At 39.3% G+C, this 56,927-nt stretch overlaps 2 protein-coding genes across 2 annotated transcripts in view; both read right to left on the bottom strand.

Moving 5' to 3' along the window:
- Positions 1–15,257, bottom strand: part of LOC115524748 (UDP-glucuronosyltransferase 3A2-like) — a 45,922-nt gene extending 30,665 nt beyond the window's left edge. Inside the window, exons 1-2 of the mRNA XM_030331362.2 lie at positions 14,989–15,257; positions 5,101–5,202 (exon numbers count right to left, since the gene is read on the bottom strand). Of these exons, the coding sequence (XP_030187222.1) occupies positions 5,101–5,202; positions 14,989–15,082 (196 nt within the window). The 5' untranslated portion in view covers positions 15,083–15,257. The remainder of the gene's footprint in view (positions 1–5,100; positions 5,203–14,988) is intronic.
- Positions 15,258–26,672: 11,415 nt separating this feature from the next.
- LOC115524752 (UDP-glucuronosyltransferase 3A1-like) lies at positions 26,673–56,152 on the bottom strand. Its single transcript, XM_030331377.1, has 7 exons — positions 53,425–56,152; positions 51,014–51,115; positions 44,068–44,176; positions 41,722–42,253; positions 30,781–31,012; positions 29,111–29,330; positions 26,673–27,132 (listed from the first exon to the last, which is right to left on the bottom strand). The coding sequence occupies exons 1-7, from the start codon at positions 53,516–53,518 to the stop codon at positions 26,856–26,858; spliced, it is 1,566 nt and encodes a 521-aa protein (XP_030187237.1). The 5' UTR covers positions 53,519–56,152; the 3' UTR covers positions 26,673–26,855.
- Between the last annotated feature and the right edge of the window lie 775 nt (positions 56,153–56,927).

Below are 56,927 nucleotides of genomic sequence, written 5' to 3'. Positions count from 1 at the left end.
AAAAAATAAATGAAAGAAGTAACACCACTAATGACCACACAGAAATAAAAAGGACTATAAATGAATTCTATGAACTGCAGATGCTAAAAATTTAGACAACATTATATGGACAACTTCCTGGAAAGATATAAACTACCAAAGTTAACTGAAAGAAGAAAAAGACATTCTAAATAAACCTATAAAGAAGAACGGTTGTTTTATTTGGGTTAAGTACTCAGAATCTCCTGTGAAATGGATATCCAAAATATAAAAGAAGATCGCACATGTGTCTCTACACACTAAAGACACAATACACAGCCTTAAAGAAGACTGTCCTTATCCTCTAGATTTTCAGACATTACTGATCATGACCAAAGCACTAATTCACTTTTCTAAATGCACAAAGCTGGTCTTTTTTTTTTTTTAAGTTTATTTATTTTGAGAGAGAGAGAAAAAAAAAAAAACAAGTGGAGAAGGGGCAGAGAGAGAGAGAGTGACAGAGGATACTTACCTACAGGAAATATCCCAATGAGGGGCTCAAACTCACAAACCATGAGATCATGACCTGAGCCGAAGTCAGATGCTTAACCAACTGAACCATATAGTTAGTCTTTTAAACAAGACATTCAGTGATATTTTCAACTCTCTCATCAGTCTTAGGCAGCAAGGCTCATAAAATACCATAATGACTTACTTAAACATGTTCAAATTGAAATACATGAGACATGGCATGTTCTGGCCATCAGTCAAGCAAGAAGGGAAATGCCCATTCCAGTCCCACTGCTGACCGCCATAAAAGCCCAAAGCCACCCTCTTTTTCCTGTTCTCTCAATGTACTTTTGGACCACCTTGGGAGTTGCTTTACTCTCCCCTGAAAGTGTCATCATACTAATAATAAACCATTTTATAGCCTCTTGGTATATATGTAAGGCCATATGTCTTAACACCCAAACCTAACTTTGGGGTGGGGAGAGACATACTGACTCTCAGATTGGCTGAAACAATTAAGGAAGAAACAATACTAATTTTACCCAAACTCTTCCAGAAAACTGAAAAAGGAACACAACCCAATTCATTCTGAGATAAGAATTTCACCGATAGCAATTAAAGAAAGAAAAAAAAAACTCAAGAAAATCACAGAACGATGATCCTCATGGACAGAGATATAAAATATTAAACCAAAATTCAAACAAACAAAATATAAAATATATAAAAGAAAAATACAGGGGTGCCTGGGTGGCTCATTCAGTTATGTGTCTGACTTCGGCTCAGGTCATGATCTCACAGCTTGTGAGTTCCAGCTGTGCGTCAGGCTCTCAGCTGTCAGCACTGGAGCCTGCTTCAGATTCTGTGTCTCCCTCTCTCTGTGTCCCTCCCCTGCTTGCCTCTCTCTCTCTCTCTCTCTCTCTCTCTCTCTCTCTCTGTGTGTGTGTGTGTGTGTATTTATATATAAAATATATTTTGACCAAATGGAATTCGATCCCAGACTACAAGCTTAACTTAACATTTGAAAATCTATTACTGACATTCATCATTTTAACAGAATAAATAAAAAAATCATATTCATACTAATACATGTAGCAAAAGTATAAAATTACACTTCATCAAAGTAAAAATTGTGCTCTACAAAAAGCACTCCTGAGACAATGAAAAGATAAGTCACGAACTGGGAAAGAATATTTGCAGGGCTTATATCTGGTATTTTACCAGATATATATATATATATATATATATATATATATATATATATATATCTCCAAAATATATATCCAAAGATATATATATATATACAAAATATATATCAAGAGCACTGAAGACTCAATAATAACAAAACAAATGAACCAATGTAAAAATGGGCGAAATTTGACAAACACTTCACCAGTGAAGATATATAGTTGACAAATAAACACATGAAGAAAGGCTTAGCATCATTACTAACAAAGGAAATGCATGTAAACACCGCAATGAAATACAACTAAATACCTACACAAGGAAGGATAAAAGTAAAAAGGCTAACCAAGTACTGACAAGGGTGTGGTGTACATGAAACTTGCAGTCACTTCTGGTGAGGTGCAGAATGTTACAGCAATTTTGGAAACCAGTTTGGCCATTTCTTAAAAACTTAAACAGCACTAACCTATGGTTCAGTCACTGCTCTCCTACCAGTTAATTCAGAGAAAAGACACTACCTGTTCATACATAGGCATGCACACAAATCTACACAGCAGGTGTATTAACAATAGCTCAAAACTGGAGACAACACTAATGCCCAGCAACAGCAACTAAATAAATGCATTGTGTTAGTACACACATAGAACATTATTCAGCAAGAAAATGGAATGAACTACTCATACACACACTACGAATGCATCCAAAAATATTTATGCTGAGTACAATAAACTAAAATATAACACTAGATAATTATGATTCCCCTGATATAAAATCTACATGATGTAATCTAACACATAGGGACATGTTAGGGATTGACTGGCAACGGGAATAGAAAGGTGGGAGGCCCCAGAGGGGAGATTGCAAAAGGGCATTAGAAATCTTCTGGTGGGGGAACAAATATATTTGTCATCTTGATTATGTTGATGGTTTCATAGGTACATGTACAAATATATCAAATAATATATTTTAAATATATCCAGTTTATTATATGCCAATATTACTTCAATAGAATGGTTTAAATAATGAATATAAGCAACTTCAGTCTGTGGCTACAAGAAAGTGATAGGGCCATATGGAAATTCTTCCTTTAAACAACTAAAGAAAACCAGACCAAATATATGCTAAAATGGTTTTTTAGACGTTAGACACCAGGTGGCACAGGACATTCATGGATGGCTGAAGGAAGCTTCCAAGATACATCTCATGGAGGAGGCACCCACACCTGGCCTGGCCATCTCCCTGAGTGCAGCACAGTAGATTAGGGGAAGGACATGGCAGCTGGTATTCACAGGCCAGAATACCAGAAAACCAAAGGAGAGCTGTAGGGAAAGTTTCGGGTTGGAGTGTTCCTAAGAACAGTTCAGTTCAAACGTGAGGAAACTACCCAAGGCACAATAAAGAATGAAATAGAACAATACTCAGAGGTTTACAGAGCCTATTTTCAAGCCACTACTCAGGGCCTTGAGAGTTAATGAAGACCTAAAGGAAGTTCCCCAATCAACTAGATGAAGGTGCATTTTTACCTAACTCCTATAACTTTCTCTCTGTTGGTTCTGAAATTCAGAGGGAAAGGTGGTTGTGTTTTGTTAAACTCTATAAACCCTTAAAATGAGAAATTGACCCCACCTTGATAACAGCAGACTAAGATCCTGGGTTTTTTAGCTCCCAGGGGTAAGGTGAGCACTACTAGATAGATAAAGGGAGAAGACCTTCAGTCCATTCAAAAGTCTGAATTCCAAGACAGAGCTTCCTTGCATTAGCGATTGACACGTTCTTCTACCTCCTTACCCAAAGAAAGCAGAACCTAACTGGTTGAAAGGGATGGAATTATCTGGTCATGGCAATGTCCCTCCAAGCAGAACTTCTCATGAGTGCAAGCAAGTCCCTCAGAATCAATGATGTAACTGCACAGTCCCCCCAGAAAAAAAGAAGAACCGTCATGTGGAGAATGTCTATGTGGTGGATAGAAAGGTATAGCAAGCTCACTTAGGAAAAGGAAAATCCTGTGTAGGCTGGCATCTTACACTTGTGACTTCAGTTATTGATCAGAACAACCCCCATGTAAGCATTAGAAATGGTTTCTACTTCAGTATTTCTGAAGTCATTTATTTAGTAAAGTTGTAAATAAAAACTCTATAAGGAAGTTATCCAAACAAGTAGTTAATACACGTTCAAAAGTTTCAATACTGAGTATTGAATCAGGTCAACAAAAATAATCCAATCACGTGTTTCCTTATTTGCAGATCTCTGCAAAGGTACTGCTGTAGTGAAAAATAAATAATCCGTTTCAAAACCTCCAGAATTTCCAGTAAATGGCAAATATTGCAAGAAACTCTGGACTCTTAAAACTTGGAACCAAGAATAAAACTAAGGGAACCCATGAGTCCCCTGAATTGTTGGTAGTTCTGAGTGTGGGTCTGTTTGTTAAAGAGGTAGAGGGTCTAAAGCTTTTAGCAGTTCCTCATTCCCAGAAACCACCAAAATGAAATGATCATGTGTTACAACTACCATGGTTGGCAGTCAAGGCAAATACACAGTCAGACTGACAATTAAGGCAGATACAAAGGGACATATATGGAAAAGATATTCAGTGAACAATATAGAACCCAGCCTAAAAGGTGATTACACAATAACAGTCTTAAGTTCATCTTCAGAATTCCATACTTGCTCAGACTTGATTTTCATAAAAAAATGCTTAATTTTGGATTTTTTTAAGCTAAAGCGGTAGCAATTCCAAATGAGAAAATCAGAGCTTTAAGTTCCAGATCCACCCAACTCTATTATTAAATTGCTGTGTGAACTTGAACAAATCTTTGCAGTTCTCTGGGCCTCTGTGTCCTTGTCTGTCAACAGAATCATTGACAAGATTGATGAGCTTCATCTTAGCTAAAATTCTTTGCATTCAGTGACTCATGAACTTGTGACATCACTATGCACAACTCATAGGCAGCCAGTAACTTCTCATGAATACAGGATCATCTCACTGATAGATTTTGATCCTAAGACATGAATAAAAGACATCCTTTTAAAAGCTTTCTTAAATTTTGGGCCTCAGAACAGGGTTAGAAAGTAACCTATGAAACAGAAAAAGCAGCTGTCCTTACATAATAGAAGCTATAAATTTGGCTGAAGACATCTGTTTAAACAAGTTAAAACCATACCACAGAGTAGTAGTTATCAAACTGATCAATAAATAATAATGTACAGAGGCCTGCCTGAGTTGAAGTGACACCTAGCTAAAGGGGTAAAACATGGAGATACAGCATGTGGAGGCCAGACGTACAGAACTTAATATGATAGTCAGCAGGTATCATAAACATACACACACACACACGTTTTTCCCATTCTGTCAATACAACTAGATCCAGAAAGATTATGTGCTTCACAGTACTATACAAAACACATTATCTCCCTGGGATAAAAGAATTCAATGATTACTAAAAAACATACCTGGGGTTAAAAACTCTTCTCCGTAAAAAAGCATAGTGACATTATGACCATGATCTTGAAGAATCTCAGATACACGGTCCAGTAGTAGATAATGGCTTCCACCTAGGAACAACACAAAATTTCATTTTTGTAAAGCTGTGAACAGAGGCTCTGAAATTGATGTGGCAGTTGGGAAATCCATGGTAAGGGGGCAGAAAGTTGATGGTGAGCACAGGAAGATGAGTTTCTTCAGCCCCACTGTCTCACTTAAGGTAAGCCCCAGCTGAGGGCTTCCCAAATTTTGACCTGTGGTAATCCTCCATCAAAAACTTCCTTGTGGCTCATGGCCTCCATGTCAGTGTGATGAACTTCTCTGCTTAGTCCTCAAGTGGTTCCTGATCCTAGCGACATGCTCATTTTAGCCAGGCCTTGTGGAGATACCATGTCCTGAAGAAATAACTGTACTGGTGGAAATTAGGCACACTGCTGTAAATGGAAATAGGAAGGCTTCCTATTGGATAATCAGTCAGCACTCTTTATGGAATCATTCTCCATGTAAATTCATGTTAGAGGGGGAATTAGAAACATGGGATATTGAATATTAGTCCAAGAAATAGTCATTAAAGCAGAAGGAGTTAGATCCACCACTTAGAAACAAAATCCTTAAGGGGCATCTGGGTGGCTCAATAGGTTAAGCGTCTGACTTCAGCTCAGGTCATGATCTCACAGCTTGTGAGTTCGAGCCCTGCGTCGGGCTCTGTGCTGACAGCTCGAAGCCTAGAGCCTGGAGCCTGGAGCCTGCATCTGATTCTCTATCTCCCTATCTCTCTGCTCCTCCCCTGTTCACTCTCTTTCTCTCTCTCTCTCAAAAATAAATGAACATTAAAAACTTTTTAAAAATGAAACAAAATCCTTGAGATTCAAATATATTTAGCAGGATTCCAAGTTTCCAGTTAGGCCTGAACATGAAATTAAGGCATTTAGGATAACTGTGGTCATTGGGGCATAACTGTAAGATCCTGCACATGACAGAGTTAGGCATCACCTATCCTTTTTTTTTTTTTTTTTTTAATTTTTTTTTCAACGTTTATTTATTTTTGGGACAGAGAGAGACAGAGCATGAACAGGGGAGGGGCAGAGAGAGAGGGAGACACAGAATCGGAAACAGGCTCCAGGCTCTGAGCCATCAGCCCAGAGCCTGACGCGGGGCTCGAACTCACAGACCGCGAGATCGTGACCTGGCTGAAGTTGGACGCTTAACCGACTGCGCCACCCAGGCGCCCCAAGGCATCACCTATCCTAAGAAAATCGTGAGATTCTAAGGAAAGAGAAGCTTACTCCTAGGGGAAGTACTGGTTCTATCTTGCAATGATTGTCTAAAACTATGCACCATCAAGGAGCATTTCTCTTGAATCTATGGGTCTCAGAGCAGAGAATGTCCAATCAGGAAGAAAAGAATAGAATTTGCCCACGTTGGAAAGAGGGGTACTTTGGAAGATAACGACTTTGTAGTGATTAGGTCAGCAGAGTGGGATGTATGACTACAGTAATGGTGTGTCTGTGGGAATTACTCTAATTTTTAATTTGTGTTTGTGTTTCCTGAGGTAACACAGATTACATAAAATACAAACCCTTACCCCCTCAGACTGCTTGCTCTAGCTTACCTTTAACCTATGCAAGAAATGGATGCAGGGAGAGGAGAGTTAAGATGGCAGAGAAGTAGGAGGGCCTTGCCACTCAAACACAGCTGTATTGGTGTCAGATCACTTAGAACACCCAGGAAATTGAACTGCAGAGCAGCCAAATGATCTCCACATTTGGAGGGATACAGCTTGGCAGGATTGAGGTGGATATATGTGATTTTAGGGATATACAGTGGCAGAGCATAGAGGAGAGAGAACCCCTTCTGTGGAGAGACAAACGGGAGAGAAAGAGAAAGGGATTATGAAAGTGCAGCATGGAGTTAGGACAAGAGCAAGCTTCTCTGGACTATGGACTTGGGAGCAAGAAGTACTGAGTGTCCCAACTCTTTGTTTGCAACAGCCTTGGAATTGAAACTCAGAGTTTTCAGAAGTGTGCAACTTTACCCAGACTGGAACCCTGGCTCATGCTCCTGGCGAGGAAGCAGCCACCCCAGAGTGCATAGTGTGGTGTAGCAATCTCTGGCGTGTCCGGGGAGAGAATAATTCTCTTCTCAGAGTACTTTGAGATGAAGGGTTTTTGTCTCCCCAAGGACAAAAGACCCTGCAGGTGCCAGCCAAAGGCCTTTCATCAGCAGTGGGGAGAGGCTTTACTCTGGAGCTGGGGAGCATTGCTGTACGGTGCTGAGTCCTTTAAGACTTCAGATTTTGAATCCAGATGAGCGACAAGAAGGTGCAGGAGAACTGTGGAGCAGGGCAAGCTGACTGCATTCTCTATTCTGTGAGGGCTGCCTGATAAGATAGGGTTGAGATCCCTGGTCCAGGGTTGAGAGATTGGAGTGATGTCATTTTCTCCCCAACACCAACACAGTGGGACATTGGAGAGCAACACAGTGGCTCCCAGTGGAAGCAGGACTGATTACACCTAAACCCTCCCCTCCATGCCTGGAAACTGCTTATTTACTGGAGCAAGACTGGCTGACCCATCGCAGCCAGTCTCTCCTCCAGAAAAGCACAGCCACCAGCCCCAGGCGCCAACAGACAACTTTTTTTTCTTTTTTCTCTCTTTCTTTCCTCCTTCTTCTTTTTTCTTTTTTTTCTCTTGGAATCAGGCTCATGGTTTCTGATTTTTTTTTGTCATTTCTTACCATATATATATATATATATATATATATATATATACACACACACACATATATATACACACACATATGTATATGTATATGTATATCAATATATCTATATCTATATATAGATAGATATACATATATAGACATATATTGATGTACATATACATTTGTATATGTATATGTATATCAGACTTCATTTATTCTCTTTTTGTTTCATCTTTTCTCTTTTATTCTACTTTTTTCTTTATTTTTTTCCTACTCTTTCTTTGGAATCAGGCTTATAATTTTCTGTTTTGTTTTTTTTTATTCTTTTTGTTTTTCTGTTCTCCACTTTCCTTTTTCTCTTTTTATGGGATCAGGTTTCCCCCATCCTTTTTTTCCTAGGGTTACCTCAACAAACAAATCAAAGCACACCTAGTTGAAGCAAGGAGGAGCTCTGCAAAGGATTGACCAGTGGGATAGAGCAGCCAAAACGCAACAGCAGAGTGCCTTCAACATACACCAGAAACACTTCCTGGAGTGCCAGGCCCTGGACAGTGTATGACTCATTTTTAATATAGTAGTACTCTCAGATGCAGGACACATGACAGGCTTTTAAAAAATGCAAACGAGAGAAACTTAAGCAAAGTGACAGGCCAGAGGAATTCTCCCCATAAGAAAGGTTGAGAAGAAATCACAGCCAGAGACTTGCTCAAAACAGATATAAAAAATATATCTGAACAAAATTTAGAAAGATAGTCATAAGACTGATAGCTAGGCTTGAAGAAAAGCATAGAAGACACCAGAGAAACACTTGCCACAGAGATCAAAGACCAAAGAACTAGTCAGGATGAATTTTAAAAATGCAATATGGAGATGCAAAATAACTAGATATAGTGACAGTGAGGATTGAAGAAGCAGAGGAGAGAATAGGTGAAATAAAATATAAAACTATGGAAAATAATAAACCTGAAAAAAAGAGGGAGAGGAAAGTACTAAACCACAGGGGAGAATTAGAGATCTAAGTGATTCCATGAAACAAAACAATATCCATATCAGAGGAGTCCCAGAAAAAGAAGAGCAAAAAGGGGCAGAAGGTTTATTTGAACAAATTATAGCTGAGCACTTCCCTAATCTGGGGGAAAAAAACAGGCATCCAAGTCCAAGAGGCACAGAGAACTCCCTTCAAAATCAACAAAAAAAAAGGTCAACCCCACGACATATCATAGTGAAACTTGCAAAATACAAAGATAAAGAGAGAATTCTGAAAGCATCTAGGGACAAAATGTCCTTCACCTACAAAGGTAGACACATAAGGTTCCACTGAAACTTGGCAGGCCAGAAGGGAATGGCAGGAAACATTTAATATGATGAATAAGAAAAATATGTAGCCAAGAATCCTTTATTCGGCAAAGCTGTCATTCAGAAAAGGAGAAATAAAGAGCTTCCAAGCAAACATAAACTAAAGGAGTTTGTGACCACTAAACCAGTCCTGCAAGAAATTCTAAGAGGGACTCTGTGAGTGGAAAGCAGCAAAGACTACAAATGACCAGACAACATCACCACAAACACAAAACCACATTGTGTTATCTACAGATAACACAATGGCACTAAATTCATATCTTTCAATAATCACTCTGAATGTAAATGGACTAAATTCCCCAATCAAATGACATAGGGTATCAGAATAGATTAAAAAAACAAGACCCATCTATATGCTGCCTACAAGAGACCCATTTTAGACCTGAGGACATCTGCAGATTGAAAGTTAGGGGATGGAGAACCATCTATCATGCTACTGGATGTCAAAAGAAAGCTGGAGTAGCCATACTTATATCAGACAAACTAGACTTTAAAACAAAGACTGTAACAAAAGATGAAGGAGGGCATTATATGATAATTAAGGGGTCTGTCCATCAAGAAAAGCTAACAATTGTAAACATTTATGCCCCCAACTTGAAACTCCCAAATATATAAATCAATTAATCACAAACATGAGTAAACTTATTGACAATAATGCCATAATTGTAAGAGACTTTAATACTCCACTTACAACAATGGATAGATTATCTAAGCAGAAAATCTACTCGGGAACAATGGTCTTGAATGACACACTGGATCAGATGGACTTAACAGATATATTCAGAACACTTCATCCTAAAGCAACGGAATACACATTCTTCTTGGGTGCATATGGAACATTCTCCAGAATAGATCACATATTGGGTGACAGATCAGCCCTCAACATGTACAAAAAGATTGAGATCTTACCATGCATATTTTCAGATCATAACACTATGAAACTTGAAATCAAACACAAGAAAAAATTTGGAAAGCTCTCAAATACATTGAGGATAAAGAACATCCTGCTAAAGAATGAGTGGGTCAACCAGGAAGTTAAAGAAGAAATTTAAAAATACGTGGAAACAAATGAAAATGAAAACATGACTGTCCAGACCCTTTGAGATGCATAAAAGGCAGTCCTAAGAGGAAAATACATTGTAATTCAGACCTATCTCAAGCAGCAAGAAAGGTCCCAAATACACAACCAAACCTTACAACTAAAGGAGTTAGAAAAGGAGCAGCAAATTAAGTCGAAATCCAGCAGAACAAGGGAAATAATAAAGACTAGAGCAGAATAAATGACTTAGGATCCAAAAAAGAAAAAAACAAAACAAAACAGTACACCAGATCAATGAAACTAAGAGCTGTTTTTTTTTTAAATAAGCAAAATTGAAAACTACCTAGACAGACTTCTCAAAAATAAAAGAGTAAGGACCCAAACAGATAAAATCACAAATGAAAGTGGAGTGATCACAACCAACACCACAGAAATACAATTATAAGAGAATACTATGGAAAATTATATGCCAACAAAACGGACAATCTGGAAGAAATGGACAAAATTCCAGACACACACTACCAAAACACAAACAGGAAGAAACAGAAAATTTAACAGGCTCATAACCAGCAAAGAAATTGAATAGATTATCAAAAATCTCCCAACAAATAAGAGTCCTAGGCCAGATGACCCCCCAGGGGAATTCTACCAAGTATTTAAAGAAGAATTAATATCTATTCTCCTAAAACTGTTCCAAAAAAATAGAAATGTAAGGAAAACTTCCAAACTCATTCTATGAATATAGCTTCACCTTGATTGCAAACCCAGACAAAGACCCCACTAAAAACAAGAATTACAGGCCAATATCCCTGATGAACATGGATGCAAAAATCTCAACAAGATATTAATTGAATTCAACAGTACATCAAAAGAATTATTCACCATGATCAGTTGTGATTCATTCCTGGGCTGCAGGGCTAGTTAAATATTCACAAATCAATCAACATGATATACCACATTAATAAAAGAAAGGATAAGGGGCTCCTCGGTGGCTCAGTCGGTTGAGCGTCCAACTTCGGCTCAGGTCATGATCTCGCGGTTTGTGGGTTTGAGCCCCACGTTGGGCTCTGTCTTGACAGCTCGGAGCCTGGAGCCTGTTTTGGATTCTGTGTCTCCCTCTCTCTCTGCCCCTCCCCCGCTTGTGCTCTGTCTCTCTCTGTCTCTCAAAAATGAATAAATGTAAAAAAAATTGTTTTAATAAAAGAAAGACTAAGAACCATATGATACTTTCAATAGATGCAGAAAAAAACATTTGACAAAATACATCATCATTTCTTGATAAAACCCTCAAGAAAGAAGGGATAGAAGGAACATACCTTAACATCATAAAAGCCATATATGAAAGACCCACCACTAATATCATCCTCAGTGGGGAAAAACAGAGCTTTCCCTCTAAGATCAGGAACAAGACAGGGATGTCCACTCTCACCACTATTGTTCAACAAAGTACTGGAAGTCCTAGCCTTGGCAATCAGAAAACAAAAAGAAATAAAAGAAATCCAAATCAGTAAGGAAGAAGTCAATCTTTCACTTTTCAAAGATGACATGATACTCTACATGGAAAACCTGAAGACTCCACCAAAAAACTGCTAGAGCTAATACATGAATTCAGGCAAGATGCAGGATATAAAATCAATGTACAGAAATTGGTTGCATTTTTATATACTAATAATGAAGCAGCAGAAAGAGATTTCAAGGAATTGATCCCATTTACAATTGCACGAAAACCCATAAGATACCTAGGAATGAACCTAACCAAAGAGGTGAAATATCTGTATGCTGAAAACTATATAAACCTTATGAAAGACATTGAAGATGACACAAAGAAATGAAAAAAAACATATCATGTTCATGGATTTGAAGAACAAATATTGTTAAAATGTGTATGCTATCTAAATCTACACATTCAATGCAATCCCTATCAAAATAATACTGGCATTCTTCACAGAACTAAAACAAACAATCCTACAATTTGTATGGAACCACTAAAGACCCTGAATAGAGAAAGTAATGTTGAAAAAGAAAACCAAAGCTGGAGGCATCACAATCCTGGACTTTAACCTGTGTTAACAAAGCTGTAAACATCAAGACAGTATGGTATTGACACAAAAACAGACACATAGATCAATGGAGTAGGATAGAGAATCCAGAAATGGATCCTCAAATATATGGCCAACTAATCTTTGACAAAGCAGGAAAGCATATCCAATGGAAGAAAGACAGTCTCTTTAACAAATGGTGCTGGGAAAACTGGCCAGTGACGTGCAGAAGAATGAAACTAGACCACTTTCTTACACCACACACAAAAGTAAATTCAAAATGGATGAATGACCTAAATGTGGGACAGGAAACCATCAAACTCCTAGAGAAGAAAACAGGCAGCAAACTCTTTGACCTAGGGCACAGCAACTTCTTACTTGACATGTCTTCAGAGGCAAAGGAAATAAAAGTAAAAATGAACTTTTGGACCTCATCAAGATAAAAATCTTTTGAACAGCAAAGGAAACAGCCAACAAAACTAAAAGGCAACCAGTGGAATTAGAGAAGATATTTGCAAATGAGATATCAGATAAAGGTTTAGTATCCAGAATCTAGAAGGAACTTAACAGACTTAACACCCCAAAAAACAAATACTCCAGTGAAGAAATGGGAAGAAGACATGAAAAGACACTTTTCCAAAGAAGATATCCAGATGGCTAACAGATACATTAAAAAAATGCTCAACATCATACATCATCAGAAATACAAATCAAACCACAATGAGATACCACTCCACATCTATCAGAATGGCTAAAATTAACAACTTAGAAAACAACAGATGTTGGTGAGGATTTAGAAAAAGGGGAAGCGTTTTGCACTGTTGGTTTGAATGCAAACTGGTGCAGCCACACTGGATAATACTATGGAGTTTCCTCAAAAAATTAAAAATAGAACTACCCTATGATCTCATAGTTTGTGGGTTCAAGCCCTGCATGGGGCTCTGTTCTGACAATGCACAGCCTGGAGCTTGCTTCTGATTCTGTGTCTCCTTCACTCTCTGACCCTCACCTGCTCATGCTCTGTCTCTCTCTCTCTTTCTCAAAAATAAATGAACAAAATACATTTTAAGGATATAGTAAAGCATCATTGTAAATATCCTCTGTTTAAAAGAGAAAAATAAAATACAAATGAATAAAAATAGAACAAACCTATGACCCAGCAATTGCACTACTAGGAATTTATCCAAAGGATACAAAAATTCTGATTCAAAGGGGCACATGCACCCCAATGTTTATAGGAGCACTATAAATAATTTCCATAGCAAAATTATGGATAGAGTGCAAATGTCCATCAACTTATACACACACATACATACATACATACATACATACATACATACATACTGGAATACTACTCAGCAATGAAAAAGAATGAAATCTTGCCATTTGCAACAACGTAGATGGAACTAGAGTGTATTATGCTAAGCAAAATAGGTCAGAAAAAGACAGTTATCATATGATTTCACTCATATGAGGAATTTGAGAAACACAACAGATGAACAAAGAGGAAAGGAAGGACAAATAAGATAAAAACAGAGAGGAAGGCAAAATATGAGTGACCATTAAATACAGAGAACAAACTGAGGGATGTCGGAGGGGAGGTAGGTGGGGAGATGGGTTAGATGGGTGATAGGTATTAAGGAGGGAACTTGTTGGATTGAGCACTGGGTGTCATATGTTACAAATGAATCACTGGGTTCTACTACTGAAGCCAAGACCATACCGTATGTTAACTAACTTGAAAGAAGAAAGAAAGAAAGAAAGAAAGAAAGAAAGAAAGAAAGAAAGAAAGAAAGAAAGAAAGAAGAAACAGAGGAAGGAAGGAAGGAAGGAAGGAAGGAAGGAAGGAAGGAAGGAAGAAGGAAGGAAGGAAGGAAGGAAGGAAGGAAGGAAGGAAGGAAGGAAGGAAAGAATGGATGCATGAGAAAAGGCTTCCTGCAGAGACAGCCATTCCTGAAGGTGTTGGTGAGCCCAGTGCATTCTGGGGCAGAGGCGGGGGCAGGGCAGATCCCCTAGCCTGTCACAATGGATCCAAAAAAGTCTTCAGGAAACTCCATCTTCTGAAACCTTCCTAATAAATGTTCCTGTTCCCCTCTGTTCCCTTTGGGACAAAATAAAGGCATTACAACTGGGTTCACACAAAATTAACTGCTTCACAGTCCGTCAACACCTTCCAGCAGTAAGGGCAAAAGAGAGAGGGGCACCGAGAACTTGATCGTCCAGGGCCCCCTCCACTGCCCAGGCAGTTCTCCAGGTTTCCCATTAATGAAACATGCCCAGTTAGTGCTGCTGCCCCCAGGAGCCCCTGTCCTTAGCCTCCAAGAGCGTGAAACTGATTTCACTTTCCACTTTCTACTGTCCCACACTTTTAGCATGTGCCTCTGAAAGTCCCTGCCATGCCCTGTGGTGGGCAGCTCACGATTTCTAGCTCAGCACTGGCTCTACATTCTGGCCCCAGGAATGCAGAATGTGAAGCAGCTCCAGAGCAAATACAAAGAGAGGAAAGGAAACTGCTGGTAGCCCAAAACTAACTTCCCCATCGCAGCAGTAGGGATCCCATTCTACCGCACAGACCTCTCACGCCTCTCCCTCCTCTGGCCTGGGACCCTAGCCCTCTCTAGAACACCACATGGAATGATCCTCTGACCTAAGGCTGTGACTGAACCCTGGCACAGGGGCCTGGGATGGGCCCCTTTCTGATTCTCCAGCTAAGCACTCACCCAGTGCAAAAGAAGTCAGAATTTTTGCAGCCTCAGAGAGCAGGAACCCAGGCAAAAACAAGCCAGCTAGCAGTAGCGCCTGCTGCCCCACCATGCTTGCTCCTGTCCCAGCTGCAGATTCCAGCCTGGTGCCCAGAGCCCTATGCTCTGTGGCTCTGTGTCCTGCACAGTGACCTGTGTGCGTGCCCTGGGACACACGCTGCCCTGGCTGCCAAGGAAATGCGCTGGCAGGCAGCTTGGGAAGAGGTGAGAGGTGGATCCTGCCTGCCTTCTCTTCTGTTTGTCACTTCTGGCCCCTCTGCTCCGCCTCCTGGGTGCTTGCTCCACAGGCTATTGGGTCCTCACCCTCCCTAAGCTAAGGCAGCAGGAAGGAGGGGTTAGTGAGCTCTCCTTAACCCCTCTCTGTCCCTGTAATCACCACACTCTCCCCAGAGAAGATACTCTGAACCAGGAATGATAGAGACCTTAGGATGTCACTTCCAAGTGAGCTCCACCTCCAGGTGACTCAGACCCTTCTGCATTTTAGTGACTTTTCCCCAAATGTTCCCACCTCCTAACTGCACTATTGACCTCATACTGTCATCCCCGTGCCCCATTTCCCCAGGTACCTGCTTAAAATCTCCGCGAGTCTTCCAATCTCAAGATCCCAGAAGCTGATTCCAAGAAGAAAATGACCTACACTTAGTGCTCAGGGAGTTTCTTTGGAAAGTACCTACTGGTGAAAGTGCTAGGGTCCCCTACGTGTTAAATACCCCTGGAGGGCCAGGTCTTGACCTGAAGGACTGAACCTCTAAGGCTAAGTCTGTAATTCTGAATGCGCATGACAAAATAGGACTCGGTAGCGGGCACCAAGAAGTTCTATTCTTCTAAGTGTTTGAAATTTCTCATTAGAAACGTGTTAAAACTCTCCCAACCTATTACTCCACTTTCCCCTCATACTATATGATTACATGCATGCACATTCACAATTTTCATCTGTTCAGGTAGCATATCTTCCCAGTGACAATATTAATCTGCATTAGGGAGACACCATTTAATATTAATGTAATCACATTACTTTGTCTACAATCCTTATTTCAATCCCTCCAGTTGTGCACACAGTATCCTATGTTGTGACAGGAATTCTCTGGTGCAGGAGCCAATTCAGGATCACACATTGCATTTAGTTATCATGTGTATTTCATCTCCTTTAGTAAGGACTGGTTTCTCAACCCTTCTTTTTCTTTCACGTGATTGATATTTTAAGAGTACAAGCTGTTTATTTTCTATGATGGATCCCCAGTTGGGTTTGTTTGATGTTTTCTCAGAATACTTCAGGTTACTAGGGAGTTTGGTGGGAATACTACAAACGTGGTGTTGATTCCATCTCAGTGAATCTCAATGCGAAGCACATGATATTATTAGATGGTCCTCTATCATTAGAGATGATAACTCTATCCCTTATTTAAGGTGGTGTTCATCAAGATTCTTGACTGTAAAGCTGGTATTTTTTTTACCCTATAATTAGGAAATCAGATTTGGGGAGACATTTTGAAACTGTGTAAATATTCTGTTCCTATCAAATTTCACTCACTCATTTTATCAACTGTTTTGTTTCTTACTTAAAGCAGTTGTAGCTGTCATGGTGGCCAATTAGTGATTTCTAACTGCACTTTTCTTTGTTTTTTGTTTTTTTTTCCATGTGGCATTGTATTGTTACAAAACCTTTTCCTTTGTCCCTATCCACCTATCATCTATCTATTTTCTATCTGTATCAATCTATTATCATTATTTATTCATCTCTCTGTATTTATTCAGTGGGGTATTATCTCTTCCTATTATCATGTATTGGGTTGCTGCTGTTGAAACTCAACCATTTTGGAGCTTTTCCTTTCTTGCTTGCACACAATTTCCAGACTCCACTCGAATTTTTTTTGTTTCTGTCTTCAAATCTTCCATTTCTCAAAGACACCTAATGGTATTTTAAAAAATAGGTGTGGTTTGCAGAAGTGCTCATTGCTAATGAAGCACTGTTGTTCATAAATCCTTTTCAGTGGACAGTTATGAAATATATAGATACAGGATGGATGTAAATATTACATATCTATATCACCATGTTTACATATAATTTGTGGGAAAATGTGAATCCATACTGATAATACCTTCAATTCCAGCACCACCACAGAGGTGATTTTCATCTCCTCCATTTCCACATTAGTAACTCCCCTTCTAAATTTAAGAAATCTACTTTCAAAATCCTTGGTATATTTACACATCTGCTCAATCATACTGAAAAAATGTTACCATGTACTAATCCATGAACTGTGAATATCCGTTCTACCCAATAGACTACTCAAAAAATAGGTTAGCCTAAAAGTAGATTTTTGAAGTTCATTTTTTCTTTAGATTGATGAGACATATATTCAAAGTACTGTGTTCAAAATGTAGTTGTGTTCCCTCATTTTTTTTTTTTTTTGGTACAGTGCAATTATGTTACACGTTTGAAAATATTTTTAATTCATTTATTTCTGTTTGTATTCTATTTCAGAGTTTTCTCCATTTTTTTGTTATAAATAGAATTTTGTTATGAAAAATAATAACATGCCTACAAAGACCAAACTATGTAAACACAGAAATCTACAGACATGCCATTTGTTTCCTTGACCTTCACGCTATTCAAAAACAGCTTTATAGATAATCTATCACATGATTCTGATTTTTCATCCCTCTGCTTCTTTTTGCAACAGTATGCATATATAATTATATTTTTATTCTCTCCCTTTTTCTCTTTACTTAAAAATAAAAGTGAGCTTACTATATTTGTCTTTAGACTATTTTCTTTCTTACTTAACAGATTAGAATTCAGCCAACATTAGTCTAAAATTGTCTTGTTCATTGTAGTTTATAGGTATCTATGATCCCAATGTGTCCATGTACCAAGCTTCCTTCCTCAATTTTGATAGATTTTTTTAAATGTTAGGAATAGGATTCGTCTCTCTGTGATGAAAATTATGAATACATTTTCCACTTTTTCAATGGTATTTTTCTACTTGTGGTAATTTAGCTGTGTAAAAACATTTTACTATTGGCAAATTAGATTAGTTAACTTTTCTTTGTTACTTCAGTATATTTAAGTATATTTAGAAAGTCATTCCAAATACACAGGTCAAGGTCATTCCATAGTAAGTACATATACCTACCTAATTTTTCAACTCAGTATGCTGTCATTTTTTCATATTAAATATCTAATGTATTTAGAGTTTACTTTTAGATATGGTGTGAGATATGGATCAAATATTGTCTCTCTTCTAAAAGATTATCCTGTCACCTCAGCATTATTTGTTTGAACCACCATGCCATGTGCTATAAGCACAAGATAAATGGAACCCAGTCTCTGATCGTTAGGGTCTTATAGTTTCTAAATTGAGAGATATATATGTTAACAAGTAATTTCAACATATTAGGAAAAATGCTTCGAAAGAGAATATACAGTGAGCTCTGTTGTGAGGGTCAAAGTCAAGTACAGCCACACTAATGTGAACACAATAAAGTTTGGTAGGAAGAACATGTAGAAGCTTTTTGTCCCAACAAGAGCAGAATGGCATTTCTGAGACAGGACACAGTGTGGTCACTGATACAGAAGTACAGCACAGCACAATGTGTTGGGGTGGGTGTGACAAAGATTCCCTCCTTCACCAAATTTAGTCAGGATCCTCTGAATCCTCTTCTAGACTAGGGTTGCACCCTGGCCTGCTGCCTTGCCCTTGGTCTGCTGAACCCACTTTCAGCTTAGAATCTGCATCTTCCAAAATGCCCAGCATGATGCATTTTGACAAATATGAAAGCAGTCAGTGTTGGCTGAATCAAATTGTTGAACTGGGTAAAATGCATTCATCTTAAGGACATTCAAAATATGAAATCTGCTTTTCAGAAATAGCTAGTTCTTTGAGCTAAGTAGAAAGAAGTTTGCTTAAGACAACAAGTAATTCCATTTACCTACTTTTGCATAGATAATTGGTTGACACTTAAACAAATAACCATCTCACAGCACCTGCAATTAGGATATGATAAACCAAACAACAGAAGATTGACATAGGGGAAAAATCACATCCATAGAGCATTTAGTGTACCTAGTCACACAAAGAATCAATATGTGATCATGGTTGGTGGTAATGGTAGAAACACATAAATGGAAGAATCACTGCATAATGAAAGGAAACATAAATGACAGATTGAACTTCATTTTGACATTCTAACACATACCTCCAAATATATGCATTTTAGATGTAGATCCTGAATATGTGTCATGTTCCATGCCCATGAAAGACCAACAAATTAAATATTTTGCCCATGTTTATTATTTTTTATGTTTTATATTGTAATTATGTAAAGCCCAGGTCCCACTCACAAAATAAATTGGATTAGGTCTGAATATGTGAAATTGATCCCTTGTCCTCTGATTCTTCAGAAAGTAAACCAAATTCTCATGCATGCATACCTCCTCCTTCATCAAAACTGTACTAGCTCTACTATTTTGGAAATTACCAAAATGTGTTTGCATTTACAATTATATTTAAATGTAATAATACATTTTAAGGTAAACAATACAAAAGCACTTAAAAACATCTCACACGTATAGATTTTCAAATCAATTTTAAAGTATAATTTGTAGAGACCTGGGGAAGATGGTGGCGTAGGAGGATGCTGGGCTGACCGCGCATCATGCTGATCACTTAGATTCCACCTACACCTGCCTAAATAACCCAGAAAATCACCAGAAGACTAGCAGAACAGAGTCTCTGGAGCCAAGCGCAGACGAGAGGCCCACAGAAGAGGGTAGGAAGGGTGAAGAGGCAGTGTGCAATACACTGACTGGCAGGAGGGAGCCAGGGCGGAGGGGCAGCCTGCCAGCAAAGTAGAGCCCCTGAGTCAGGCTGGCAAAGCGGAGGGGCCTGATGGAGTGTGTTCTGACAGCAAGCGGGACTTAACATCTGGAAGGTTATAAGCTAACAGCTCTGCTCAGAGAACAGGAGGGCTGGAAGACAATGGGAGGGAGAGTTGTTGAGCCCCCGATGACAGAGCTCAGCTTGGTGGGGAACAAAGGTGCTCGCCAGCACCATCACCCTCGCCCATCCCTCAGCCACAATCCCAAAAGGAACCAGTTCCTGCCAAAGAACATGCTGGCACCGCGCAAACACCAAACGCTGTGCTTCTGCGGATCCATGCTTCCAGCGGGTCTGACTCCCTCCCGGTGTCCCAGGGCCCCTCCCCAAGCGGATCACGGAAGGATAAGCAAGCTGAGCCTGCCCCTCCCGCCCCTGTGCACCTTGCTGATCCACCCCAGCTAATACGCCAGATCCCATAGAAGCAGCACCACAAGCCTGGCAGTGTGCAAGTAGCCCAGACGGGCCACGCCAACCCACAGTGAATCCCACCCCTAGGAGAGGGGAAGAGAAGGCACACACCAGTCTGACTGTGGCCCCAGCAGTGGGCTGGGGACAGATATCAGGTCTGACTGTGGCTCTGCCCACCAACGCAAGTTATTCAAGACAGCACAGGGGAAGTGCTCTGCAGTTCTGCATCACTCCAGGGACTATCCAAAATGATGAAACGGAAGAATTCCCCTCAAAAAAACGTCCAGGAAATAATGACAGCTAACGAACTGATCAAAAACGAGTTAAACAACATAAAGTGAATTTAGAATAATAGTCATAAAATTAATCGCTGGGCTTGAAAACAGTATAGAGGACAGCAGAGAATCTCTTGCTACAGAGATCAAGGGACTAAGGAACAGCCAGGAGGAGCTAAAAATGCTATTAATGAGCTGCAAAATAAAATGGAGACGACCACGGCTCAGACTGAAGAGGCAGAGGAGAGAATAGGTGAACTAGAAGATAACATTGTGGAAAAAGAAGATGCTGAGAAAAAGAGAGATTAAAAAAATCCAGGAATATGAGGGGAAAATTAGAGAACTAAGTGATGCACTAAAGAGAAATAATCTACGCATAATTGGTATTCCAGAGGAGGAAGAGAGAGGGAGAGGTGCTGAAGGTATACTTGAAGAAATCATAGCTGAGAACTTCCCTGAAATGGGGAAGGAAAAAGGCATTGAAATCCAAGAGGCACAGAGAACTCCCTTCAGACGTGACTTGAATCGATCTTCTGCACGACGTATCATAGTGAAACTGGCAAAATACAAGGATAAAGAGAAAATTCTGAAAGCAGCTAGGGATAAATGTGCTCTAACATATAAAGGGAGACCTATAAGACTCGTGACCGATCTCTCTACTGAAACTTGGCAGGCCAGAAAGGAATGGCAGGAGATCTTCAATGTGATGAACAGAAAAAATATGCAGCCGAGAATCCTTTATCCAGCAAGTCTGTCATTTAGAATAGAAGGAGAGATAAAGGTCTTCCCAAACAAACAAAAACTGAAGGAATTCGTCACCACTAAACCAGCCCTACAAGAGATCCTAAGGGGGATCCTGTGAGACAAAGTACCAGAGACATCGCTACAAGCATGGAACCTACGGACATCACAATGACTCTAAACCCATATCTTCCAATAATAACACTGAATGTAAATGGACTAAATGCACCAAGCAAAAGACATAGGGTATCAGAATGGATACAAAAACAAGACCCATATATTTGCTGTCTACAAGAGACTCATTTTAGCCCTGAGGACACCTTTAGATTGAGAGTGAGGGGATGGAGAACTATGTATCATGCCACTGGAAGTCAAAAGAAAGCTGGAGTAGCCACACTTATATGAGACAAAGTAGACTTTAAATTAAAGGCTGTAACAAGAGATGAAGAAGGGCATTATATAATAATCACAGGGTCTATCCATCAGGAAGAGCTAACAATTATAAATATCTATGCGCCAAATACGGGTGCCCCCAAATATATAAAACAATTACTCACAAACATAAGCAACCTTATTGATAGGAATTGCAGGGGACTTTAACACTCCACTTACAGAAATGGATAGATCATCTAGACACACGGTCAATAAAGAAACAAGGACCCTGAATGATGCATTGGATCAGATGGACTTGACAGATATATTTAGAACTCTGCATCCCAAAGCAACAGAATATACTTTCTTCTCGAGTGCACATGGAACATTCTCCAAGATAGATCACATACTGGGTCACAAAACAGCCCTTCATAAGTATACAAGAATTGAAATTATACCATGCATACTTTCAGACCACAATGCTATGAAGCTTGAAATCAACCACAGGAAAAAGTCTGGAAAACCTCCAAAAGCATGGAGGTTAAAGAACACCCTACTAAAGAATGAGTGGGTCAACCGGGCAATTAGAGAAGAGATTAAAAAATATATGGAAACAAACGAAAATGAAAATACAACAATCCAAACGCTTTGGGATGCAGCAAAGGCAGTCCTGAGAGGAAAATACATTGCAATCCAGGCCTATCTCAAGAAACAAGAAAAATCCCAAATACAAAATCTAACAGCACACCTAAAGGAAATAGAGCAGAACAGCAAAGACAGCCTAAACCCAGCAGAAGAAGAGAAATCATAAAGATCAGAGCAGAAATAAACAATATAGAATCTAAAAAAACTGTAGAGCAGATCAACAAAACCAAGAGTTGGTTGTTTGAAAAAATAAACAAAATTGATAAACCTCTAGCCAGGCTTCTCAAAAATAAAAGGGAGATGACCCAAATTGATAAAATCATGAATGAAAATGGAATTATTACAACCAATCCTTCAGAGATACAAACAATTATCAAGGAATACTATGAAAAACTATATGCCAACACACTGGACAACCTGGAAGCAATGGACAAATTCCTGAACACCCACACTCTTCCAAAACTCAATCAGGAGGAAATAGAAAGCTTGAACAGACCCATAACCAGCAAAGAAATTGAATCAGGCATCAAAAATCTCCCAACAAATAAGAGTCCAGGACCAGATGGCTTCCCAGGGAAGTTCTACCAGACGTTTAAAGCAGAGATAATACCTATCCTTCTCAAGCTATTCCAAAAAATAGAAAGGGAAGGAAAACTTCCAGACTCATTCTGTGAAGCCAGTATTACTTTGGTTCCTAAACCAGACAGAGACCCAGTAAAAAAAGAGAACTACAGGCCAATATCCCTGATGAATATGGATGCAAAAATTCTCAATAAGATACTAGCAAATCGAATTCAACAGCTTATAAAAAGAATTATTCACCATGATCAAGTGGGATTCATTCCTGGGATGCAGGGCTGGTTCAACATTCGCAAATCAATCAACATGATACATCACATTAATAAAAGTAAAGATAAGTATCATATGATCCTGTCAATCGATGCAGAAAAGGCAGTTGACAAAATTCAGCACCCTTTCTTAATAAAAACCCTTGAGAAAGTCGGGATAGAAGGAACATACTTAAAGATCATAAAAGCCATTTATGAAAAGCCCACAGCTAACATCATCCTCAATGGGGAAAAACTGAGAGCTTTTTCCCTGAGATCAGGAATGCGACAGGGATGTCCACTCTCACCGCTGTTGTTTAACATAGTGTTGGAAGTGCTAGCATCAGCAATCAGACAACAAAAGGAAATCAAAGGCATCAAAATTGGCAAAGATGAAGTCAAGCTTTCACTTTTTGCAGATGGCATGATATTATACATGGAAAATCTGATAGACTCCACCAAAAGTCTGCTGGAACTGATACATGAATTCAGCAAAGTTGCAGGATACAAAATCAATGTACAGAAATCAGTTGCATTCTTATACACTAACAATGAAGCAACAGAAAGACAAATAAAGAAACTGATCCCATTCACAATTGCACCAAGAAGCATAAAATACCTAGGGATAAATCTAACCAAAGATGTACACGATCTGTATGTGAAAACTATAAAAAGCTTATGAAGGAAATTGAAGAAGATATAAAGAAGTGGAAAAACATTCCGTGTTCATGGATTGGAAGAATAAATATTGTCAAAATGTCAATACTCCCCAAAGCTATCTACACATTCAATGCAATCCCAAACAAAATTGTACCCACATTCTTCTCAAAACTAGAACAAGCAATCCTAAAATTCATATGGAACCACAAAAGGCCCCGAATAGCCAAAGTAATTTTGAAGAAAAAGACCAAAGCAGGAGGCATCACAATCCCAGACTTTAGCCTCGACTACAAAGCTGTAATCATCAAGACAGTATAGTATTGGCACAAAAACAGACACATAGACCAATGGAATAGGATAGAAACTCCAGAACTAGACCCACAAACGTATGGCCAACTCATCTTTGACAAAGCAGGAAAGAACATCCAATGGAAAAAAGACAGTCTCTTTAACAAATGGTGCTGGGAGAACTGGACAGCAACATGCAGAAGGTTGAAACTAGACCACTTTCTCACACCATTCACAAAAATAAACTCAAAATGAATAAAGGACCTGAATGTGAGACAGGAAACCATCAAAACCCTAGAGGAGAAAGCAGGAAAAGACCTCTCTGACCTCAGCCATAGCAATTTCTTACTTGACACATCCCCAAAGGCAAGGGAATTAAAAGCAAAAGTGAATTACTGGGACCTTATGAAGATAAAAAGCTTCTGCACAGCAAAGGAAACAACCAACAAAACTAAAAGGCAACCAACGGAATGGGAAAAGATATTTGCAAATGACATATCGGACAAAGGGCTAGTATCCAAAATCTATAAAGAGCTCACCAAACTCCACACCCAAAAAACAAATAACCCAGTGAAGAAATGGGCAGAAAACATGAATAGACACTTCTCTAAAGAAGACATCCGGATGGCCAACAGGCACATGAAAAGATGCTCAATGTCACTCCTCATCAGGGAAATACAAATCAAAACCACACTCAGATATCACCTCATGCCAGTCAGAGTGGCCAAAATGAACAAATCAGGAGACTATAGATGCTGGAGAGGATGTGGAGCAATGGGAAATTTCTTGCACTGTTGGTGGGAATGCAAACTGGTACAGCCACTCTGGAAAACAGTGTGGAGGTTCCTCAAAAAGTTAAAAAATAGACCTACCCTATGACCCAGGAATAGCACAGCTAGGAATTTACCCAAGGGATACAGGAGTACTGATGCATAGGGGCACTTGTACCCCAATGTTTATAGCAGCACTCTCAACAATAGCCAAATTATGGAAAGAGCCTAAATGTCCATCAACTGATGAATGGATAAAGAAATTGTGGTTTATATACACAATGGAGTAATACATGGCAATGAGAAAGAATGAAATCTGGCCCTTTGTAGCAACGTGGATGGAACTGGAGAGTGTGATGCTAAGTGAAATAAGCCATACAGAGAAAGACAGATACCATATGTTTTCACTCTTATGTGGATCCTGAGACACTTAACAGAAACCCATGCGGGAGGGGAAGGAAAAAAAAAGAGGTTAGAGTGGGAGAGAGCCAAAGCATAAGAGACTCTTAAAAACTGAGAACAAACTGAGGGTTGATGGGGGATGGGAGGGAGGGGAGGGTGGGTGATGGGTATTGAGGAGGGCACCTGTTGGGATGAGCACTGAGTGTTGTATGGAAACCAATTTGACAATGAATTTCATATATTGGAAAAAAAAAAAAAACCTGGGTGGTTTAGGCACACTTTTTCTGGTATATGTTTCCAGGAACTGAATGTAATTCCCAAGGGATTTCCACATAGAGGGATATTCTCTGCCACATTATGGTGGCAGATGGATGCTCTCTAAGTCAACAAAGTCTTGGGAATGGCTATAGTCACTGGACCTGAGGCCCAAGAGCCTCACGTGAAGGTCCAGCTTCCCTTCTAGAGGTCTCCATGACTACATATTCAGAGGTGGGAAACTTGAGAAGAGAATTGTGGGAAGTGAAAAACACAGCATCATCTGTGGCCAAAGACAGCTTCCTGGTCTGAGCAGCAAAGGAGGTGCTCTCCCAGGACAGACTCAGGACAGAGACCACGAGTGGAGTCCTGGGAGAGCCACCCCTGCCTAACTGCTGGACAGAGGCCAGGCTTCCTGAACTGGGAAGTGAGGTGAGAAGGAGATACAAGAGGAAGACTCATAATGGAAGAACTGGCCACTATGTTGTGTCATATCATGAAATTTAAATTAAGAAAGGGCAGAGAGACTGACAAGTGTCCAAACAGCAATGATGAGTAAACATGGCCCTGTGCTAAGGACAGGGAGTGGGGAGGAAGGTGGGCTGCCTGCTAAAGGTTTGGGTCTGAGTGAGGAGTCCATTGATGAGGGGCAAGTCAAGAAGCCAAGATCAAATTCACAGGCACAGAAAGTAGAACAGGGATTGATGGAGATTCGGGTGGAGGGGGGCATATATATGAGGAATCATTGTTTGATCAACGTGGAGTTAGTTTACTCTGGAATGATGAAAACTGTTCTGGAATGAGTGGTAGAGATGTTTGCAGCGTAAAGACAATGGCTAAATGCCACTGACTGCATACTTAATGGTAAAAATGGCAAATTTTATATAATGGATATTTTACCACAATTTAAAGGAGAATCCCAAGAATCCTTCACAAGAATCTTTTTTAATTTTTTTTATTTACATTTATTTTTGATAGAGACAGAGCACAAGTAGGGGAGGGGCAGAGATAGAAGGAGACATAGAATCCGAAGCAGTCTCCAGGCTCTAAGCTGTCAGCACAGAACCCAAAGTGAGGCTCGAACTCACAAACTGCAAGATCATGACCTGAGCTGAAGTCAGACGCTTAACCGGCTCAGCCACCCAGATGTCCCAAGAATTTTTAAACACAGGCAGCATTGAAGAGCAATTTATGTGCCACCATCAGGTGGAATACAGGGAGACACTAGGGGTTTCCTTTATGGTTGGAGACTTTGTAGAACCAGTGGCTTCTCAAATACCCATCAAGGATGCACCCCCATCAAGCCTTCTTCAGCTTCCTGGCCCCACACAACCACCTGGCCACCATGCCCAGCAGCTTCCCGCAGAGCCACAGGGTGCTCAGGGTGACCACCAGCAGGAACAAGAAGACGTCCAGCAGGTACTGCTCATGCCATGGCTGCTGCAGGGCATGGGGCTTGAGGTGGGCTGCACCCCCTGTCTGGAGGATGTGGTCGGTCCAGCCCACCAGCCTCTGGGCAGGGGTCAGGGGGTGGGAGCGCCTGATGATGCTGGCGGCCACCGCTGCTGACTTGTACCTGTTGGCAGACACAGAGGCGGGGCATTACTCCTTTGGCCTCAAAAGACTTAGAGACAACGTATCACACACACATTCTTTCCTCCATGTGCACAGAAGACTCAGTTTCAAGGAAAAGTGCTGGCCTGGTCTGGAGGGGATAAGCTTAGGAATCCCCTGGGCTTACACCAATGCGTTAACAAGGCATAAAGAAATACAAAGTCCTAAAATGCTCACACCCGAGTTTCAGTAAACCAGATTGGCACTCCAAAAATAGGGGGTGCAAAGACACCCCAAGAATAGGGAGGCAGAAAGGTGCCAGAAATAGGGAGGTGCAAAGGCAAAATAGAGAGGGGGTGCAGAGCCTCCAAAATAGAAAGGGAGAGGCAAAGGCCTGAAATAGAAACAGCACACAGGTGCCCAATACATAGGTATATGAAATAACCAAGATTAGATGTTCAGGGTGGAAGCACCCCCAGTTTAGTACTATAGCAGAAAAGCTGCTTTCACAGGAGAATGGGGCCAGGTTAGGTAAATTGGTGAATTAGACTATGGACCACTGTGCTGCAGGCGAAGCAGCCCAGAGTGAAGATAGTTAACAAAAGAAAAGATGCCTTATTAACCCTGAGGTTATTTCCCCTGTCTCATCCTCTAGGCTAGCTAAGATAAACAGGCATGGTGCCTCCTGTCTGCTGTTAACAACCATCTACCCATCTGCCCATTACCCAGATTTTGTTTTATATTGACCCAAACCCCAAACACTGTATATCTTCAAAACTTCCTTTTTCCCCTACGTCCAAAAGTTAATGTTCACAGTTTCTTTGTCTCTCTGTGTACGCCCATCACATTTGCAAGCCTTCTGATCTGAATAAATATGGGGCAAGGACCCTTATTTGGGGCTCTTGTCTTTTTCCCAGACATTAGCCATCTCTCGCTTTAATCCTGTGTCTGCTCTTTTGCTGGAAAAAAAAGAACTTTAGACTTAGAGTCTACACCACTGGTCTTGCCACAGTCTAGCTGGGTCACATTGAAAAGTTCAAACTGGTGCCTTCATGCAAAGATCCATGCCTAGGGCCAAAAAGTGCTAAACTATAAAACAGTGATTAAGCTGTAAGGAAAAGTCTCTTCCCAGGAGGCTTATGTACACTAAAGGAAAAAGCACGTATGAATATATGTGATGTAACATACCCCTGACTCAGGGTAGATGTCCTGAAGATGCTAATAAGATATTCCACCCATCCTCATTATCAGATCATTGTGCTGGATGGGAATTTACATAAGACATCATGGGTCCTTCTACCAACTCACTTAACAGAAATTCATCTCAACCTACTTTGTGGCAGGCCCTGTGCTAGGCCCGGTGAGCTCAGGGGAAAAAACAGACACACTTGGCCATCCAAGGGGGCTTACTCTCTACTTTCTAATATGAGGGACCCACAATAAAGCAAAAGCAGAAAGAAATGGGGTAGTTACCTATCCTGAGAAGTGTTAAGAAGAAAAAACAAATTACAATTGAAGGGGGTGAGAGAGGAGTGCATTTAGGACTGTCAGACAAAGACCACTTCTCTGAGGAGAGGACATTGAAGATGAGCCCAATGGTCATGAAGGAACCAGTCCTGAGAGGAGAAGGAAGGATGTTCTAGGGAGCAGCACTGACAAAGGGCCTGAGGCTGGAGAAACAGTGTGGCTTATTGGGGGACAAAAAGGAGACCTCCTGCCTCAGTGAAATTCTACTATAAGCAGCATCAAAATATAACACCTCTCTGAGACCCAGTGTAAATAGGTCAGAGTCTTTGCAATACTTATGGTAGAAAACTGTTCTCAGCATCTAACCTAAACGCCTAGTCTTACTCTCAGAGGAAACAGAACAGGTATTAGTATCATACACATATCATTGTCTGTCCCTAAAGTTTTGCCTTTTTGCAAAAGAGTGCTACACAGTACTCATCGTATTTCATATCTTCTTTTAGTCTCAATGACAAGTTCAGAGAGCTGCATACCTCTTGTCTTCTATGACTTCCTTCATCTTCAGAGCCAATGCCTCTGCCTTGATCTGCTTTAACTGGATAGAGACACCAAACTTCTTGGCTTCTACTCGGACCATGTTTTCAGGCTGGTCTCCAAGGACTGGAATCCCCACGATGGGCACACCATGTTGGATGGCCTCCATTATGCTATTCAACCCACCATGGGTGACAAAAAGACGGATGCGTGGGTGAGCTGTTGTAAATCAGGAATATTTCAGCATGAAAACTTTCAGAACACCAGGGAAAGCATCAGGGCAGAGGAAAATACCAAGGGATTTCAAGGTATGGTGGAGAAAATGGATTTACTGATCCAGCTTTGAACACACTCAAGGGTGCATATTCCAAGATAGAAGATTCTGGCCTTGTCTGTGTACAGAGATTCCTCTAAGTCAATCCATCTAAGACTCACAGCCAAGGGAAAGCTGCAGAGAACAGTGTTGAGCAAGGCATATTCCTCCTCCCAACTATCCATCCACCTATCCATCCATCCATTCTTCTCTCTACCCTCTTTCTCTCTTTGCTTTTCTTATGTCTGCTCTCTTTGTGTCTCCTTCTGTCTCTTTTCTGTCTCTCACTCTCCACGTCTCACCCTCTCTCCTTCACTGCCCATTATTTTCCTCTTATTGAAGTCTTAATACTTTTATTGTCATCGCATCTCACCTGGCATTCCTCAAACATACACTCTATGTGCTTTCTCCTCAATTTAATAAGAAATCCTCTAAAGTAGGGTGTGATGGACCACCCATCTCAGTATTTCCAGTTCCCATGTGCTACTCTACTCTTTTTTAGAGAAAACCAAAACAAGTGTTGATAATGAAGAGTTCATCTCAAACAGTGCCTCTCAACAGGGATGTGCATCAGAATCGATTGGTGTTTCCTTGAAAATCAGAATCCTTTTTAGTCCATGCCTTGTGAAAAAAAAAATGCAGAACACTCTATCTTAAGTTCCCAATATGTTTGTGAGCCTTGGGGTAAATAATCTTGGGGTGAACCTCTGAGGTATTCCGTTGTGGTGGCAGCTAGCGTGCTCAAAAAACTGGCACAAGGACAAAGAAAACCTTGGGGTGTAAGGAACTATTACCAGACAATTTTATGGACCAAATATCTGGCTGACAAGTTATTCATCTTGACAGTCAGATATTTTGGCACACCCTTCAGACACCATCAACATCAATTTTTTGAAAGTATGACTATACCTTTTGTAGCATAGGAGAATGTGCTAACATGTGTGTGTGTGGGGGGGGGGGTGTAATGGCACGTGGCCTAACAGGTTCTAAAGGGCCCAGGAAAAGCAATGACAAGAAGACCCCTGATGTGTGTTCTCAAAGTCCACAAGCCGTCTTTGATTAGGTTTGGATAACTTTCTTCAATGCAAATATGTTAGGGTTAAAATAACCTGACAAAAATATCACTTCCGACTGAAAATATCAGGACTGAAATAGAAAGGAAGAAGCAAACACGGCATTTTTAAACATTTTTGACGTATAGCCTGATTTCCCAGGAACTCCAAGTGGCTGGTCCATTCCTGTCCGCTAAACATTATCTTTAGCTACCAACATCCCTTCTCACAGTGATGGAGTTGCCCCGTGGAGCCCTAAAGAGACATAAGTAGAAAAAGAGAAATAGATCTGGTCAGTCCTTACCCAAGAGGTCATTCTGAGGAAGCCAGTCCACGATTTTCACATTTGCTGCCAATTTGACGTCTTTGGGCCACTTAGAAAGCTTACACTTCCATATCACCCCTTGGGAGAGATGAGCAAAGGCACTGTTCATCTCCATGAGAACTTCCTGGGACTGATAGGTGCCCACCATGGAGCCCAGGGCCACAAGAACAAAACCAGAGTCTCCAAACTTGCTGATAAAATTCTCAAATTCCTGGAGTGGTAAGAAAGGAAAGTATGTGAACAGAGTTGTTCATGGAAACCTAGACACCTGTGAATTGAAAGACATCTATTAACCGAATACACCCTCCTGTCAGTGCCTAGAGCTCACTGTCTTGATACTGTTCTCATAGCTCTGAGGATAGCTAGGGAGGTTCTGCACTCTGCTCATATCTGTTGTTTATGGTGGCCTTCAAGTCATTTTTCTGAGACCTCAGGACACACCATACCATACAAATACTTTCAATAATCACAAATAAATGTCAAGAGAGCCTTAGGTGTCCAGCCACTACCACAATCGCCCACGTTGCACATGAGGCACTTAATGCATACTATAGCAGCGACATCTAGATACAGGACTTCCATGTATAACAATGTTTTAAGAAGAGGAAAGTTGAGGTGATGGGAACCTCTTTCTTCATTGTGAACATGGCCCAGTATCAGGGTCATCCTCATCCCTCATCCTTGTCTGTGGAGATATGGCCATTTAGGAGTGTTCCAATGACAGACCAGAGGTGCTAGTGTCTGGGTGAGTGCCAGTTGCTCTCCTGGCCCAGTAGGGGGCAGTAGGCACTCTGGGGGCTGAGGTAGATGCTGGAGAAATATCTGTCATTTGTCTCCTTCACATGTTTATGAGCCATCTGTCCGTCTTCTTTGATAAGAGTTCTGGTAAGGTGGTTGGCCCATTTAAAAATTTTTAATTGGGGTTTTTTTGTTATTACTGAGTTTTAAGAGTTATTTGTGTATTTTATATATATGGTTGTGTATTTGTGTGTATTACATTTTGAATAATAGTCTTTATCAGGTTTATCTATGCAAATACTTACTCTTGGTCTGTGTCTCCACCTCTTATTCCCTTGACAGGTAATTCCAAGAACAGAAATTTTTATTTTTTTAACATAATTTATTATAAAATTGGGTAACATAAAGTGTGTAAAGTGTGCTCTTGGTTTTTGGGGTAGATTCCTATGGTTCATCGCTTACATACAACACCCAGTGCTCATCCGAACAAGTGACCTCCTCAATGCCCACCACCCATTTCCCCCTCTCCTCCACCCTCCCCCATCAACCCTCAGATTGTTCTCTATATTTGAGAGTCTCTTATGGTTTGCCTCATTCTCTCTTTCTTTGTAATTACTTTTTTACTCTTCCCTTCCCACCTGGTCTTCTGTTAGGTTTTTCAAGATCTATATATAAGTGAAAACATAGGATATATGTCTTTCTCTGATTGACTTATTTCACTTAGCATAATACTTCCCAGTTCCATCCACGTTGCTGCAAATGCAAATTGCCAAGAAGTATTACATTGTATACAGAAACCACACCTTCTTTATTTTTAAAATAAATTTAGCCAACTTATCAACCCTATCATAGAACATTCCTTAGATTTTATATCTAAAAACAATCACCAAGCACTTTGTCATCTATTTTCTCCTATGTCACCTCATAGGAATTTCATACTTTTGCATTTTATGTTCAGTTCTGTGACCCACTTTGTGTTAATTTGTTTGAAGATGTAAGAACTGTGTCCATTTGTTGGAAAGACTGTCTTCTTTTCATGGTACTTCTTTTAAAGCTTTGTCAAAGATCATTTGACTAAATTTGTGTGGATCTATGTATACTCTCTATTCTTAGTACATTGATCTATTTGTCTGTTCTTTTGCTTATAGCACACTGTCTTGATTACTTTAGCCATTTCATAAGTCATGGAGTTGATTAATGTAAGTTTTCCAACTTAGCTCTTCATCTTCAATATTGTGTTGGCCCTTCAGGGTTTTTGCCTCTCCATGGAAATCTGAACATCCATTTATCAATATCCACAAATAATTTGCTATGATTTTCGGTGGGATTGCACTGAATCTATAGATCCAATTGGAGATAACTAACACCTAGCAATAGTGAGTCTTCCAACCCATAAATATGGAGTATCTCTCCATTTATTTAGCTCTTTGATTTCTTCCATCAGCATTTTGTAGTTTTCTCCATATAAATCTTATACATGTTTCGTTAGTATTTATTCCCAAGATTTCATATTTAGTGGTGAAATATAAATAGTAGAGTGGTTTTAATTTCACATCCTCCTGTTCACGGCTGATATACAAGAAAAATATGGATTTTTTATATTAAACTTGTATGCTTTAATGTTACTATAATTGCTTGCTAGTTCCAGAAATATTTTTCTTGACTTTTCAGATTTTTTAGATAGACCATCATGTCATCTGTGAGAAAGAACAGTTTTAACTCTTCCTGCCTAATCTACATGATTGTTATTGCTTTTTCTTTCTCCTACTACTTTCTTAGGACCTCCAAGATGAGGATGAAAAGCAGCAAGAGAGTACATACTCGCCTGGTACCTGAGAGGTTGTCCTTTCATTTTCTATAAAATGTCCCCTTTAATTAAAAGCTTCCAGAGAAGCTTCTCCAGAAGCTTTTAATTCTGATGAAGTCAAATTTACCTATTTTTTCTTTTGTTATTCATTCTTTCAATGTCACATCTACAAATTCATTGCCAAGTCCAAGTCCATGCAATTTAGCCCTTTCTTTTCTTCTAAGAACTTTTTGGCTTTTAGCTCTTTATTTAGGCCATTGATCCATTTTGAGTTGATTTTCGTATATGGTGTGAGGAAGGCGTGGAATATATTCTCTTTCATGGGAATGAATATCCAGTAGTTTCAGCACCATTTGCTGAAGAGACTGTTCTCTCCATTGATTGCTCTTGGCACCCTTGTCACAAATGAATTGGTCACAGATGTGTGTCATCAAACACTGTTCTTTTCATGTTGATTTGGCTATTTGCATTCCATTACATTTCAATGTGAGATGAAGGCTGGCTTTTCCATTTCTGCAAAAAAGAAAAAAAAGTAATAATAAAGCCACTCAAGTGTTGATAAGGCTTACGTAAAACTTGTAGATCACTTTGAGTAGTATTGCTCTCTTAACAATATTAAGTATCACAATTCATGGTCTTGAGATGTCTTTCCATTTATTTAGGTCTTCCTTAATTTCTTTCAGCAAATTTGTAGTGTCCAGTGTATGTGTCTCTCGCCTCCTCAGTTTAATTAGGTGTTGTTGTAAATAGAATAATTTGCTTGGTTTCATTTTCAGATTGTTCATAGCCAGTGTATGAAAACACAAGTTGTATGAATTCATTGGGATTTTCTATATACAAGATTATGTCATATGAATATCAAACCATTTCTACATTGTCCATTCCAATTTGGATGCCTTTTATTTCTTTTTCTTGCCTACTTGCTTTGTGTAGGGTATATTTGAATAGCGGTGATGTAAGCGGGCATCTTAGACTACCGATCTGAAGCAGCAGGATTTCAGTCTATCCCATAGAGTATGATGTTAAAGCTGTCAGTGTTCCATAAATACTCTTTATTGTGTTCAAAAAATACCTCTTTACTCCTAGCTTTCTGACTGTTGTTATCATGAAAGGACATTAGTTTTGTCAAATATTTTTTCTGCATCTCTTGAAATGATTAGCTTTTTTTTAAATCCTCTTCATTCTATAGATGTGTTGCATTATGCTGATTGATTTTGTTACATTAGACATGTTATAAAATACCTTTTATATCCTGTAAAAGGTTTGACATTGGTCTATTTTGTCTGATTTTAACTAGCACATAGCCACCCTAGATGATTCTTAAAGAAGTTCATGATCTAACACCCTAAAAATTAGTTTCATATCCTTTGTCAATCTTCCTTCCTCTGCATTTGTTGACTGTCTCCAGCTTACCTCGTTGTACCATTCTGGCCCTTCTTAACTCCATCCAGCACAACACTATAAAAACTATCATCCCAAAGGACCAGTAAAAACCAGCTTTGTTGTCACTTGACATTTATAAGATCAGTGTAAATCTATAATTTAAAATTGGCAAAGGCAGAGCATGACATCATAATAAGAAGCTGAGTACTCCCAGCTCCCCACAGGAAAAAAAAAAAACGACAAAAAAGGCTAAAGACTCACTCAGATAATTTTATACGACTTGGGAAAATAGTCAGTGATATACCGAAACCAAACAGATGCCCATTCAGGAAGAAAAAAACACACACACTCAGAATGGTGAGAATTTCCATGGCAATTTTACTCTTCTGGCCCCACACTCTTCCTGAAGTGGCATGCCATGGTCCAGAGGCAGCAGTGGTAGCCCTGCCTTCTGTAAGAGGAGAAGAAATGAAATAATTTGCAACATTGTAGCCACTCTGTAGGCTCCCAGGTGACAAGTTAAGATCTCACCAGGCTCAGAGCTCTGACTGGATATGGCAATATAGCTCAGATATCAGGTTGGTGGGAGTCTTGCAAGGCAATAGAGGGCACAATGTCATGTAAAATCTGCAGGGATACTGCAGAATTTAGAATCTTGGGGCAAGAGAAACAAAACACCTATGTCCCTGAACAGAATCTGGGTAAGACTCTTTGGGAACTTAAGACATTAAAATTGGCCAAGTATACAGGAAGAATCAGATGAATGAACGCATACACAAAGGTCCAGACAGGAAAAATGCTCAGAAAATACCTAAGGAGACTTTAAGTTGTCTTCCCTGGCTTATCCAAAGTATTAAACATTCCCCACTAACTAGTGAAGGTGTTCTATGGCAGCCTGCAAACACAACTAGAGGTGACTAGGTTTACAAATGCCCACAACTTTCTACAAAAGATCACAAGACATATTTAAAAAAGAGAGAGACTAAAAGCCAAAATGTGTCATTTAAAGGAATGAAATAAATCTCCAGGAACCCTCTTTGAAGAAACAGACATTGGATTTACTAAACAAAGACTTTTAAATTGACCAAATATGCACAAAGAGCTAAAAAAAAGTGGACAAAGGTCTAAAGGAAATCGGGAAGACAATATATGAACAAATAGAGAATAATAGCAAGAAGAGACAGAACTTATTTTTCAAAAAAAGCAAAAAAAGAAATCAAAACAAAAAATACAATCACTGAATTGAAAAATTCACTAGGGTAGTTCAATGCAGACCAAAACAGATAGAAGAAAGACTTAGTACACTTGAAGACAGGACATCTAAAATGTCAAGTCTAAAGAGAAAAAAGTAGAAAGGGCAAAAAAATGAATAGAGTGTGAGGGACTCACAGGACCCCTTTGTGTAGATTAATATATGCATTATGGAGTTCTCAAGAGAATGAGAGAGGAAAGAATAGAAAGATTGCACCAAGAAATAATGGCACATAACAAGATATAATATGCAGACAATCCTAAGTTTCCTCTCTCACACACAAAAAAAAATTTGTCATGACGAGTTAAGAAATTTAGGAAAGTAGCAAGAAATAAAATCAGCTCAGAATATCCATTGCATTACATTAATAATGACCATTTCAGGAAGGAGATTGGAAAAACAATTTCGTTCACAATACAATCCAAAGAATAAAAAAATAGTTAGGAATAAACTTAACCAAGGAGGTAACTATATTGAACTATGTTGAAAACTATAAGACACTGTTGAAGGAAATTAAGAAGACACAAATAAGTGGAAACAAAATTCAGGTTTCACGGATTAGAAGACTTATACTTTAAAGATGCCAGTACTTCCCAAGGTGATCCACAGGTACCATGCATCTCTATCAATAGTGAACAACATTTGCTTCTGGCAGAAATAGTAACCTATCATAAGCTGATGTGGAATTTCAAAAACAATGAGTACCCAAAACAATGTGGAAAAAAGAACAGGGTTGGAGGTCCCACATTCCCTGATACCAGAGTTACTACAAAGCTACAGTAATCAAAATAGTGTAGTATGACAAAAAAGATAGATATGTAGATCAATAAGATAAAATAGAAAGTCCAGAAATACCCCAGGTATATTTGGTCAAATAACTTTTGACAAAGGTTCTAGACCATTCATTAGGTAAAAGACAGTCTTTTCAGCAAGTGATATTGGAAAACTGGATATCCACATGCAAAAAAACTGAGAGTCAACCATTACATTATACCATATGGTAAATCAACTTAAAATGGATGACAGACCTAAAAATCTGAGCTATACACATACGACTCTTAAAAGAAAATAGAGAAATCTTCATATAATTGTATTGGGTAGTGATTTCTCATATAAGACACCAACAGCACAGGCAACATAATAAAAAATTACATCAAAAAGAAAAATTTTGTGTATCAAAGGTCACTATCAACACAGTGAAAGGGCAACCCAGGGAATGGGTGAAATATTTGCAAGTCATATCTGATAAGAGATTATAGAAAGAACTACTCTATACAAAAAACAAACATGATTCATAAATGGGCAAAGACTTGAACAGATATTGAACAGATATTGAACAAATAAGAGATACAAACTGCCAATAAGGTTAGGAAATGGTAAACCTCACTAATCAGGAAAATTCTTATCTAACCACAGTGAGACACCACTTCCCATCCATTAGGATGGTGAGTAATAAAATTTTTAAAAACAAAAAACAAAAAAAAACCAAAAAAACAAAAAAAAAAACAAAAATATAAAATTACAAGTGTTTGTGAAGATGTGGAGAAATAGAGTCCTTATGCATTGTTAGTGGAAAGGTAATCTGGTGCAGCCACTGTGAATGACTGCACGGCAGTTTCTCAAAAACATAAATATACAACTATCATATGCTCCAGAAACTCCATTTCTTGGCATATTCCCAAAAGAATCAAAAGCAAGGACTCAAACAAATATTTGTGAACACTACTGTCCATAGCATTATTCACAATAGCCAAAATTGGGAGTAACCAGGGTGTCTATGGACAGAAGAATACATAAAAAATATGGTATATACATACAGTGAAATACTACTCAGCTTTAAAATTCAGGGGCACCTGGGTGGCTCAGTCAGTTAAGCGTTGGACTTTTGATTTCGGCTCAGGTAATGATCTCACAGTTCATGAGATTGGCCCCCACATGGGCCTTACACTGACAGTGAAGAGACAGCTTGGGATTATCTCTCTCTGCCCTCCATCTCTACCCCCCCCCAATAAATAAACATTTTAAAAAGAAAAGAAATTTGGACACATGCTACAACATGCATGAATCTTGAAAACATTATGCAAAGTGAAACAAGGCATCACAGAAGAACAAATATTGTATGATTCCACCCGTATAATGCACCTAGAGTAGTGAAATTCATAAAGACAACATGAGAATAGTGGTTGCCAAGGTCTGGATGCAGAGAGGAAATAATGAGTCACTATCGAGTGGGTATGAAGTTTCCATTTGGGAAGAGGAAAATGTTCTAAAGATGGATGCAGGTGATGGTTGCACAACAATGTGAATGTTCTTAATGCCCCTGACTATACCCTTCAAGATGGCTAAAGTGGTAAAATTTATTATATGTTTATTTGATCTCAATAGAAAAAAGTAGGAAAGGAGAGAAAAAAAATCGTTCAAAGCAAGCATCTGTTATCTCATGGATTACACACTTTAACTTCCATTATTCTCTTCCTTAATAACTCCTGTCTCACTTCCAAGACCTGACCCACCATCATGTCAGGTAAGGCCTGTGTTTTGGCCTAGTTTTATTTGTATAATTGAATCTTCAGCTACACTGGTCTGGCCAGTGTCACCAAGAGAACCCAGCCTCATGGCCATCTTACATATACCTCCACACATGGGGCCACCTGTTCTTTCAACCTGGTGTATCTTCCTTCCCAGTTCTGTTTCTTAAGAAATGCCACCATGAACCAAAGTCCATTTTGCCCATGAATCATTCCCCAACTTTTTCTGTTCACTCAATGCAAGATCAGTAGGGGGAGGTTAGAGATTTTGGTGCCTAGGTCAGATCTGGGCTTTTGCTGCTCTGAGCTAAATGGTACTGGGAATAATATGCACATCACATGAATGTCTGTCCTCTCATTTATAATTTTGGAGATCATCACAGTTATCTCAAGGTGGCATGACATACAATATATGAGATAATGTCCATACAATAGCACCCAAGTACCTACCTACAGGCAACAGGCAGCCACTAATCTTAGCTCTCCACCTTTTTCAAAACTTCTAGAGCAGTAGTTCTGAGTTCAGGCTCTCCCTTCAGACCACCTGGGTAGCATGTAAATATTACATTACCTAGACCCAATCCAAGATCAATCAAATCAGAAAATCTAGGCTGAGTCAGGAACCAGGCCTTTATAGGAAGGAGACATTAGAGATTATGCCTGCAGGTCTTGTCAGTCACACCCAATCCTGCCTCATTACATTATGTCTCAGTTTTTTTACATTTCATCATGGATAACTAATCTCCTTTAAAATCCTTAACTGCGGTGACCTCTCACTACATAATTATTCTATATATGATCATAAAAAGTAGATATTAAAATATCAACTTATTGAAGCATTTTTACCAGCAAGGCTAGGACGAGGGTAAGACATAGGAAGAGCTTAGGGCCATTATTTAAGGAGGTTTGCAATATCAAAGCCATGTACCTAACAGTACTTCCATGACCTTTATAGCAAGGGCTTCCTTGAAAGTGGACCCTGGGATCAACAAGATGACAGAGTAAGAAGCTCTGGATGCTCCTTCCCCTGAAAAACATGCTAATTCAGCAATATTTCATGGTCAAATTCCCTTGTAAGGAATCCAGAAACTAAATGAAAGAGTAGTGCACCCAAGGCAAATGTGTAACCAGTCTCACCAAAGCCAGTGAATAGTTATGAAAACACCCTCTCACCAGAATCCCTAACCAGGTCATGTGGATAGCTACATGAACAAGAATAAAATTGGACCCCTACCTTACACCACACAAAAACTCAAATGGATTAAAAATTTAAACATTAGACCGGGGGTGTGGCTCAATTGGTTGAGCATCTGACTTCTGTTCAGGTCATGATTTCACAGTTAGTGTGTTTGAACCCCATATCAGGCTCACTGCTGTCAGCATAGAGCCCACTTGAGATACTCTGTCCCCCTGCCTCTGCCCCTTCCCCACCAGACCTGAAACTGTGAAGCTCATAGAAGAAAACAGGGCAAAAACTTCATGGTATTGGTCTTGGCAATGAGTTCAATGATAAAGCACAAGCAACAGAAACAAAATTAACTCAATAAACAAAAATAAGTGAGACTATATTAAACTAAAAAGTTTCTGCACAGCAGAGGAAACAATCAACAGAGTAAAGAGACATTTACAAATGGAAGATATTTGCAAACCATATTCCTAATAAGAGATTAATCTCTGGGGGCGCCTGGGTCACTCAGTTGGTTAAACGTCTGACTCTTGATCTTGGCTCAGGTCATGATCTCACAGTTCATGAGTTAAGCCCCACATCGAGCTCTGTAGCTATCAGCATGGAGCCTGCCTGGGATTCTCTCCCTCTCTCTCTCTGCCCCTCCCCAGCTTGGCTGTCTCTGTCTCTTTAAAATAAATAAATAAACTTTAAAAAAAGAGAGAGAAAGAGAGAGATTAATCTCTAGAATGTATAGGAAAGGACTAAAACTCAATAGCAAAAAAAAAAAAACAAAAAAAACTTATAACCTCAGTAAAAAATAGGCTAAGGACTTGAATAGACATTTATCCAAACACAACATACAAACCGCCAGCAGATATATGAAAAAATTCTCAACAACACTAGTAATCAGGGACGTGCAAATCAAAGCCACAGTAACGTATCACTTTATACCTGTCAGTATGGTTATTATAAAAGAAATAAAAGACAACAAATGTTGAGCATATGGAGACATTGCAACCCTTGCATACTGCTTTTGGGAATGCAAAATGGTGCAGACACTATAGAAAACAGTATGCACATTCTTCAAAAAAAAAAAAAAATAGAACCAGCACATGAACCAACAATTCCATTTCTGTGTATATACACATGAGAATGCAAATCAGAATCTCAGAGAGATAGCTGTATTCCCATAATCACTGGAGCACTATTCACAATAGCCACAATGTTGAAACAATCTAAATGTCCATCAAAAGATGAATGGTTAAAGAAATTATACACACACACACACACACACACACACACACACACACACATATACATGTGGAATTCTATTTAGTCTTTAAAGAAGGAAATTTGGGAGCGCCTGGGTGGCTCAGTCAGTTAAGCATCAGACTTTTGATACTGGCTCAGATCATGATCTCATGGTTGGTGAGATGGAGCCCTGCATCAGACTCTGCACTGACAGCGGGGAACATCCTTGGATCCTCTCTCTTGCACTCTCTCTCCCTCTCCACCTCCCACTCTCTGTCTCTCAAAATAAGTAAACTTTAAAAAAGAAATAGAGAAGGAAATTTTGCAATATATAAAACCATGAATGCATTTTGAGGTCATTATGCTAAGTGACATAAGCCAGTCACAGAAAAGCAAACATTGCAGGATTTCACTTATATGAAGCATCTACAATAGTCAAGTTCATAGAATAAAAAGTGGAAATTGCATTCTCATGTGTATATCAGGGGTTGGGATAAAGAGAAAAAAGGTAGTTAATATTTAATGGAGGAAGAGTTATAAAGTTAAATGAGATCAATAAGATCTACAGGTCTGAGGCACAATATGGTATCTACTGTCAATAATTCATATTATACTTTCAAAAATTTCTTAAATTTAAAATACAATACAATACAGTACAATACAATACAATAAACTAGAAAAATTTGTTTGTCTCATCCTACTTCACTCCCAATTTCCACTGGCAAGGGAGCCACCAACTCTACACTGAAGAGCTCTACATGAAGTCCCTATTGAGTGCTAAGGTTTCACTTACTTGTGGTACTGGTTTAACAGGTCTGGCCATTAAGCCTCCAACATACACAGTGTTGGGAAGCAGGGGCCTAGCAAATTCAAGGGCAAAGTCAGAGTTAACAAACCATAGCTCTGCTTTCTTTAGAAGATGAGACAAAACCGGCCTAGAGCCTTCCGGGAAATGTTCCTTGATGGTGTTGTCAAATGTAGACTGGATTCGCCATTGCCTTAAGAAGAAATCCAAGAACATCAGAAAATTCCTCACTCTGCCCCAGAAGTCCATGTGGTCGGTTAGCAAGGAATGGAATACCGGAACATAAGACACCGGGTTTGGTAGCCCAAGGTCCACACTGCCAAATGGGGTGGGAAGAATTGACACAAATGGCTTCCCAAGCTTCTCAGCAACCAGGAAAGAACAGAAGTCAAATGCTTCAACAAATACCAGGTCAAAGTTCTCATTTTTTAAAGAATCCATGATATCACTTCTCCTTAGCAAATCACTGCATTGAATCCCCAATTGTTCCATTAACTTTACAAAGGTGTCAAATGCTTCTCTGTTAAAAACAAAACAAAAAACAACAACAAAACAGTAATGACAAATATTCATTGAAGGTGGCAATTTCACAATATATAGGAGAATCTTTGGTTCAAAGAAAATATCCCAAGTAAGACCATATTGGCAGCTGCCCACCTATTTTACCAGTCTCCAATGAACACTCTGCTCTAGTCACTTGGTTCTGGGGTTTCTGCTTCCTAAAATGTTCTCACTTCATTCCCTCCCTTTTCTCCAGTGATCACATCCACCCCAACAAGGCCAATTCAAGAGCCATCCAGTTTGGGAGCCATCTCTGACTGTAGCAGACGTCACAGTTCCATGTCTACTTGACACATTCTGTGATGCTCTTTTTAACTTTCACCTGTACACTCCAGTTCATGAGCGACTGTCTTGTTTCTCAGCCTACCTGTGGAAGTAACTTGGTAGCAGAGTCCATCAGTATTGATAATATAGCCCATTTTTTCTTTAAATTTTATATAGTCTGCATTTGAGAAATTGCCTGACACAAGGAACTTTGTGATGGTAATATTAGAATCCCAAGACTGATATTTTTCTAACCTATGAGATAAACAAGTTAAAACAAACAAGCTTATTATTACCCTTTCCATTTCATCTTTCCTGGAGTAGTGAAAGAACTTAATACTACACCATGTCAGCCCACTGAAAGCCCACAGGTGAGAGCTCATTAGTAATATGCAGTTGTCCACGTGCACTGTAGAGTAAACTTCAAGTGACAATACATGATTAGCTGAAATTATTCTCTATTGTGTTTTTAAATGATTTTACATAATGAATGACTGCTACATAGTGTGGATAAATTCAAGAAATGAACTACAAATTACTCAAAAGAACAGCATTCATCATATTTGAAATTAGGTTAATCTATTAAAATACAGGAAGGTACTGTGCTCAGCATGCTGCACCATATTTAATAAGTGGGTGCAACATGTCTTCAAAGAAATGAAGTGGGGAAGAAAAGACAAGACATAATAAAAAAATCATGAATAACAACACAAGATGATATATACAATGCTTCAAGAGAGTATTTTAGAACACACCTCTTCTGGATGAAGAATTTGGTCTTCTAGTTTAGGTAAGCAGAAAGGCTTTATGGCAAAAGCCAGATTTTAGGACCACCTTGATGACTGAATAAAATTTTTAAGGAAAAAGGGAAAGGTGGAGTTAGGTCACTATAATTCATCAGAAAGGCATGAATATTTATCTTTTCCCTCTTCTGTCAAAAGTAAAGAACTTTTTATACATCCCAGATAATGATGAAAACTTTCAAGCTAATATCACAATGTGTGTCATCAAGGCATTTGGGTTTTTAAATGAGTTAAAAGACAATGGCTCAGGGTATGAAAAATCAATGCTCATCAGCATGTTTCCATTCTTGAATTTAAGTGATGAGAGGAAAAGTAAGTATAAAATGGTGGCTCTGATACGCCTACCAACAATCAGAAATTATGTTGTTTATCCTGCCTTCTGTGTTGTGGAGAGTATATACACAAACATTGTAGGTGAAGGGCTGCCAGGAAGACCCAGAAAGAACAATCACCCTCACTATACAGAAATACATTCATGCTTTCAGTGGAAGAGACACAGTACACAAAGGGATTGGGAGTGCAAAACATATCTATTCCATCCATCCGCTGCCCCCACCACCACTGATTTTCCCCATCCATCCACTCATCCATCCACCAATCCATTTCTCTTAAACTCATCCCAAATAGCTATGCATCCAACCATTTATTTGCATCACTGAATGCAGTGAATTGAGAGCAATTTCAATCAGAGAATAAAAGAAATTACCTGCCATGCAAAGCTTCCTTCATATAGGAATCAAAATGTTCCTTTAATTCTTTTTCATGATCCTCAGGTAGAAGCCAACTGATAACTTGGTATGCATTTTCCTTCTTTTCTAAATAAAAAATTTTTAAAAACACCAATAAAATATATCATTAAGTCCAACAATGCAGATAATTTTGGCATGATACCATAGTTGCTTTTTTTATCCTAATAATTTTATATATATCTGCATGTTTGCTTTTAGAGGGTTTTTCGGTTTTCTGCCTGCTTTTTCATTTCTTCAGTCATAGGATCTGATACTATTTACTGAGAACATTATAATAATTCAATTACTTCTATTCAATTGAATGAATGTTATAGAACTTAACTAAAAGTAAAGTTCTATTTGAAGCTTTCATTTCTTCAGTCATAGGATCTGATACTATTTATTGAGAACATTATAATAATTCAATTACTTCTATTCAATTGAATGAATGATATAGAATTTAAAAGTAAAGTTCTATTTGAAGCTTTCATGTAACGGTATAGATATTCTTCATTTTACAGATGAGAAGACAAACATAAATGGAGTGTCAGATAATTCATCACGGTTGCACATATAGTAAGTGCTACGCTTTGTATTTAAATACAGATTTAATTTTATCCCAGCTCCCCAGTCCTTTGTTTTTTAGGAAAAAAGAGATATTTTTTTATTAGTTACACGTGACACATGCAAAGGTTTTCCATTCAGCCAAAAATACGGCAAAGGCTAAGTTAACAAGAGTAGTCCCCTGCAGTCCTACTTACCATTCCGACATTTCCCCCATAACTCATGTGTACTAAAGAGTCTGGCACCATTTTTGAAGTTGGATTGTTGACAGCTTTCAAACTCCATTTCCTGCTTAACTTTCTGGGACATATCTTGGAAAAATGAGGAGAAAGCCTCAACATGACCTCCCTCGTGTGACCAAGATTTTCAGCCAAGCAAGCCAGACCCCATGAGGGGAACCTGCATCTCCATCCCACTCAGAGGCTTCCATAATTGGCATTTAGAAACAAAAGGATGGGTTTAGCCTTTGAGTGGCCCTGGTCATGTGTCTCACACAAACCTATCTTCTGTGTCAGAATCCACTTTGTTTCTGGATTCCAGCATGAACCGTGTGATTGACACTAGGCTAGGTAGAACCGCATGACCAATGGTTGTACATCTCAAGGACTGCCCCCATTATAAACAGTGCTCTGAGTTAAGACTGATTCCAGTTTACAAGCCCACTGAGTGGTGTGAGGAGGATAACACCATGCCATCTGATGAAGTCCACACTGTAAAAGGAGAAGGTGCTCTAGAACCCGAGAAAATGCCTTTGCTACTGTTGCTCATGATATCTCTGTAGCTCAAAGAAAACCTTGATTAACACAGTATAAGGGAAACACTGATGACACCCTCGTGGGGTTAATTCAAGGGTTAATTCAAACTCAGCTTAATCTCAGTTCTCTAAAATCACCAGCAAGAAGGCCCTTAGCTTTGGTGATGCTAATTAGGACATTTGGAGGAAGAACTTATAAATATGAGCAGGTTAAAAGGCATACCCTCCCCCAAAGTATAAATAATGACAATGAAAGGAAGGGCAAAAAATGGGAAATGTCAGCGTGGGAGAGTCAGGAAAGAAATTAAAACAGAGGTCTCAGTTTTGACATATGTGGCAACTAACATTACTTTTAAAAAAATTATAACAGAGCAAGGACACAGATTGGCTTTTGTGACTTACATCAGAGGTTCTACATTACTTTTAACATTGGATGAGATCCCCCCAATGACCAACTTTAATCGTCTTAGTCAATACTGGGGAAAATAACAGATATATCATGAGAGCTCACCAAAATTTATCAAAGTACCTCTATACTGTTAGGAGGTAGCAAATATTAGATAGAGCACAGTGGTGCATGCCCTGTCTTAACTACTGGGATTAAATATCCCATAGCCATAACAGCCATTGGTTGTTATCTCACAGTAGCTATGGTTGCTCCTATATAAGAAGTCATAAAATTAATGTTTTAGTACTAACACCATGACGAAAGGGAACTCATTGGATCTGCCCAACATATTAAAAGTTTTAATACAACAAAGTAGAGTTTTAATAGAGTGCCTTCAAGGATTCAATCCCTTTTTGTAAAGGATCCATTAACGAAGAAGTGATTATCCCCACTAGTTCTCCATTTAATAGCCTAACTTGACTATTCTTAACCCTGAATGAATGGAGCCTCTCAGTGGATTACTGTGATCATATTATGGCCTCCATTTCCAATCTTACTGAAATTACTGACTATATCTAAGACTAATAAATTCTTTACAGTCATAGCTTTGGTAATACATTCTGTTTAATTCCTATTTCAACAAGCTCTCAGCTCTAGTGTCTCTTCACCTTCACCTTTGAAGGGTACAAGTAACTTGTAACTTGGCTTCTCATGGACTACCTCAACAGCCCTACTCGCTAGTTTTGCTGGCAAGATCTTTCACCACATTTAACTTTCTCCAGAAGCACATGTATGACAGTACTTTGAGGACAACCTCCTTTTGCAGAGATTTGTGGAGCCCATTCAGTCAAGACACAAACACGCACACAGCAACTCACATAGAGGGATGTGCTGCTGCCCTACACAAAGCACAAGCCATGGCACCTCAGTTCAATTCCTGGGACAAATTGCTTGTTGAGTGGAAGGCCTTTCCATCCCTGACACTGTCAAGACACACCTATTACGGCTCCATTTCCAGCATGAGAGTATAAGGAGCTTTCCTGGACATACTTTGAAAACAGCAAATGGTGAAAAATTCATATACACACACACACACACACACACACACACACACACACACACACCTCCTGATGTAGACAACAATTCCACTGACAGAATTTGTCTGAAATAACTATTTGGGAAATCTGCAGCCAATTGATGGTTTCCACCAACCAGAGGAAGTCTTTAACTGTAAATTGCAGATAATTTTAGTCAATTTCAGCTTTTTCCACAGTAGCAGCTGCCCATCCCCCAGCCCTCAGTCTCCAGCAGGAAGCTGTATGCATTGTTTATAGAGCAGCTTGTACACAGGTTTCAAGAGCCTGAGTGGGCAAAAAAAAATCACCTTGTCCAAATATCAAGTATCTGTGCTCTGATTGCTGATTGCTGCTCTGGTCGCAGAGATGCAGACAAAGAAGTAGGCAGCAAGGTTTCTGCATCATGCTCTATTATTGCAGCCACTTCCCTCTCTGGCTCAATTGACTTCCAGGGGTCTTAAAAGATTGATGCCCTCCTTTCCCCCTCATTTTCTCAATTTACCCATTTGAAAGGGAACCATTAAAAGCTGGGACATTGTAAAACAGCTACACATACCAGGAAAACTTGAAAGTGTCCATTCATGCCCAGGAAAAGGCTCAGAAAAGACAGTGAACAGTAAAATTTACACCTCGGTTTGATCCTCAACACAAAAGCAGCACAAAACAATTTTTGAACATGAATAAATAAACAAAATTAATAACAAAAGTCTGCAAACCCTGGAGAATGGAGGAGAGGTTCATATCCAGATTTAACACTTTGTTATATTCAAATGTTCAGTTTTCAACAAAAAACACAAGACACACCAAGAAACAGGAAATTAAGGCCTATCCTGAAGAAAATAAGAAATCAACAGAAACTGTCCCTAAGAATGACCTGATGGCAGATATACTAGATAATAACTTTAAAATAACTGCCTTACAATAGGAAAGAATGAAATCCTGCCATTTGTAACAACGTGGATGTAACTGGAGGGTATTATGCTAAGTTGAAATAAGTCAGTCAGAGGGGCGCCTGGGTGGGGCAGTTGGTTAAGCGTCCGACTTCAGCCAGGTCACGATCTCGCGGTCTGTGAGTTCGAGCCCTGCGTCGGGCTCTGGGCTGATGGCTCAGAGCCTGGAGCCTGTTTTCGATTGTGTCTCCCTCTCTCTCTGCCCCTCCCCCGTTCATGCTCTGTCTCTCTCTGTCCCCAAAAAAATAAATAAACGTTGAAAAAAAAAAAAAAGAAAAGGAATAAGTCAGTCAGAGAAAGACAGATTTCATATGTTTTCACTGATATGTGGAACTTGAGAAACTTAACAGAAGACCATTGGGGGAAGGGAAAGGGAAAAAATAGTTTCAAACAGAGAGGGAGGAAAACCCATAAGAGACTCTTAAATACAGAGAACAAACTGAGGGTTGATGAGAGGTGTGGTGGAGGGGGGAAATGGGTGATGGGCATTGAGGAGGGCACTTGTTGGGATGAGCACTGGGTGTTATATGTAACTGATGAATCACGGGACTCTACTCCCAAAGCCAGGACTACACTGTATACACTGTGTGTTAGCTAACTTGACATTAAATTATATTAAAAAAATAAAATAAAATAAAATAAAATAACTACATTAAAAATTCTCAGAGAACTAAAGGGAGATGTGGAGAAAGTCAAGGAAAAAGTGTATGCAAAATATAAATAAAGGGATAAATGAGGCAAGTCCAGCTCTTGATTTCAGTTCAGGTCATGATCTCATGGTTTGTGAGATTGAGTCCTGCATCAGGCTCTGAACAGACAGCATGGAACCTGTTTGGGATTCTCTGTTTCCCTCTCTCTGCCCCTCCCTGGCTTGTTCTCTCTCTCTTGCTTTCTCAAAATAAATGAATAAACATTTAAAAAATTTTTTTAAATAAAGGGGTAGAAAATCTAAAAAGAAACCAAAGTGAGCATGAAGAAGAAATTATCAGTGAACCTGAAGACAACAGAAATGATTGAGTCTGAGGAACAGAAAATTAAAGAATTGAAGAAAAGGGAACACAGCCTAAGGGTCCATCATATGCTTTGTGGATCCTCAGAGGGAGAAGAGAGAAAGAAAGGGATAGAGAGAATATTTGAAGTAATAATGGCTAAAAATCTCCCAAATTAAATGAAAGACATGAATATAAACATCCACAAAGCTCAACAGACTCCAAGTAAAATGAACTCAGACATCCACATTAGGATATAGTATAATCAAAATATAGAAAGATAAAGAGAGAATATTAAAAGCAGCAAGAAAGAAGTGACTCATCACATACAAGTGGCTGTCAATGAGATTACCAATACATATCTAATCAAAAATTTTGAAGGAAAAAAAAAAGATTGGAGGCCAGAAGGCAATGTCCCAATATATTCAAAATTCTAGAAAAAAGGAAAGAGAGAAAGAAAGAAAGAAAGAAAGAAAGAACAAGAAAAGAAAAAAAGAATTGTCAACAAAAATTCTATATCCAGCAAAACTGTGCATCAAATGTCAAGGAAAATTAAGACAATCCCAAATAAACAAAACTAAAGGTGTTTGTTACCACTAGACCTCCCCTGGGAGAAATGTGCAAGGCAGTTCTCCAGGGAAGAATGAAAGGACACCAGAGAGTAACTTAAAGGTGTATGAAAAAATAAAGACCTTAAAAAAGTAAATGGATGGGCAATTATAAAAGCTACGGTTATTGTAACAATGGCTTCTAACTACATTGTTGTTTTCTACATGATTTAAGAGACTAGTACATTAAAAAATTATTCATTTAAAAACTATCATTATTTGAAATTGTGTGTAACTCCATTCAAATTTTCTACATAATTTAAGATACTAATGCATTTAAGTTAATGATAATTTATGTTTGGGGCACATAATGTATAAACATGTAATTTTGTGACATTAACTAACTGAACAGGTTGAGGATGAAGCCAGCTAGGAACAGAATATTTGAGTGTTAATATAAGCTGGTATAAATTAAAATCTGAGTGTCATAGAGTCAGCAGGTTAAATAAAATCCCCAAAGTAACCATACACACAAAAAAGTGGTAGAATATATACAAAAGAAAATGAGAAAAGAATTTAACGTTTTACAAGGAATCAACTAACCACAGAAGAAACAGTAATACAGAAAGTGGGGTACAAAAAAGTTATAAGGCATATAGAAAACAAATAGCAAAATGACAGAAGTAAATTTCTCCTTATCAGTAATTACTTTAAATATACATGGACTAAATTCTCCAATCAAAGGATAGAAATTGGCAGAATGGACAAAATCACATGATCCAGTTGTAATAGCTTCGTATGGTGATAGATGGTAGCTACACTTGTGGTGAGCACAGCACAATATACATAGTTGTCAAGTTGCTTGCACACCTGAAACTAATGTAACATTGTGTGCCAATAATACTTCAATAAAACATATTAATAAAAGAATTAAAAATAAAAATATATTAACAATGGGGGGAAAGGGTGAGGGATGTGTGGGAACTTCTATACTATCTTTGCAACTTTTCCATAAATCTGAATTTTTCCAAAATAATGATATGTGTTAAAAAGTAAAAAAAAATAAAAAGCCATAAACACACACACAAAACATAATCCAACTATATTCTGCCTATAAAAGACTCACTTCAAATCAAAGATAGACTGAAAGGGAAATGATGGAAAAAATATTCCATGCAAGTACCAAATATCAAACACAATGGATTTTAAATTAAAAAATTACAAGAGATGAATAAAAACATTACATATTAATAAAAGGTTTAATACAGCAAGAAGATATGACAATTATAAACATATATGCAGCTAATTAGAGACCATCAAATATCTAAAGCAAAAACTGAAAGAATTGAAGGTGCGATACACAGTGTTATAATAATCACTGAAGATTTCATATTCCATGCTAAATAATGGATAAAATAACCAGAGTGGAAGGTAAAATATGCAGATATGGCATTGTGGGGGCCAGGTCTACACAGTCTAGTAAGATATCCAGCACTTAACATAAAACGCACACACACACACATTTTTCCATCTTAAAATACAACTAGATTAAAAAAGACTTTGTGCTAAGCAGTGCTATACAAGAGACGTTGTATATCCTTTCCTGGGGTAGATAAATTTAATAATTACCAAAAAAAAAAAAAAAAAGAACATACTTGGGATTAAATAATCTCCTCCATAAAGAAGCATGGTGACATTATGACCATGATCTTGAAGAATCTGAGATACCCGGTCCAGCAGTAGATAATGGCTTCCACCTAGGAACAATACAAAATTTTTATTTTTGTAAAGGTGAGAACAAAGGGTCTGAAATTGATGTGGGGGATCTGGGAATCCAGGGTAAGGTAGCAGAGAGTTGGTGGTCAGTAGAAGATGAGTTATTTTAGTCCTTTGGTTTCATTTTGGGTAAACCCCAGGCCAGATACCCACATTCTTTCTGACCAAATTGTAATATGTAGCAATCTTACATGAAAAATTCCCTTTTGCAATTCAAGGTCTCCATGCCAGTGAGATGACCTTCTCTAATGCTTAGGCCTGAGGGAGTTCCTGATCCTAGTTACATGCTGAAATTTAGGCTGCCTTTATGGAGATACTGTGTCTAAAGAAGTAACTGTTTTGCTGGAAATTTTGACACACAAGGCTATGTATGTGAGAATAATGGGTTTCTAAAGGACAATCACTCAAAGCTATTTCTGGGATCTCTCTCCCAGGAAATTTATGTCAACGTGGAAGCCAGAAACATGGGAACGTGAATATCAAGCCAAGCCACAGAAGCAAAAGAGGGTAGAGTCACTGCTCACAGCAAAATTCTTCAGATTCGAATTTATATGACAATGTTCCTCACTTGGGGCCTGCATTTTGCTAAAAATCGATTAAAGCATTTAGGATAACTGTGGTCCCTTTGGGTGGAACTGTAGGATCCTGTATGCATGCAAAACTGGGACATCACCCAACATAGGAAAATCCTGGAATCCTAAGGAAACAGAAGCTTGATTCTCTGGGATGGTACAGGTTCTATTACATCAATGTCTAAAGCCATGTGATATCATGGAGCATTTTTCTTGAATCTATGGGTAAAGGAATAGAATTTGCCTATGTTGGGAAGTGGAGGTTGCTTGGAAGATAAAGATCTCATGATGATTGGGTCAGTAGAGAAAGATATAGGACTAAAGTAATAATGTGTATCTGTGGAAATTACTCTAGTTTTTTACATCTATACTTGTGTTGTCTGATGTAACACAGACTCGTAAAACACAGACCCAAGTGCCTGCTCTGGATCGCTTTTAACCACTGCAAGAAATGGATGCAGGGGAGAAGGCTTCCTGCAGAGGCATTTATTCCTGAGGGTCTTGGTGAGCCCAGTGCATTCTGGGGCAGAGGCAAGGGGAGAAAGCACCTCCAAACCACACCTGCCCCCTCTCAGAGTCCAGGGGACCTGCAATTTCAAAAGGTGAGGCAGCTCTTTTTTTCTGTTGCCTCTATCATTAAAAAATAGATTTAAAATGGAAAATAGGGTTTGTTTTTTTTTTCAATACTGATTTTTAGGAATCCCCACCATAAAGAGTAGAGTCTAGGGAATAAAACAGGTTTGAGGTAAGAAACAGTGGGTTAAGTCCGGGTGTGTGACATCAGGGAGGTCTGCTGTGCTCTTGCAAAAGGCCCCTCATTTCCCTGGCCCTTAGGATCCCTGTCAGGAAATAAAAAGGGAGATGCCCAATTAGATGAACTCTGTGGTTTCTTCTAGCCCAGGATCCCCAGATTCTAGGGGATCTAAAAGTGATTCTGGGAGCCCCCTATCCTGTCAGGATGGATCCAAATATATATATATATATATATATATATATATATATATATATATATATATATATATATATATATATATCTTAGGGAAACTCCATGTTATGATGCCTCCTCAACCTGATAAATGTTCCTGTTCCCCTTCTGTTCCGTTTGGTGCAAAAGTAAAGGAAACAAAACTGGGTTTATGCAGAATTAACTGCTTCACTGTCCTTCAAAACCTTCTAGCAGCAAGGGCAAAAAGAGAGCTGTTCCCAACTGATTGTCTGGGGTTCCCTCCTCTGCCCAGTCAGTTTTCAGGTTTCCTATTAATGAAACATGCCCTGTTTGTGCTGCTGCCCCCAGGAGCCCCTGTCCTTGGCTTCCAAGAGCCTGAAACTGACCTGTCTTCCACTTTCTATTGGCAACTACTGCACACTCCCAGAATTTTAGGGTGTGCCTCTGAAAGTTCCTGCCCCGCCCTGGAGTAGGGGATTCAGGATCTCCAGCTCAGCACTGGATCTAAATTCTGGCCCCAGCAATGCACAGTGGGAAGCACTTACAGAGCAGATTAAAAGAGAAGAAAGGAAACTGCTGTTTTCCCCAAAACTAACTTCCCCAACCCAGCAGTGGGGACCCCTCTGTGACCCCCATCTCCCTCTCTCCCCTCCCTCCTCTATCCTGGAACCCAAACAAGCTCTGGAAAACTACAAAGAATGACCTATGAAACAGGGTTGCTTGCCTGAGCATCTGGGATGCGTCTATGTCTGATTCTCCTGCCAGCACTCACCCAGTGAGGATACAGTCAGAATTTCGGCGGCCTCTGGGAGCAGGAACCCAGACAGAAGAAAGCCAGCTAGCAGCAGTGCCCGCTGGCCCGCCATGTTCCCTCCTGTACCAGCTGCGGAGCCGGGTCCAGTGCCCAGAGCCCTGTGCTCTTCTCTGAGTCGTGCACAGCGACCTGTGAGCCCAGAAGACGCGCTGCCCTGGCTGCCAAGGAAATGCGCTGGCAGGCAGCTTGGGAAGAGGTGAGAAGTGGATCCTGTCTTCTCTTCTGTTTGTAGCTTCTGGCCCTTCTGCTCCTCCTTCTGGGTGCTTGCTCCACTAGCTATTCTGTCTTCACCCTCCCTAACCAGGAGCAGCAGGAAGGAGGGGTTAGTGAGATCCCCTTAACCCTTCTCTGTCCGAGTAATCACCACACTCTCCGCAGAGAAGCTACTCTGAACCAGGATGGGAGGGGCCTTAGGAAGTCACTTCCAAGTGAGTTCCACCTCCAGATGTTTGAGACCCATCAGGGACTTTGCCAGGAATTTTCCCACCTCCTAACTGCACTATTGACCTCATCTTGTCATCCCCATGCCCCGTTTTCCCAGGTACCTGCTTAAAATCTCTGCCAGTGTTCTATCTCAAGATCCCAGAAACTGATTCCCAGAGGAAAATGACCTACACTTATTGCTCGGGGAGTCTCTTTGGAAAGTAACTTACTGGTAAAAATTCTAGTGTCCCCTAAATGTTCAGCACCCCTGGAGGGCCAGGTCTTGACCTAAAGGATTGAACCTCTAAAGGTAGGTCTATAATTCTGAATGGGCATGGTAAATAGGACTGGGCAGTGGGCACCAAGAAGTGCTATTCTTATAAACATTTGAAATTACTTACTAGAAAGATTTTTGAACTCTGTCAGGATTATTCCATTTCTTTCCCTTCATGTTTTCTCCTCAATTGTGCTGTAGTCTTTGAGGCTATGTTATTATGTGCATACACTTTCAAAGTTACCCTCTGTTCAGATATTATACCTCCCCAGTGAAAAAATTAATCTGCATTAGGAAGGCACAATTTTTTAATTAAGACAATCACATTTCTTTATCTACAACTCTATTTCATTCCTTCCAATTGTTCCGATAATATCGCATGTTGGTGATAGGAATTTGCTAGTGCAGGAACCAACCCTGGATCACACGTTGCATTTAATTATCATATCTATTTAATCTTTTTTAGTAAAGATTGGTTTCTCAGCCCTTGTTTGTCCTTCTTGTCATTGACATTTTAAAGAGTAGAAGCAGCTTATTTTTCATGGTGGATCTCAAGTTGGGTTTGTCTGATGTTCTTTCATTACACTTCAGATTACTAGAGAGTTTTTGGTGGGGCATACTACAAAGGTGATGTTGATTCCATCATAGTGAATCACAATGGGAAGCACATGATGTCAGATGGTTCAATAATTAAAGATTATAACTATATCTCTTGTTTAAAGTTGTGTCTGCCAAGATTACCAACTGTAAAGTTATTATTTTTTTAGCTTCTAATTAGGAAAAAAGATATGGGGAGACATTTTGAAACTGTGTAAATATTCTGTTCCTCATCCAATTTTACCCATTTTATCATACTTTTTGTTTCTTACCTGATTCAAGTGTTACTGTCATAGTGGCAAATTAATGATTTTTTAACTTCACTTTTTTAAATTTGTCATGTGACATTGTATACTTACAAAAAAACTGGGTCTTCTGCCACATGTATCTAATTATCTATCTACCTATGTCTATTTTCAGTATCTACACTTGGATACATGTTTATTCAATAGGCTATAATTTCTATCATTATTTTTTGGTTTGCTCCTGTGTAACCTTTATCATTTGGGACCTTTCTCTTTACTTTTGGCACATAATTTCCAGGCTGACTCATCTTATACTTTCTTATCTTCCTCCTAAGTCCTAAAAATCATCCATTTCTCAAGGAAGTCTTTCAGTAGGGAATGGTATTTAGAGACCGGGTATGGTTGCAAGAAATGTTCATTTCTTGTGACGCACCACTGTATATTCCATTTTAAGTTGACAGTGTTATTAAATATATAGACATAGATATGGATATAAATGTTATATATCTATATCTCTCTCTATAATCACGTGTATAGTTTGTAAAAAATTAGTTTATAAAAATTAGTTCGTTTGTAAAAAATTATGAATTCATAGTGATACCGTCCATTCCAATACAACACCAGCGTTGATTTTAATCTTCTCCATTTCCATATTAGTAATACCCCCTTAATAAAGTTAAGAAATCTGACTCTCAACCTCCTTGGTATATTAACTTATTTGCTCAACCATCCTATGCACTGAAGGAAGGTCACCATGTACTACTTCACCAAATGGGAATAACAGACCTACTCAATGGACTACTCAAAAAACAGAGTATGCAAAAAATAGATCTTTTGCAGTTCTTTTTTTCTTTAGAATGACAAGACAGATATTCAAAGTACTGTGTTCAAAATGCAATTATGTTCATTTTTTGCCACTACCAGAGGGTTATATCACACATTTGAAAAATTTTGAGTTCATTTGTTTCTGTTTGTTTCTATTTTAGGGTTTTGCCCTCCATTGATTTAGATATAAATTTGTTGTATAAAATACTAACACGCCTCCAAAACTAAACTCTATAAACAGAACTATGTAAAGAGAAATCCATTGACCTGCCACCTGCTTCCTTGTCCTTCTACTGTTATACCCAGAATTCGTGATCCCCAAAGACCACCAGGGAGCCGAGTCCAATGCAAAAGCAAAGAGCCCTTATTCGAGCTAGCTCGAGCTCAATCCCCTACCTGCACCAACCCAGCAGTGAGATACCAGAGAGAGAGAGAGCGGGCTTCAAAAGCACAAAGGTTTTATAGGGATCATGGCCTTAGCCGATTGGCTGGGGAAGGGTCGTGGCCTCAGCAGACTGGCTGGGGAAGGATAGAACAATGGCTGCCAAGGTGTGGTCCCAGATCAGCAATTATCAGCGTCACCTGGAACTTGTTAAAAATGCAAATGTTGGGCCTGGTGGTCATAGACCCACTGAATCAGAAACTCTGGGGGTGGGGCTCAGCAATCTGTGTTTGAACAAGTCTTCCAGGAGATTCTGATGCACCTGAAGTTTGAGAACCACTGTGTCTGAGGATCTCTAACATGTTTGGCCTCAGTGTATACAGAACGTTTCTCACTGGTCACCTATTAACCATTGACTGTCAGCCTTGCTGTGCTATATAAATACCTAGCACCAAACACCATCCCCAGAGACTCTGATTTAATTGGTTTGGGGAGGGGTAAAATGCTCCCGGGTCATTCTAAGCCTGGACAGGGTTGAGGGCTCCTGCCTCTGGCCCCTACCTGAGAGAAGCCCTCCCTCTTCTACTCACACTTTCCACGCCTCTCACACTCCCCTTCCTCCCACTTTAGACTTCTGAAGAATGCATCAATTGGTAGCCTGCTTTCTTAGAAAACATAAGTTACTCAAGGGGAGGAGGCGTGGTCTGAGGTTTGA

The sequence above is a fragment of the Lynx canadensis genome, chromosome A1 (genome assembly GCF_007474595.2).
Source record: "Lynx canadensis isolate LIC74 chromosome A1, mLynCan4.pri.v2, whole genome shotgun sequence".
Classification (NCBI taxonomy): Eukaryota; Metazoa; Chordata; class Mammalia; order Carnivora; family Felidae; genus Lynx; species Lynx canadensis.
Note: the sequence above shows the minus strand (reverse complement) of the source record. Positions and strands in the feature narration are given on the sequence as shown.

Coding starts and splice junctions, on each gene's coding strand:
- LOC115524752 (XM_030331377.1), bottom strand. CDS start 53,518: ATGGCGGGCCAGCGGGCACTGCTGCTAGCTGGCTTTCTTCTGTCTGGG. Junction 44,177..51,013: donor AGGAGATTATTTAATCCCAA/GTATGTTCTTTT, acceptor TTTTTTATTTAG/AAAAGAAGGAAAATGCATAC. Junction 31,013..41,721: donor CTGTTAAACCAGTACCACAA/GTAAGTGAAACC, acceptor TTACCACTCCAG/GAATTTGAGAATTTTATCAG.